The 59,582-nt window shown below is 37.8% G+C and overlaps 2 protein-coding genes, 1 long non-coding RNA gene and 1 other non-coding gene across 4 annotated transcripts; 2 read left to right on the top strand and 2 right to left on the bottom strand.

The window, feature by feature from the left end:
- Positions 1-17,535: 17,535 nt before the first annotated feature.
- LOC139454281 (ribosome quality control complex subunit TCF25-like) lies at positions 17,536-36,990 on the bottom strand. Its single transcript, XM_071235896.1, has 17 exons — positions 36,703-36,990; positions 35,701-35,937; positions 34,485-34,618; positions 33,057-33,122; positions 32,792-32,877; positions 31,493-31,623; positions 30,612-30,711; positions 30,382-30,475; positions 29,294-29,386; positions 28,552-28,657; positions 26,287-26,394; positions 24,946-25,064; positions 22,895-23,053; positions 20,315-20,405; positions 18,887-18,966; positions 18,170-18,245; positions 17,536-17,827 (listed from the first exon to the last, which is right to left on the bottom strand). The coding sequence occupies exons 1-17, from the start codon at positions 36,868-36,870 to the stop codon at positions 17,621-17,623; spliced, it is 2,055 nt and encodes a 684-aa protein (XP_071091997.1). The 5' UTR covers positions 36,871-36,990; the 3' UTR covers positions 17,536-17,620.
- On the top strand, positions 21,523-21,595 carry Trnat-ugu (transfer RNA threonine (anticodon UGU)). Its single transcript has one exon. It is a non-coding gene; the product is annotated as a tRNA-Thr (tRNA).
- An 8,018-nt stretch (positions 36,991-45,008) lies between the features above and the next one.
- On the bottom strand, positions 45,009-47,452 carry LOC139453703 (uncharacterized). The gene is made up of 3 exons (XM_071235178.1): positions 47,177-47,452; positions 45,825-45,944; positions 45,009-45,143 (listed from the first exon to the last, which is right to left on the bottom strand). Exons 1-3 carry the CDS (start codon positions 47,450-47,452, stop codon positions 45,009-45,011), a joined length of 531 nt encoding a protein of 176 aa, XP_071091279.1.
- Positions 47,453-47,728: 276 nt separating this feature from the next.
- LOC139454280 (uncharacterized) lies at positions 47,729-55,781 on the top strand. The gene is made up of 3 exons (XR_011652449.1): positions 47,729-49,529; positions 51,903-52,047; positions 52,962-55,781. It is a non-coding gene; the product is annotated as an uncharacterized lncRNA (long non-coding RNA).
- The last annotated feature ends 3,801 nt before the right edge of the window (positions 55,782-59,582 follow it).

The following is a 59,582-nucleotide window of genomic DNA, read 5'->3' as shown; positions in this document are numbered from 1 at the left end:
TGCGTTGATCCACTTTCTATGGCTAATTATTCTTTTGAGTTCTATTGCAACACCGCTACTTTTTCCATAGTGCATTATGATTCTACGCACACTAACGGTTCTTGAAATAGTAATGTGTGGGCAATAAATGCGTGGTCGCAGATGGAGAAATGATCTTGTGTGTTGATGGAACTGATGGGACACTTGCAGGAAAGATGTAACAGTCTTGCACAATAATCTGTCAGACGACTGCTGGGCTAGCTGTAAAGATACTTCAATGATTAGAAGCACCACCTCGTTTGGCAGATCAGTGAATGCAACCTGCGTATCATATTGTGGCATCTTGTCTTTTCGACATGAGAGGAATACTTCTTCATCGCTGCTGTTGGTACTGTAAAAGCCTTCATTTAGGTCCCCTGCATGTCCAATGGCTCTCGATCCTTACTCGGAGAATGACCTTGTTCTTCATCGCTGCTGTTGGTTCTGTTGAAGCCTTCATTTATGTTCCCTTGCATGTCTAAAAACTCATCATCATCACATTGCGAATGATGCTGTCGAGATAAGTTGTGTTCTTCGTCGCCGCTATTTGCGCTGTCAAAGACTTGTCTTGGCAAGTTTCTGTTTCCTTCCCCGTCTCGTGGCTGATCTTCACTTTGGGTTTCATGTAGTTGTAGAGCAACATAGTGTTCCCCTTCTTCTTCAGCAAAATGGCCAAGACTGATTGTTTGGGTTGCTACACTGTATGTAGGAACGATGTTTACAGTAGCATCACCGCCAAGCGATGAGTGCACGATAATATCAACATTAAACATATCTGAGACTGCTTGCAGTGTTATGTGATCTCCGTAGGTACCTTCCTCTAACATACCGGATATGTATGTATCCCAGTCTTCGCCCACGAAAAGTTCCAAGGGGGATCCATCTGAAGTGTAGGGATGTTCAAGGAGGTAACTGACAACCTGTTCTCGAAGTGTCCTGGGCGATCTGAATATACCAATTTTAGATAAAAGATGGCACAAGGCTGCAAACTGACAGTTACCGTTTCCCGGAGGGTCATACACGATGTCACCTTGTAATGCAAATGGCCTGTCTGTGTCCAATAATGGTATTTGATACTTTGCTCGATGATGTCTGCGCTGTAGTCTCGAGGAAGCCCTCTGTTTTCGTTTTACCTCTTCATCAATTGTGGTACTTGACAACCTATCAACTGAAATCCATTCAGGCGTGTCCTCTTTTCCTGTAATAGGATTTGTGAATGAAATCTTATACATAGACGATTTCAACCTGCGTGCAAGAATCCTTCCTTTTACAACGTACTGTTTTTTAGGGGCGAGTTTTCCCTTCTTGGAACCATATTTGCATAAAACATCATCGCCTACATTGTACACCGAGGGCGGATGCAGTCTTCGTTGTCTTTGTATACTGAGTCTGTCGGTTTTCTTTGTAGCAACTTCAGCCCGATGTCTAGTCCGAGTAACATACTTACTCTGCTTCAACCTGTCCTTTGCGTTAGGCTCATGAATATTTTCAATCATCATATCAGCATTGAAATCATCTGAATCAACGTCTAAAGCCGTGTTAGATTTTCTTCCGAAATACACTTCAAAGGAACTCTGCCATCCTAAACATTCTTTCTTTTCGTTATTCAGTATTGAGGCATATCTTCGCAAATGTGACGCCCAGTTGACGCCCTTGGCGCCCATAGTTACAAAATCATACATTATTTTCTTTTTCAATTGTCTATGGGATCTCTCCACCTTTCCTTGAGATTGAGGGTGGTAAGGTCTACTGCGTATGGGTTTGATTTTTAGGGTTTTACAAAGTTCATTTACATGTCCTTTAAATTCGACACCCTGGTCCATTTGTAACTTGTTAGGTGGTCCATGTTCTTCGTAGATCACCCGCAGAGCACTGGCTACACCTTTGCTTTTCTTTGTTTGCAATGCCACAAGCCATATATATCTACTGAACACATCTACAAGAGACAGGACGAATTTATATGTTTTCCCTTTCCACCGAACAGCACTTTTGCTAAAATCTACGAGGTCAACTTGGTGGTGTGATTGGACACACTTTGCTCTCACTGGTCTGATGATAGCTTTATTTGTAAACTTGGCAGAGTGCGTAGTTCGTTCCGTACTGCGGTCTCTGTAAGCCCTGACAAAGAATCAGCTGCCAAATGCCATAACTTTCTGTAGCCTGCTGATTTCTGGTTGTGAAATACATTTTCGACAAGCTTTGCAACTTCCTTTCGTTTTAAGACTGGTTTTCCTCTAAAGTACAATATGTTGCTTGGCTCGGGTCCTGTAGAGAAGTCGTGTTTTCTTCTCCAGTATCTAACAATGGCATTTCGCTGCACTCTTGTCCTTTCGGCGACCGGTGTTTCAAAATTACCTTGCACGAGTAACACAATAGTATCATATGTTTCTTCATCAAAGCTATGCGTATATTTGCGTTTCGTTTCTGCCGCGTTACAGTTAATCAAAGTCAAACAGCACAGAACTGCTACAACGAGTGCATGCATGGTTGAAAATGTACGTGAACGTCCTTTGAACAAAGCCGGGGTCAGTTGGACATCCTTCGCGCACCAATGAGCAACTTTGGCAACACTGGAAGAAAGTAGCAACTTACTTGTGAATTCAAATGGACGCAAATGTATGTAAAAGTAAAGTCATGTTAAATTAGAAGTAAACGTCGAATATTTAATTTAATGTCTAAATTTTACATAAAAAAGCATCAACTTAACAATTTATTGAAACGGAGAAGACAGCGCGTGATTTAGATATTATGTAGGGAATATAATTTATGGGGGAAATAACATGAAAAAACAGGGTGTAAAAATCATCGTCGATTCTGATTTAAAAAGTAACAAAAATAACTTCACAATCTGCTTATTTAATCGTAAACACAAAAACACTTTAGACAACGATACGAAATCAGTGTTTCAGGGCAATGTGACACACGCGTCTAAAGCTCCCCGCTAGAAGGCGTGGTCTGTGTGTTTGTGGATAAATTAATGCAAAAGAAACTGAATGTGTAGCCACTAAAATGACAGAACCTCTCTATATATTGTAAGATGCGTTGCTTTAAATGCAATGTGTAACCTCAGCAACTTTAAGTACATTAAGGTTTTATGGATGGGGGGATGTTTGCAGATTGTAAATTATTGAAAAGCATTTCGATAGAAAATCGGATATATAAGTTTAAGTACATAAGAATTGAGTAAAACAAGACGCTGTAATTCGGATCAGAACCTTGTAGAATTATATAAAACAAGATGGAAACTATGTACAAGAAGTTACTATACTAATAATAGAAGAGATGTAGGCAATATTGCCGTAATGACGTTTACAGATTCCATCATGTGTTCTCTGCCTGCTGTGATGTCTCGCCTACACTCGCTCACCCCAGACAATCCAGTCAATGCCTACCATTGCATCCTGTATTCAATATTTGCTGTCCACTTCTACTTCTAAGTTAATAACTTTACCTTCTGTAATACAATGCAGTAAATGCTTGTTTTCTATATTGGTTGGTGAAGCAGGTTTGGTGACCAATTATTTGGTGACCAAGCTATTTGCTAACACATTTGTTCCATCGGATGTCTATCAACAACTAGTGCCTCACGCCTTGCCCTCTGCTGGGAGCCTAACGATTAAATCAGGTTATATCTGGTCGGATATATTTCAACTGAATTACTGGATTAATATACTACCAACTTCATTCATCTAATAATTATTACATTGATTTCCTTCTGTAGAGAGGTTGAAAGAGAAACAAGTGTATAAATATACACACAATGAAAATTGCAATTCATCATAGTGAATATATAGTGACTGAAGAACTAAAGTAAAGAATAAGTTAATAAAACAGGGGATCAATAGGCAATAATACACAGACTACTTTTGATTGTATTTCAAGAAAGTGTCAGCCTGACAAGCGTGGAAATATTGCGATAGGACAATTCTAGATAATTTCCGATCAGTAAAGTGGATGGGACAGACATTGATATAAATGAAATTTACATTTATCAACTGAGTAAAGTTCAGTAAGTTACAAACACGAAGACAGTCAGCATTGATCTGATTCTATTCTAAATATTTACTGAGTGTTTTCAGAGTCAGACAAAAGCATATACTTTCCAAAATACAGACGGGCGTCTATGCAGAGTACTGTATATATTTCGTTATACATCGGTTCATTGGCATATTCCAATTGGTCAAAACCCCATTTGTCGTCAGATACCCCAGTTGTTAAACAGTGGAGTAGAAATTGCTTTCAAAACTTTTACTTGCTATGGTAATGGACAAGTTCTAGGAGACTTAATAGACTTTAACGCCGTCATATAACTGAAATATTGTTAAAAGTGGCGTTGGGTCTGTATAGACTGACTGTATAAATAATATCAAAGAAAGACGTTCGTTTGATGAAAATAACTTCTCTACTCCGACACAATAGTGTTATATACTGGTATATTTTTTTCTAATAACTAATCAAACATTTTCAATCATAGCATGTTTGCGGAAAGTTGACTTTGTTCTATCACAGAGAACGAAGGCACAGGTTCACTTTCAACATCACCTCATACACCAACATACATCCAGAACAAGATTTGGTGATTCTAAAAAGTGGCAATATTGACACATACTTTAATCACAAATTAAGTAAATCATCTCATTGTTTTTATAACCTTTGTTATTGAACCTTCATATGAAAATACAAGCCGCGAAAATTGCACGATTTTAATTAATAACAAATACTATAAGAAATCAACATTTAATGTCTTGACCAAATACATCTAGCTAATTGTAATTAGTTAGAAATACTCAGAATTAGGCTACAGAAAAAGATATAAATTAAATAAAACCTGTGTTTCAAGCAAAATAAGCTTTGAACTATACTAAACTAGCGGATGTGTTGTATTAGCTACTTTATTTTTCAGTGACATTATTCCCTCAGATAATATCAGAAGACCAATTGTTATGATGTATGGTTATGTGAAATGATTGCAACGTTCGGTTTCATTAAAACATCAATATGAAAAACAAACGTCACATCATTCATATAGCAAAAGGCTGCCGCTGTGCTTGAGGTTAGAGTGAGTGAGTTGGGTATAACGCCGCTTTCAACATTATTACAGTTATAACACGGCGTTTCAGCTCAATGTGGGAGGAAACATTCGAACCCACAATCATAGGTTTCTGATGTGCCCAAGGGACGCAACTCTGCAAAGCGAATCGCGGCGCCTTGGACGACTGGGCCACCCGTGCCCCCGCTAAAGGTTAGAAAGGATTAAAAGCTGAATATTATCCTGATATCATCAGTGATTTGAAGACTTCTATAGCATCATTAAACACAGATATTAGAAAAGCACTATTTCTATAGCGGAAGGCTGCCGCTTAGTTAAAGGTTAGAAACTATCAATATGATTAAACACTGATATTAGAAAAAGCACTATTTCTATAGCGGAAGGCTGCCGTTTTGCTAAAGGTTAGAAACTATCAATATGATTAAACACTGATATTAGAAAAGCACTATTTCTATAGCGGAAGGCTGCCGCTTTGCTAAAGGTTAGAAATTATCAATATGATTAAACACTGATATTAGAAAAGCACTGTTTCTAGAGCGGAAGGCTGCCGCTTTGCTAAAGGTTAGAAACTTTCAATATGATTAAACACTGATATTAGAAAAGCACTATTTCTATAGCGGAAGGCTGCCGCTTTGCTAAAGGTTAGAAACTATCAATATGATTAAACATTGATATTAGAAAAGCACTATTTCTATAGCGGAAGGCTGCCGCTTTGCTAAAGGTTAGAAACTATCAATATGATTAAACACAGATATTAGAAAAGCACTGTTTCTATAGCGGAAGGCTGCCGCTTTGCTAAAGGTTAGAAACTATCAATATCATTAATCACTGATATTAGAAAAGCACTATTTCTATAGCGGAAGGCTGCCGCTTTGCTAAAGGTTAGAAACTATCAATATCATTAAACATAGATATTAGAAAAGCACTATTTCTATAGCGGAAGGCTGCCGCTTTGCTAAAGGTTAGAAACTATCAATATGATTAAACATTGATATTAGAAAAGCACTATTTCTATAGCGGAAGGCTGCCGCTTTGCTAAAGGTTAGAAACTATCAATATGATTAAACACAGATATTAGAAAAGCACTATTTCTATAGCGGAAGGCTGCGGCTTTGCTAAAGGTTAGAAACTATCAATATCATTAAACACAGATATTAGAAAAAGCACTATTTCTATAGCGGAAGGCTGCCGTTTTGCTAAAGGTTAGAAACTATCAATATCATTAAACACAGATATTAGAAAAGCACTATTTCTATAGCGGAAGGCTGCCGCTTTGCTAAAGGTTAGAAACTATCAATATCATTAAACACTGATATTAGAAAAGCACTATTTCTATAGCGGAAGGCTGCCGCTTTGCTAAAGGTTAGAAACTATCAATATGATTAAACATAGATATTAGAAAAGCACTATTTCTATAGCGGAAGGCTGCCGTTTTGCTAAAGGTTAGAAACTATCAATATCATTAAACACAGATATTAGAAAAGCACTATTTCTATAGCGGAAGGCTGCCACTTTGCTAAAGGTTAGAAACTATCAATATGATTAAACACAGATATTAGAAAAAGCACTATTTCTATAGCAGAAGGCTGCCGCTTTGCTAAAGGTTAGAAACTATCAATATCATTAAACACAGATATTAGAAAAGCACTATTTCTAGAGCGGAAGGCTGCCGCTTTGCTAAAGGTTAGAAAATATCAATATGATTAAACACTGATATTAGAAAAGCACTATTTCTATAGCGGAAGGCTGCCGCTTTGCTAAAGGTTAGAAACTATCAATATGATTAAACATAGATATTAGAAAAGCACTATTTCTATAGCGGAAGGCTGCCGCTTTGCTAAAGGTTAGAAACTATCAATATCATTAAACACAGATATTAGAAAAGCACTATTTCTAGAGCGGAAGGCTGCGGCTTTGCTAAAGGTTAGAAACTATCAATATCATTAAACACAGATATTAGAAAAAGCACTATTTCTATAGCGGAAGGCTGCCGTTTTGCTAAAGGTTAGAAACTATCAATATCATTAAACACAGATATTAGAAAAGCACTATTTCTATAGCGGAAGGCTGCCGCTTTGCTAAAGGTTAGAAACTATCAATATGATTAAACATAGATATTAGAAAAGCACTATTTCTATAGCGGAAGGCTGCCGTTTTGCTAAAGGTTAGAAACTATCAATATCATTAAACACAGATATTAGAAAAGCACTATTTCTATAGCGGAAGGCTGCCACTTTGCTAAAGGTTAGAAACTATCAATATGATTAAACACAGATATTAGAAAAAGCACTATTTCTATAGCAGAAGGCTGCCGCTTTGCTAAAGGTTAGAAACTATCAATATCATTAAACACAGATATTAGAAAAGCACTATTTCTAGAGCGGAAGGCTGCCGCTTTGCTAAAGGTTAGAAAATATCAATATGATTAAACACTGATATTAGAAAAGCACTATTTCTATAGCGGAAGGCTGCCGCTTTGCTAAAGGTTAGAAACTATCAATATGATTAAACATAGATATTAGAAAAGCACTATTTCTATAGCGGAAGGCTGCCGCTTTGCTAAAGGTTAGAAACTATCAATATCATTAAACACAGATATTAGAAAAGCACTATTTCTAGAGCGGAAGGCTGCCGCTTTGCTAAAGGTTAGAAACTATCAATATGATTAAACACTGATATTAGAAAAGCACTATTTCTATAGCGGAAGGCTGCCGCTTTGCTAAAGGTTAGAAACTATCAATATGATTAAACACTGATATTAGAAAAGCACTATTTTTATAGCGGAAGGCTGCCGCTTTGCTAAAGGTTAGAAACTATCAATATCATTAAACATTGATATTAGAAAAGCACTATTTCTATAGCGGAAGGCTGCCGTTTTGCTAAAGGTTAGAAACTATCAATATGATTAAACACTGATATTAGAAAAGCACTGTTTCTAGAGCGGAAGGCTGCCGCTTTGCTAAAGGTTAGAAACTATCAATATGATTAAACACTGATATTAGAAAAGCACTGTTTCTAGAGCGGAAGGCTGCCGCTTTGCTAAAGGTTAGAAACTATCAATATGATTAAACACAGATATTAGAAAAATCACTATTTCTATAGCGGAAGGCTGCCGCTTTGCGAAAGGTTGCAACCTATCAATATCATTAAACATAGATATTAGAAAACTTTTTCTATAGAGGAAGGCTGCCGCGGATATTTGAAAAGCCTTATATTTAGAGCGGAGATCGGCCACTTTGTTATTAAAGGTTTGAAACAGTATCATCAACATTCAAAGTGCCAGATTATAATCAATCTCCATCCATTTTTCCGAAACAGATTTTTATGTGGCTCACAAAAAGATATTATAAAGATTAGAAACTAGCAGTCAGATTCCACATTAATATTAGAAAAGCATTACTATTAACATTAAGAAAGCTATATTTCTCAAGATACCGAATTATTTGTTTTAAAGTACACTGAAAAGCAAAGTTCGTTACATAGCAATATAATATATATTAAAACTCCATTACATATACAGAAAGATGGCCGACTTACTGCGTGGTGTTGTGCGATGAAGAACTGTTCTGCTAATTGGTAATCCTTTTCTGAAAGTTGCTCACACCTTATGAGGAACTGTTCTGCAAACGGGTAATCTCTTACTGAAAATCCTCACATCCGATGAAGAATGATATCACTGGAGATCAAATTTTCGGCTGACTGGTTGCTGGGTTGTATGCTATGGGAATTGTAAAATCTTCGGCTGACACAATAATGGTGTAGCGAAAGGTGCCCCAAAGAGTTTTACATGTTGCTCTATCCAATCAGCAACAGATTTATGGGATATTGTCACTAATCAGTGTCACTGATCATTGTTTATTCAGGGTTGTCCTTCCAAGTGTATTTAGTGAAGTAATTATGCAGGTGGACTGGGCAAAGGTAAAGGAATGAGACGCAAATTTACCCCAAGCGCACGATCGCACCCCGACGGATTCTTTGATTGTAATTACGATCAAAGGATAAATAATTATCCGACACGACAACCGTCAGACGACATGTGTTTCATGATCTGTTTTTTTTGGCACTTTGGTTTATTTCGTCGATCACATGACAACGACCGTAATGATCCCGCTAATATTACGTTGCAAACAACCAAGTTTGATTTCATTCCAGGTGTCATTTTTCTGACTTTAATTGAAAATTACAGACGTTATCTGTTTTGGAAGAATTAATGAGAGGATGATACCGCTAATAATAAGGTTGTATTGTAAATGAATGTAGACTGCCATGTTGTCAGAATGTAAATAGGATTTGTGTTCTTAACAATCACCAGTCCGGGTGTGACCATGTAGATAGGATCTCATTAGGGTTTTTGACTTTGACAATTGCAACGAGCATATTAAAAATCGATGGCAAAGTGATACAAAATGTAACAGTTTATTATTAACCGCATAAAAATCAGATCTTATTTATCGGTAACGCTCATCAAAGATCTAAGGACATCACATTACGGGTGTCGTCAGAAGGTCCTTTCGCCAACTTTGACCGACCAATGAAACCAATAACAAGAAATCGCCATTTCTCACTCGAGTTTTGTTCAAACTGGTGACTTTCATTTCAGACTACGCTTAAAAAATATTTTGACAAAGTTCTCAACATTAAAAACATTAAAACATTATAAACATTCTGGAATGTTTTAATATGTCGTCGAGACTGAGTCTTTCAATAGAAATGATAGAAATTGAAACAAAATCGCTTTTTTTAATTTTCTTAAACATGCTGGAGGTTGGAATTGATCTTGTTAAGTTCCAACAAACACTGGAACTTGAATTCAGTTTGAAATAGGAAGGATTAGGAGATGTTATTACAATTTACCGCACTTGGTATTACAATTTGCCGCAGTTTGTTACAATTTGCCACACCTGTGTTTCAATAGAAATGATAGAAATTGAAACAAAATCGGTTTTTTAAATTTTCTTAAACATGCTGGAGGTTGGAATTGATCATGTTAAGGTCCAACAAACACTGGAACTTGAATTCACTTTGAAATCAGAAGGATTAGGAGATGTTATTACAATTTACCGCACTTGGTATTACAATTTGCCGCAGTTTGTTACAATTTGCCGCACCTGTGTTTCAATAGAAATGATAGAAATTGAAACAAAATCGCTTTTTTTAATTTTCTTAAACATGCTGGAGGTTGGAATTGATCTTGTTAAGTTCCAACAAACACTGGAACTTGAATTCAGTTTGAAATAGGAAGGATTAGGAGATGTTATTACAATTTACCGCACTTGGTATTACAATTTGCCGCAGTTTGTTACAATTTGCCACACCTGTGTTTCAATAGAAATGATAGAAATTGAAACAAAATCGGTTTTTTAAATTTTCTTAAACATGCTGGAGGTTGGAATTGATCATGTTAAGGTCCAACAAACACTGGAACTTGAATTCACTTTGAAATCAGAAGGATTAGGAGATGTTATTACAATTTACCGCACTTGGTATTACAATTTGCCGCAGTTTGTTACAATTTGCCGCACCTGTGTTTCAATAGAAATGATAGAAATTGAAACAAAATCGGATTTTTTTATTTTCTTAAACATGCTGGAGGTTGGAATTGATCTTGTTAAGGTCCAGCAAACACTGGAACTTGAATTCAGTTTGAAATCGGAAGGATTAGGAGATGTTATTACAATTTACCGCACTTGGTATTACAATTTGCCGCAGTTTGTTACAATTTGCCGCACCTGTGTTTCAATAGAAATGATAAAAATTGAAACAAAATCGGATTTTTTTATTTTCTTAAACATGCTGGAGGTTGGAATTGATCATGTGAAGGTCCAACAAACACTGGAACTTGAATTCAGCTTGAAATCAGAAGGATTAGGAGATGTTATTCCAATTTACCGCACTTGGTATTACAATTTGCCGCAGTTTGTTACAATTTGCCGCACCTGTGTTTCAATAGAAATGATAGAAATTGAAACAAAATTGCTTTTTTTTATTTTCTTAAACATGCTGGAGGTTGGAATTGATCTCTGTTAAGGTCCAACAAACACTGGAACTTGAATTCAGTTTGAAATCGGAAGGATTAGGAGATGTTATTACAATTTACCGCACTTGGTATTACAATTTGCCGCAGTTTGTTACAATTTGCCGAACCAGTGTTTCAATAGAAATGATAGAAATTGAACCAAAATCGCTTTTTTGAATTTTCTTAAACATGCTGGAGCTTGGAATTGATCTTGTTAAGGTCCAACAAACACTGGAACTTGAATTCAGTTTGAAATCGGAAGGATTAGGAGATGTTATTACAATTTACCGCACTTGGTATTACAATTTGCCACAGTTTGTTACAATTTGCCGCACCTGTGTTTCAATAGAAATGATAGAAATTGAAACAAAATCGCTTTTTTTATATTTTCTTAAACATGCTGGAGGTTGGAATTGATCATGTTAAGGTCCAACAAACACTGGAACTTGAATTCAGTTTGAAATCGGAAGGATTAGGAGATGTTATTACAATTTACCGCAATGGTTATTACAATTTACCGCAGTTTTATTACAATTTACCGCAGTTTAAGTTATTACAATTTGCCGCAGTTTTTATTACAATTTACCGCAGTATGTATTACAATGTACCGCAGAATTACATTTTACCGCAGTGTTATTACATTTTACCGCAGTTTATTACAATTTACTGCGTTATTACAATTTACGTCGTAACACCGTGCCAATTTACACTTGTCAGAGGGGTACTCAAAGTATGTGATCTAGACTACCAGTTGTCAGACTTTCATTTTTGTGGCAGCCTCGGTGGCTGGGTGGGTTAGATCGCTGACTTTGTGTGCTGGCGATTAGGTGCCTCACTCTGGCAAGTGTGGGTTCGAATCCCGGACGGGACTCAACCCAAAAAAGTACGAGAATCTGTACTTTACTTAGAAAGTGTTATCCCAAATATAACATTTGTTACAGTTAAAAGCACATGACACAACTTTCAAAATGATAATATACTTATAATATAACCACACATATATATTCCGTTCAGGTATTCATATAACCTAAAATCAGTCAATCACATTGGCCACCCGATTCCGTTAGTTGCCTCTTATGACATGCATGGGTTGCTGAAGACCTATTCTAACCTGGATCTTTCATGAGGGATGTTCTCCCCGAGGTCATAAGCAATGATAAACAAATACACATAGATCTAGTAATGAATATTTATTTACAAAATAATCTTACACACTTTAAATATTCATGCTTGCAACCACCCATAAATAATTCGTCTTCATGTATGGCATCTTAATCCAGGAAAACCACTTACATCTATTTGAAACAGATTACATGCACTCAAGCATTTGATGCAGAAAACATTTTACTAAATAAACCATCTTATTCCTTAGTCAATCAAAATTAATTTAATGTTAGTCCATCAGTGTAGAATCCCATGCTTAGATTTTTCAAGAAGACACTTAGAGTTTGTCAACTGTAGAGTGCATTGATTAATCTTCTGAGATTGATTAACTGAAAAAGATCTGACTATATTCCAGATGTATGGCCTGTGAAAGTTACTCTAAAGTGTTAGTTGTAGTATTTAATAGCATTATGAATGATCAAATAGCAAGACTAAATTTGCCTCATTAATAAATCATGATAGAATATTCATGAACATATATCTATGAACAATCTGTGTTCTATTACACCTTGTCAACATTGCTTTCTGAGCTAATCATTTGACAGCAGTAGTGAAATTTGATAATTGTCTCACAGTAGCAGCAGTGAAATTGATAATTATTTTACAGTAGCAATAGTGATAACTGATAGTTTGACAGTAGCAAGTGATAATTGATAATTAGTTCACAGTAGCAAGTGATAATTGATGATTGTTTCACAGTAGCAACAGTGGTAACTGATAATTGTTTTACAGTAGCAAGTGATAATTGATAATTGTTTCACAGTAGCAACAGTGATAACTAAAAATATTTTTACAGTAGCAAGTAATAATTGATCATTGTTTCACAGTAGCAATAGTGATAACTGATAATTGTTTCATTTGAATTAAAGACTCAATCTGGTTTTCCTTTGGCAGCAAAGGAGAAAGTAATTTTGTTTTTAAGTCATATGGTTGTAAATTATATCATGTTGAGCCTCTGACAATCCTCCCACTAGTCATCACTCATTGAGTAAAATGCTTCTTTGATCAGTATTTCAGTAATATCATGGTGCATCAGCTTGATGTGGGTGGGTTGGGGGACGGAAAGACCATAATGATGCAGGATTTTACCACTCTTATGAAACCCACAACCAAGGGTCTTGATAATCATGGTGTAGCTAGGATTCAAACCCATGATCAGTGGATCCTGGCATGCCTAAGGGAGGTAACTCACATTATAAGGCAACCTTGACCCCTTTGCCACCCAAGCCCCTCTTCTAACATTATCAAATACTGACTCTACCCTGACACAAGACAGGAGCTACCTGGGTTTGAAAAGGTCATCAATACCAAAATGTACATAATGTACTGTCAAATTCATTGAGACATGTGCAATACAAAAGTAGCTTGTAAAACAAGCAGCACTTGCAGAGAGCAACTGTGTTGCCTTGTATTCATACTTTTGCATAGTGGATTATCAGACATAGTGCTATCATTGCTTTGTGACAGAGCGACCACAGACAGCTTTAATCAACAATTATATATTATACTCGATAAGCAAAATTATAACACACCTCGACATGCATGCACAAAGATAATAAAATTAACACAAAAAAGGGGCCTTGCGGTGATTATATCATTCAGAAGGCCAGATGTTTCATGAAAAAGTAAAATAAAATACTTTCGGCATGATGTTTGAGATCTAGTTCTGTTGGTAGTTGGAAGTAAAGAGGTCTGGTCTCCCTGGTTCTGGTTCTTAAAATAATATCCTGAATTTGACACCTGAGTTTTTAAATTTCAATATTGTTTCTGGTATTAAAAAAATGCACTTTAGACAGTTTCATTTCAGGCCTTCACTCAATGCTGAATATTGTGATCATGTTGATATTATTTCTATCATCAAACAATTTTTACTGTTAGGGGCTTAGGGCATACTTAAACCCAAGTTAAAATATGCAAGGCCCAACATAATGTGGACTTGATCCACACGTGCTACAACTCAACATTTTGCAATCTACATTTGCTGATATCATTATTTGAAACTGCTAACAGAACATGATTGACAGGTAAATTGCCTATAAATGTTAGTTTCTATGATAATACAGGTGCCAAATCAGCAGTTTTAGTCAAAGGTTGTTATTGTGATTTGAAAACTAGATTGACTAGATCATAACAGTTATTTTTGTCACATTTTGACCATCAAGAGTTGTGGGTATGACTGACTTGTAATGAGACGATGATAAGGGACTTATTGTAGACATTATTGTCTATTGTAGACATTACCCAACCAGTTAATTCTCAGTCAAATACACTGTAAATGTAAGGCTTAAAAAAATGAAAGAAATCGTTCTCAGGCAATGACTTTCAAATGTATACCATAACACACAACATGCGCAGTAAAGCAGTGCACATGTGAAGGGAAGTAATTGCATGCTATATTGGATTGCATTGTTTTTAAGTATTAGGATTTTTATGTTATTTTTTAAATGGAAACAAAAACGAAACATGCAGAAGACCTTATAATGATGTAGGCTGTGCCTGATTTGTTTTAGCCTAAAATTCCTACTATGACAATGTAATATTCAAACTATGCAAACAGTGAAATCTTTATTAGTAATCAATAATACTCAGGTTTACATGCATGGAATTTTTATATGAGAGATCATGTCTTTGAAAAGCGTACAGCTTTCATTGGGATATCCCTTCATTGCAAATACTTGGTGAAAAAGTGCAAGGGAGTCTTGCTTCTTGACTTGCCAAGACAGCTAGTCATAAAATAATGCACACTACCCAACACCAACCTTTAAGTTAGTTAATTAATAAATAATTAATATTTCAGCTAAATACACATAATTATGCATGATTCATGCAATCTTAATGCATTCAATCAGAGTCATGTTTAGCATGGCACATATGCATTCTTTAGATAGCTATCACTTCATGAACAATTTGTTTCTTAAGTTTCTAAATTCAGAACAATAGACTTCTCATTGCCATGTACATCCTGCTCCAGAATATCCAACACTGCATGTAAATATGTCAAGTCAGAGTAACAACAAAACAAATTATGTCAAGCATCCACGGCTATACTGGGATCAAGCATGCTTCAATATGGAAATATGTTGTATGATAGCAGTACAGGGAACAGGACCTGGCACCACACCCTGGACCAGGTTCAGGTCTAAATGATGCTCCGCATGGGGGTCCAGTGTGGGTGTGGCGCCATGCCCATGAGGGGCATATTCAGGGCCTGACCCTGCACCAGGAAGGGTGTGGCGGTGTGGGCCTGATCCCAATACTCCTAACAATCTTAATTGCATTAAATATATATTTTTTAAAGATTTTACACTGAAATGTAACCATTTGAATTTGCCGCGTTACTTTTCAAGTAAACTGACTATTCAAAACATAGTGACAGTGTAATTATGGTTTTGAGTAAATATTAAAAATACATGACTAAATTAAACTACCAGTGTGGGTCGCTAATGTAGCGGCCATTATATATCCAATCCCGTGATGGGATTCGAGCCACGGACCTTCTAATCCGAGGTCGGACGCCTTGTCCACGTGACCAAAGAGGTTAACCCCGTCAGCAAGCTGGCAAGGTAAGGATGTCATGTGTGGGATGTCTCCACGCCCTGCTACATACTCTCCCGTCAACAGAAGGCACGTCCCGGGCCGCATAGTAGGGTACTGAGGCTTATTTTGCTCAAATTTTATATGAACGTGCTCAGCCCCACGTTGGGCGCCAATGTAGCGGCCATAAAATGTCTGAGTCCCGTGATGGGATTCGAACCACGAACCTTCTGATCAGAGGTCGGACGCCTTGTCCACATGACCAAAGAGGTTAACCCCGTCAGCAAGCTGACAAGGTAAGAATGTCATGTGTGGGATGACTCCACGCCCTCCTACACTAACAACAATGTTGATGAGAATTGGTAAATGCAATGCCAGATACTGATTCAACCTAATGGTTTTGCGAACATTATAAACCATGTAACAACACAAAGACTGATTACGTTTCCCGTAACCACATTCCACAAAATGATAATAGCAGTGAATACAATCAGACACAAGGTACATCAGGGTGTTTGGTCCCCACATGTATTGTAGGTGTCTTCAAGATTGTAACATAGTTCAACATATCCATCCATAGCATTCTATTCTCGGGCTCATCATCTCAAGGCATCCCTTCTCTTGAACATAAAATATATTCATAGCACCATCACAAGATCTGATACGTATTCCTCTGCACCTGCTGTTCTGGGTAAAGACCCAATTCATTAATCCCATGTATATCTTTAGATTCCTTGATCAGTTCAATCTAATTAAAATCAGATCTTCATCTTCAAAATAATACCTCTCCAGGCTTGATTTAACTATATAAAACTTGCACCAGTGCAACCTATTATTGAAAAATGCAACCTACATGTCTACATGACATGTTAAAAAAATTCAAATTTGACTTCTGACTAAGCCTTATGTTTCCACACAACGACCTGGTTTTGTCTGGTGCAACTAAGTTTTCATGTCAACATATCTCTGCATGACAAACCCTCTACAGGTCACATCAGGAAAACTTTCTCATCTGCCATTGTGAGCAAAGGCTTCCAAATTCTTGCAATTCTGGCCAGCATATCTGATTTCCGTATATATACAGAATGATCATTTTTGAATGGTTAATAATATATTCCATGCTATACATGTAGTGGATTTCCCTTCTGTTAAGATTGAATTTCTGAATAAAGGCGGTTAAGCCTGAAACCGAGTTGTTCCACAAAGCTGATATATTATCATGATGATTAGCTCAAGAACCTACTTCTTCATTTAGATTTACCGGTCAAAGTCTGCTCTGGATTTCCCTGACATGACCTCCAATAGAGGTGTCCTCTGATCATAATGCAGAGAAGTATTGTACTGGATTAAAAGATCTGATTTTAATGAGATTGTGGCAAGCTCATCTACATACATCCCCCTGATCAACCCATCTCCCTTCCAACAACTCTCTTGGCTTCATTAGCCCTTACGCCTTGCCTTAGATTCCTGTCTCTGCTTCATCAAAATCACAATCCCAGTTCACCCCGTCAGAACTTCTCCCTCACCCCTCTCATTATGACCATTTCCCCTCAGAACTTATCCTGTACTCCTTCATTTTACCATCCACCCCACTCTGGTATCATATTCCCCTCCTATTTATTACCCCCTCAGACCTTATCCCATACCCCGTCATTTTACCCCCCACCCTGGTATCATATTCCCCTCCTATTTATTACCCCCTCAGACCTTATCCCATACCCCCTCATTTAACCACCCACCCCAATTTCCTTCGTTAACCTTCTCAGCCCTTCTCTCCAAACTTCTCATTTTACCACCCATCCAATCCTGGTCTCAAACTCCTTTTCCCCTGTTTCTCCTTAGTCCCACTCCTCCTCGTCCCTCTCCTCCCCATCTTCATCCTGCCTGTTCTCTACTGGCGGCTCCACAGGCTGGATGTTGTTCAACAAGTCTCGCATGGCATCCATCAACACCCCAATGCCTCTTCGCAAATTGTTCCCCTCAGGGTTATCTCCCCCTGCGGCTCCCTCTGGGGCTGCAACTGCTGCTGGTGCTGGATCAGGATCCTGGAACAAAGTGTCTGTGAGTGTGAGCACGATGAGTGTGTAAAATGAGACTTTTGTCCTGTGCTGCTTTGAACAGTATTTCAGTTATAGCACTATTCAGTTGGCAGTATTAAATCATTAAATCAGATCTTAGTTCTTGCTACCGCTAAACAAAGATTTGAGGACATCCCATTGGGGTCACTTTCCTGATCTGGTAAGCAACGCTGTGATTGGTCAGATAATAGGTTGTTCTGACATGACCTTTAATAGGAGTCCTCGCTACCGCTACACAAAGATCTGATTTTAATGAGACTGTCCAAAATAAACATAACTACTTTCTGAAGTAGCAACAAATACACTTACATTAGGGTTGTAGTTGGGCAGCAAGGACCTGAGGAAGAGGGAAAGTGAGCTGCCTCCCTGCTCCCCTCGCCGGCCCCTGAAACAGGTAGGAATACTTCTCTATCACTGGGGTTAATTCTCAGCACTTATACAAATACCAAAATTGTTTCATCAGTTAAATCTAACTTTCCTCAAAGCATGCAAAGGGTGTATAATGCTTTTCATGTTTCTCACCCAAACCTGTCATAATTTTACAACCATGTTGCAATTCTGTTATCAATTCAATGTCTATCTTAAGCCACTATAGAGCTGTAAACAGTGTATGCTCTTGTGGAGAAATGTGGTCCTAATACTGTTAATGTCAAGCTTTAACACATACATACAACATGGGAATGCTTGGTATGACTGCCACAGAGTACGAAAAAGTTGTATACTCTGTAAGTCACCAACTCTTGACAAGTTTAAGAGATGAGTCAAAACAGTTTACAGGTATGCTAAGCCAAAACGGAATTTGTGGTAAATCAGTATCAAATCTTTAAATGCTTAAACTGTTAAAAGCATGTGATGATACTAACATCAAACAACATTGGAAATAAACAGCCCTTGTCCTTAAGTCACTAACTGAAAACACAGCCACATTAGCTCTACCGTACTTTCAGTTCCAACTCTATAGTCTTCTGACTTATATTATATAATAATAATGTGTACCGTAATTGACATGATAAGTTGTTAGCTCACCTGACTGGGCGGTCATAGGTTGCAACAGCATCATGAGGAGGCAGGGGGTCGTAGCTTAGAATTGGAGATGTCGTCAGCTCCTGCAAACATGGAGATAAATCAATTTTTAATACACTTGCAATGAAGTAAACCCCTATGAAAATGAATTGCCAATGTCCCCTACCTGCGCTTTGATATTCAAGGTCGGCCCTACAGAAACAATGACATGACATGGCTATGTAGTTAAGACATTGGAAGACATCAGCTGTTCTCCGACCAGTGGATTTATACGCCTTCCAGGTATCATTCTCAACTCCCTGGGGAGAATACAAACCAAGCTGCCTACGGGCGCTGGAGGATTTTTACATCCGCCCTACACATCAGGTACACATTCCCTGCTGGGACTAAGTCACTTGCCCAGGGTGACACCACACGTTTTGACACTTTGGTTTCGGGTGTATTCGTGTTTCCATCTGGTCATCTACAGTCGGATGAGTGGGTTCTTTTGTGTACACAAGGTGAAAGTACTATACACTAAAGGTAGTGACAACCCCATAAAGACATGTAAGCATACTCCAATGGCTGAATAACAACTGGTTCCTAGAGGAATACGATCTCAGCACCGGGAGCTCCTACCTCCTGTGTCCCTCACCCCAATTGAATGAGGAGAGCCTGTACCCAGCTTCCATAATGAAACAACCTATTAATTGTTTGAGTAGGCACTTTTCTATCAAAAATATAAATTAAGGATGAAATGACCATCAGGGAAATTTACTTTGTTGATGATTATTATAATACTTTTCAGCTTCATATTGTCGTGTCCCTTGGCGTGGCTTACTACTGGTACCTTCAGGCCACACATTTTTATTTTTCGTTTCACTGGCCTCCTGCCCCTATTGAAAAGCAGCCAGGAAAGAAATAAATTAAACATATAAATAATTACTATTATCATTATATCTTCCAAAAGTAATATAGACCCTCAATAAAAAATGTTATATTCATAAATTCCATGTCTACATCACTATAAGTGATTCAAGTTTTAACTCCACAAATTAATGAGTGAGTGAGTGAGTGAGTGAGTGAGTGAGTGAGTGAGTGAGTGAGTGAGTGAGTGAGTGAGTGAGAGAATGAATGGAAGCCTGTAGAGAATCAAGTCCATACCAGACAATCCAGTGATTGATATTTTGAGCAACGATCCACGCCAAATGGGTACAAAGTCATTCAATCACCAAGTCACTAAGCCTGACCATCACATCCATTACGTAGCCTCTTACGACCAGTATGGGTTGCTGGGGACCAGTGCTGACCCACAATCCACTGTGGTCAAACAGAATATGGACAGACCATGTACAAAAAGGTGACAGACAGGCAGTTAGTCAACCATAACACTGAGGTGTGACATGTGTGAGGACACCTGTCTCTGTTTCTCGGTCCACTGAAAGAACTTACTGGTGGTAGTGCAGCTGTGGCATCCTTGATCTCAGACACAATGATGTGACGGAAGATGTTGCGTGGTGTGCCTTGGTACCGGATACTTCGTCTGTTGATCATAATATCCGATATTATCTTTATACAGTGTTTGATACTGACTAAAATTTGCCAGTGGTCCAACGGAACAGCACATGCAAGTATCTACTGGTCCTGTTTCATCTCTACAGACACAATGGTGCTGACCAAAACAGGTTTTCAATCGCAGATACATGTACTTAATCATGTTCATACAAAAACTGAGCGGGCGTAATTGGAATGACAAACGTGTCAAGAAGGTAACCACTGTACCACACAGGGTTGTTTAGCTTGCTGGTTTTGCTTGGATCCAAGAGACAATCTTTCACAGATTTCAAAAGTCAAACAAACTACAGTGAAAAAATAGTCAAAACATGAAAAAAATCCTATTTTTTTCAGAAAATACACATATCAAAATTAAATTTTGCACTGCACCTCTTCTGTTATTATGGAAACTATTCCCTAAATTTGAAAAGAATCCATGTAGTTTTCTAGTTACAGGTTGCACAAATGTTTCAGGAAAAAACCTTTCAATGCAAAATAGCAAAATTTTTCAGAAAACTTAATTTTTGAAAACAAACTTTGCACTGCACCTCTCCTATTGATATAGAAACTGTAACCCCAATTGGAAAAGAATCCATGAAGTAGATTTCAAGTTATCAAGTTATAGGTCGCACAAATGTTGCAGTAAAAGAATTCTAAGTAAAAAAATGAAAAATAGCTGTATTTGTTCAGAAGATCCAAATACTGAATCAAACTTTGCACTGCACCTCTCCAATAGGTATAAAAAGGGTTCCCCAAGTTTGAAAATCTATGCAGTTGTTTTCAAGTTATAGGTTGAACACAAAAATGTCCTTGGAAGGACTGACAGACAGAATTCCTTGTTATAACTATTTATACCCCTGCCCTTTTATAATAATAGCATTCCCACAACACTCCTACCCTCTACAATACACTATAGATTATTTATACACAGATGGTACAACAGTTATTGATACCAGTTCCTGGATCAGTTTGTGTTAGAGTCAGTGTGAACAGCACTGGGACAGGTGTTGCCAGTTTCAATACAGGTATTGTGTTTGTTTACCAGGTCTCCTGACTCTCAGAGAGGCTTGTCATGACTACAGAAACATCTTGACAAACTAATGCAAGCCTCCATAGCTCAGTGGATAGAGCACTGGTCTTGTAAACCAGGGGTCGTGAGTTCGATCCTCACTGGGGGCTGATTTTTTTTTTTAAACATGATATTTTTACAAGTATCTTTGAACAGAATGGTGACTTTTGACATTTAATTTGAACAAAATTACAACTGCAAATATACTTGGCTTTCAAATATATCTAAATACTATAAATTATTTCTAGGAATATATGCATTCTGAATGCATGAATAATATTTTTGAAACAAAACACCAGTTTCTATTATTGTTTGGGTAATTTTAGAAGTGTATTACATTTCAGTCTAATTAAATATAACTATTCATACCTTTCAATTATCATTCTGATTTACTTTTCAGAAATAAATATTTCATCAAAGGCCATTTTCATTGATCACAAGTGAAATGGAAGAACACACATCACACAAGCAGTGGAGTTGTGGTTGCCATGGTTGCTTATATATAGCAATGCCCGTATAATATAACGGGGGGGGGGGGAGGAGGAGGGAGGGAGATAAGGTGCTGCAATTCACTGAGCAGAGTTGCATCCCTTAGGCATATCAGAATCCTATGACTGTGGGTTTGAATCCAAGATTTCACTCTGACTATGATTCTTGGTTTGTCAGCACTGTACCTCTATACTCTTAAGTTTAAGGTAGTAATCCTACTAAGACAAACATCACCTTGGGCCTTCCTACCCCATTATGCCGTGACACATCGTATTCACCGTATTAAGCACCCTGCTCGAGTAAGCCCCCTACTGAGACCAAAAATAAATGTAACAGTTCATATTTTTCTTTTACAGAAACAGAAACATAGACGGAATTTTAGTCTGTCTTACAGTCCCTGAACCATATTATTTCCCCTTCCGCCCACCCTTTTCTGTAATGTAAAAGCCCTAAATGGAGCAAGTCTGGGTTTTCCTCAGGTTCAAATCATTCATCTCACTGGGGCTCCTTTCCAATTTAAATTGAGTTATTTGTCTCTATCAAAATTATATATTTTCAGAGACTAAGTATTAATCTAGAGTTTTAGCTTCATTGACTTTTGAACTGTTTGTCCACTCCCGCTGGTTCTCTGAAACTAAATTTTACTGATTTAAGGAATAAGTGACCCCCAATGTAAATTTTCTAAGCTCCAAGTGACCCCCAATGTCTATTTTCTAAGCTCCAAGAGACCCCCAATGTCAATTTTCAAAGCTCCAAGGTAGCTTAACATAGCGAATACAGGGTATGGTCACTACAGTACTGCTCCAATACTGTTGATCCCAGCTACTCGAATAACAGTGAAGAACAAGCTGCACCCCCCTCATGGTTTATTCTCCCTACTCCCCCTTGCTGCTTACTTCTTACATGAAGCAATGGCTTACTTTTGCCTGGCATCCTCAACAAGTGGGTCCTTCCTGTCCACCCTAGCCAGCACCTCCTTCACGTTCTTCTCCAACCAGGCCATCGCATCAGGCTCCTTCCAGCAGGGAAAGCTGCGCCCAATGTACAGAGCTATCAGTTGCTTCAGCGCCTCTGTCTGACTGTCAAATAGAAGGATAATCATTGTTATGTCTATCTCGGATATATCATCCCCAACGGGAGTCCATACTACAGTGCTTCTTGTACTCGGTGACTCACTGGATCGCGGGGATGTACATGGTTCCCCATCTACACTATTGTTTGGCATCTTAGTAAGTTTGTTCAAGGTTCTTAGAGATATGGAACACTCAACTTCAAGGCCTTTTCAAGGCTTTCAATTGCCATTTTCAAGGCTTGTTTAATTGGGTTATTAGCGTTAGTCTGTCAATGTTGTTTTCAATCCAATATACAATGAATTAGTTGTAAGAGCTAAAAACAACAAGCAGGGGTCCGGAAATGGTCATATGCCCCAGACATGTCCGATTGGGAATCTCAAATGTCCGGTTTAAAATATTGCTTACGGGACATTTAAATTTTTCTGTCCGGACATTTTAAAAAACAAACAACGCTACCTTCAGAGTCCAAATAATTGATGAGCGTTATGGTATCCCTTCAATGACTTCAGGTGAATAAACAGGCATATCAAACTTGGTCAATAAAAGTATCAAATTTGATATAAAACATCACTAGACATGATGATTTTACCATTTAAAATGTAATTCCTGCTCTCCAAGGCATTGTTTTATATGCAGAGATTAAGATTACCGTGCGTATTTTCTCGTAAACTAAGCCGGAAATTGCAATCAGCTGTGCACGACTTTCCTCCCAATCTACTGGTGATTCAGTTAAAACGTACCCAGTGATACCACTTTAAAGAATTTTGATGCAATGGTGGGAAGAAATTGTATCTGAAATTATTACTTTATCAGGAAGAATATATTCCAATATCGTGTTATTTTAGTTGCAGCTTCCACCATATATACTTAAAATTATAAGAACCATAAGCATAGCACTTTGGTACAGATGGTATGCTGGATATATTTTTTGATGTATGGAATGATTTTGACCAGTCACCGTAGGGACTTCTCACGCTACATGCATTTCGATTGCGAAAACGTTATGTAGACATTTAATAGTCAAACTGCCTCAAATATGACTTTTAGCGAGTCATGGTACTGCATCTATGATATGTGTATCCATTCTTTTGCAACTAAAGTTCGTTTCAAGGCGTCAATAGCAGTAATCTGACCGGGGTTGCTGTAAATAACGCTGAGTGGTGAGATCTAGCGATCACTTCGCATACGATTTTGCCGAAATTATTGCAAACATTATTATAATTATTGAATGAAATACTGAATAATATTAATCAAATATATTAAAAACTCTAGTCCAGATAAACAGTGAATTTTTTTTTTTATTACCAGATATTATAATGATAGGATTAAATTGGGCCTTAAATTGCGTTCTTCAGTTCGGATTTGTTGACTTGTTTTTCCGGTGTTACGTGATCGCGGTGATCAGCTGTTAATGTTTTCTGAGACGGGGAGAAAACATTGTGTCATTGGAAAACTTGAGTTTACTAAAAATGTTAGTAAATTTTGGGAGCCATGCTTTACTTCGCTATAACTGAAGCGCTCAATAACGAGGGAACACTGTACGAAACAACTTGTAATGTGTGTGAAAAGTCATTAGAAAATACGCTATTTGAAGGGGGCATGGCCTAAATGCAAATGTCCGATTGGGATATTATTTTTTCTGGACCCCTGATAACAAGTATATTTCATTTTGTTCAAATTCAAGGATTTTCAAGCTATTTTGGAGATTTTCATGAACTTTTCCAAGACTGAATGAACCTTGTAAAACAGTGCCTGCCTCCTAGAGTGCCTGCCTCATACAGTACCTGCCTTGTAGAGTACCTGCCTTGTAGAGCACCTGCCTCATACAGTGCCTGCCTCGTACATTGCCAGCCTCATACAGTACCTGCTTTATACAGTATCTGCCATGAACTACTCACCTGTTCTGTGAAGCGGGTCCAAAGAATGGATGTGAATTGACAGCAGCATCTGGACTGACACTGCACTTGTCCAGCAGCGGCATCAACGTCCCGGGGAACATGATCAGGCTGGACTGGAGCTGCAGACAAGCACACATTTCCATATTTCTAAACATCTTGATAAAAAGTATAAAACCACTCACATAAAACCAGACACATAATATTGTATACACACAAAAAATGGAGGAATGGATGTAAATAATATCCCCTATTGGTCCCACCTAATGCAAAGAGTATTGATGTTAGAAAGATTAACCGCTTAAAATTGAATCACGTATGCAAGATTTATCAGATATTCTTAACGGTCCATATCAAATATTCTTCAATCTATAATAAGCACACAGCACCACATATAATTTGTATTTTATTTCCTGTAGATAGTGGTAATCCTAGGGCCTCAATCATAATACCTGAGACCCCAGCCATTTATTACTGAGAGTCTGAAGGACCAGCAAATACTAGTATAAAGACCAATGTAAATCACTGTATAATGGTATACAATTTGATCAAATCAACATGGATACCCAACTCAGTATACTGACTCATTAAGATGTTTAGTTGGTTGGTTGATTTGTTGTTTAATGCCGCACTCAGCAATATTCCAGCTATATGACGGCGGTCTGTAAATAATTGAAATATCCAGTGATTGATATCATGAGCATCATCCGCGCAATGGGGATCGATGACATGCATCAACCAAGTCAGTGAGTCTGACCCCCCAAATCCAGAGATTCAGCGTGTTTGGTGCATGGTGTTTGTGTACATGATCCAATATGCAAAAAAATCGGTAAGTTAGAGGTACGATTTCTGAGCAGGGATTTTGCTCAGAATCGAAAAATCACGACATTTTGAACTTTTGAAACCGCTTACTCTTAAAGTACAGCTTTGATTTTTGTTCATTTATGAAGCTCTAGAAGCTCTCAGGGGTCAAGCTGATGAAAACGGTCAGCCATCAAATTACTCTCCATAACCAATGTAGAGCTTCACCTGATTTGTGGCTTGTGCACTGTACGTAGACAGGACCACCTGCTACCACATCCAACCACATTCATGCCTTGGATCTGGGGCGGTCGGGTAGCCTAGTGGTTAAAGCGTTCGCTCGTCAAGCCGAAGACCCGGGTTCGATTCCCAACATGGGTATACAATGTGTGAAGCTCATTTCTGGTGTCCCCCGCCGTGATATTGCTGGAATATTGCTAGAAGCGGCGTAAAACCATACTCACTCACTCACTCATGCCTTGGATGTCTAATACTCATGTAAATGCTGTGTAGATTATTCCTATCCCACTGTACATCACTCACCAGACTATCTGCAGCATCAGTACTTTCTTGGTTCTGATTGGCCAGATGGAACATTGCCAGTGGAACAGAGAATGCAAAGTTGGGCAACTGTGTGAGGTTCCGGTGTGCCTGTAAATCACACATTCCACAATAATGCCATGGCACTGTAGCTCACCTGGGTAGCTTGAAATGTCAACAAAGACATCCATGAACAAAAGTTGCAGTCAGCACTGATATTCAAATACCCTCTGCATATACTAAGAACAAGAAACTGATGGTAAATGCCATAGATACCCCATATATCATCAAAAGAAGAAACCAGTAAAAAAAGAAATCAAGGTCAAACATTAACAAGAGGATGTAACCAGTATGTGAGATGTGTCCCCCATTACCGTATTCGACATAATAAGCGCCCCGCTCTAATAAGCGCCCACGGCGATATTTGCTAATATATTGGCTAGTGAACAATCCCAATTATTACCCCTCTCGATTGATCAATGTGCACAAGACTCATTTATTCGTGTATAATATACACTACTGTTATATGCACCCTTAATTTTTGGCAATTAAATTCTGGAAAATATATCTGTCGTGTATAATACCCACTGACTTTTCTTAAGTATAATTTCAGGATAAACCACAAAGTTTACAATCTTTCAACTCTGTTTTTTCTCTCACCAAAATTATATTCTAATAAGAGCCCCCTATTTCTAATTTTGGGAGCCCCCTGGGTGCTTATTAATATTACGTCAAATTGTCTTGTCATCCAAAACTATCCACTATGCACAAATACGGGTCCTCTTTTATCCAGAAATTGAGTAATCAAACTCTCAATCCTTTTTGGAAAGACTGTTTGGAGGGTTTTTATGAACTCTCTAATAAGGCTACAATTGATACTTCTGATGCACTGGTAAGCAAACCTCTATTTTATAATCCAGATATCAAGATTGACAAACAAACTATTTTTTTTAAACAGTGGGTTGACGCAAGAGTGTATAGAATTTGCGATTTATTAGATATAAATAGTTGTTTTTTGTCATACAATGACTTTTGTAGGAAACATGAGTTCACATTGCCAATCATGCAGTTCAATAGTATAGTTTCTGCAGTTTCAAACTATATTAAGAAGGCAAACATAAAAATGGAGAACACCATTAGACCTTTAGATTACAGTTTATTATTGACTAAGCTTTTCTCATTAAAGAAAGTTTCCAAACATGCCTACTATACACTTTTGGGACCTTTGGTTAGACAGAAACCAGAAGCCAGACAGAAATGGGAATTTATTTTTGGTGAATTAAACTGGAAATCCATTTTTATAAAACCTTTCAAAATAACCAAAGATACAAAGCTTCGGTGGTTTCAGTTCAGGATAATTCATAGGATACTTACAACCAACTCATTTCTATTTTATATCAAGAATGTGGACAGTGATCGATGTACTTTTTGCAGTGTTGACAGAGAGACGATCGTCCATCTCTTGTGGGAGTGTGATATTGTACAGAATTTTTGGAAACAGTTTATGAGCTGGATAAATGACAAATGTGGACACATTCATAATCTAAATCTTTCAGCAGAATTTATTATTTTTGGCTTTAAAAAAAATCTTATTACTGATAAAGTGTTTGATTTTATCATACTGTTCACAAAATACTTTATCTACAGATGTAGAGTTCAAAATATACTACTGAATATACAGTTTTTAAAGAGTGAACTCAAATTTCGCTATAAAATAGAGAAAAGATGTTTTTTGTCCACAAACAGAGGTTTGGATTTAACAAAGACTGGATGATGTACCATAACCTTTTTGAATTTTAGGATATGTATGTGTGTATGTATGTATGTGTCCCTGTGTGAAAGCTTGTAATATCAATCATCACATTACAAATGATGTGCAAACAGTTAATGTATTAAAATACATTATATCGTGTACAATGTATTCTGAACCCTGAATAAATAAAAAAACAAACCAAAAAAAACAATTATGTCAAACACCAGAGATGGGGGGGGGGTGGGCACTCGTAATCGTGTCTACAAGTGTTATTTACTAAAATAATAAATCAAAATTAAGTACAGTTATTGATAGTTATAACAGTTATCAAATTACATTAAAGGACATTTTAAAAAAAAAAAAATTAAACGGTCAACTTCTTTAGAAAACTGTGTGAAATTAGAGCAAAATCAACTGTTAAAAATTGAAAAGATGAAACCTATTCAGAAAACAATCCTGTGTGTTTCCGGCCTCCTTAAACATGTTATATCATAGGATGTCCTGCCTGATCTCACCTCCCATTCGTGGTACATCCTGATGAGGAAGCTGAACTGTTCAGCTCGTAGTGCATAGAAGTCAATCATCAGCAGCACACACATGGGGTCACCATCGGGGTCCAAGCTGGAATATCATGTGTAACATCTTTCAATCAACAGTGAAAGAAAAAAATCTTAATTCAAAAACACATATTAGTTTTACTTCAAGGTAAATTTGTTTGGTTGTTTAATGCTGCTCTCAGCCATTTTCCAGCTACATAAGAGCGGCTTGTAAATTATGGAGTCTAGACAAGACAAAATAGCTTATGACATTAAGCTTCATATCATGAGCAAACAATCCACACTGTCGGGTATGTTGACAATCAACAATGTCACACAGCCTGACCATCCAATTCCTTGTATGACAAGCATGGGTTGTTTAGGACCAATTCTAACCCAGAATCCCCACGGGAGCAAGGTACATAATGCAAATACATATCACATCCTATATCATATGAGGGGCAATGTATACAACTTTACAGAAATCTTTTAAGTTTAATTGATAAATGTCCTACCTACAAAACAGCCTAAATATTTACAACAAAAAATCATTGTGTTGCATCTGTATAACACAAAGCATTTGATGTTCAACTAAGTGCAAAAAAGCATAAGCTTTCAGTATTTTGTGTGTGCAATATACATCATGGTTGAAAATTCTGGCGCTTCAATGGTGCCTGTTCATATCTGACTAGAACCCTTTCTGACTCAGAGCAACACCTACCTGAGTAGAAGTTTACAGAACTCCAGAGCAGTTCTGTAGCATCCCCTCTGTCCAACTGACGACAGATGTCGGAATAGGCACAGGTACATTGCCCTGTAGACATACAAACATATACACATCACATAGCTTGTTCAGTAGACTGGCAAACATCATACAGCTCATTCAGTAGATATACAAACATCCTATAGCTTTTTCAGTAGACTGACAAACATCCTATAGTTTGTTTAGTAGACATACAAACATCATATAGCTTGTTCAATAGACATACAAACATCATGCAGTTCGTTCAATAGATAATCAAACACCCTATAGCTTTTTCAGTAGACAATCAAACATCTTCTAGCTTGTTTAATAGATATACAAACATCATATAGATCGTTCAATAGACAATCAAACACCCTATAGCTTGGTCAGTAGACATACAAACATGTTATAGCTTGTTCAGTAGACATACAAACATCACATACCTTGTTTAGTAGACATACAAACATCACATACCTTGTTCAGTAGACATACAAATATCACATACCTTGTTCAGTAGACATACAAACATCACATACCTTGTTCAGTAGACATACAAACATCACATACCTTGTTCAGTTGACATACAAACATCACATACCTTGTTCAGTAGACATACAAATATCACATACCTTGTTCAGTTGACATACAAATATCACATACCTTGTTCAGTAGACATACAAACATCATATACCTTGTTCAGTAGACATACAAACATCACATACCTTGTTCAGTAGACATACAAACATCACATACCTTGTTCAGTAGACATACAAATATCACATTACTTGTTCAGTAGACATACAAACATCACACACCTTGTTCAGTCGACATACAAACATCACATACCTTGTTCAGTAGACATACAAACATCACATCACAGATTGTTCAGTATATATGTTCACACATATGGTTCAGTTGACATACATCACACAGATCACTTCGTAGACATACAAACACCATATACAGTCGTTTAGGATGGTCACTACGTACATACAAATGTTTGAAAGCAAATTCTGGCTTTACAAAGACATTCTAATTGTCAGTCTTATTACTATTTGCGGTACCTGTTCTCCTGTCTCCTGTAGTCAAGCCTGCAGGTGCCTGTTGTCATACTGAAGGACGGATGGAATGTGTGTTCAAATGCATAGAGGGTTCTCTCTGTAATGAACAGTAAAATAGTGTCAAAAGAATGCACATCATTACAGACCACTGTGATATACTTGAAACTGAAATATTGCTGACGATGTAAAACAAACAACAAGCCTACATTACTTAATAACTTGAATTATCTTACCAACAAGTTCAGCGGCCATCTGCATATCTTCACTCATCTTAAAGACATCACTTAGCTGAATGAGTCCATTGATGTGATAGGGGTGCATCTGCAGCAAATTCTGTACAAACAAAAAACATCCAACTCACATTCACTTTCTCAATGAGCAGTGATTATACTGGGACAACTACTGAGCGACTAACATAATGTACTGTAACATATTTGAAGCAAATACTTGGATTGTCCACTTTAGAAATGAAGCCTGAGTGACACCTTGACACCCTTTTATAAAGAAAATAAGTCAATCTGACCGGCCCGATATATTCAGATCATTGAAATTCTTAAACATGGACCCCCTAGGAAAATCATCTAACTGGCCTGGATTCCTGTCAAAAGAACAATGACATATACAAAAATCTATTTGGGAGAGTGGCAGATTGAAAGTTACTATCAAAACGAAATGCAATTCATGAAGGTTCTTCCAGAAGCCATGACAGTAACTGTGATCATCATATGAAGGGACCACAATATAACCTAAGCCCTGTTTCACAAACCGATCTTAGTGCTACGATGATCAACTTAGTTTTTTCCTCCAAATGATGAAGGGTTGAATAGGGTACCAGTAGCACAAAAACTCAGCCATTCAGACAATCATGATACAGTCAAAGTCTCATTCCGGCTCATTATTACCAGGAAGGTGCGGGTACCAGACTAACAAAGACCTACACTGTTCAAAATTAAGGGAGTCCTGTGTTCTTGAAGCTTCTCCTTTCGTTCTTGAATCTTATAACTTCTAACATTAGGGTAATGACAAGGACCCCTTGACTTTCATGCCTAGTTTTGTACACTGTCAATTGACCACCTCCATTCTCCCCCCACCCCCATGATGCCTGCTGACTTACAGCAATGTTCTGTGGGTTGAGAGATTCCACTGCTTCCAAGAACTTGAACTCTGTCTGCTGGTACTGATGATTATGTTCAAATGTAAACATCTGACAGTTTGGACGATTGTCTAGAAGTGACATTGACAAACCTGAAAACAGACAATAATATCATTATGTCATTGAATGGGTGTTTTCATGTTGGGCTTGTTATAGGTCGAAACATATTATATTGGCCCAACACACCAATTTTATGGCATATGAATTAATTGACAACCTAAACTACATGTTTCCAAATAGTTCAGTAAATAATGTCACAGTCTATCACCTTGTTATGACTGCATTGTGAGGAATGCAATCACGCTCAAATCCTGTAGTGGCCCTTTGGTGCTTCTATATGAAGCGGGCGGATTTGAGCGTATCATATGGCAGCGTTAAAAATGTGCACTAGTCCTGCAGTCGTTGCCAAACTGCCCAATAGTTAAGGTATCCTAAGGACTGGTAGAAATTTGCCCTTTTTAGGCGTTTTGCTATATGTTAACATATTTAGCATAATAAGGGCTAAAACTGTTAGATTCTACCGCTGTATGGTAATACACAGACATTTTATCACCCACCAGTAACTGGAGCAATCCAAGACAGTTTGCCCTAGTATACCATCATAGATCTTCTTATGTGGGACCGTATGCCCATGTCTTTACCCAATCTCATAAAAAATCAGATCTTTCATGTCGATACGACACCTCATCACATGCAAAGATCTGACAATTCCTCAAGGTTGCATGAAGTGAACTTTCTAATCAGCCAATCAGCATTTAGGCTTCTAAATTCCAGATACCAGTGAGCATAGAGACCTGCATAAAAGTCTGCTTTCTGATCTCAAATACAAAGTTAAATGGCCAGTTCCTAATTTAAATAATAAAGGCCACATTATCATATTGTTGTGGATATCAAGACACACTGAGTGTCATGAAATCTACATAAAAAAGAGAGTACAATAGAAGAAATATTGGTCTTTTGTGTTGGTTTTCCTTTGTTAAAATAGAAATCCCTAAAATATGTTTTGCTCTAGTAAGGTCAACTTACGATAAACAATATGTTAAGACAAACACCTACTTAAAACGATGTACTTCAAGCTAATAGAACCTAGCAGGTTTGGCAAAGAGTTAGTAACACATTATTGTTTTAACTGGATAACAAATGATCAAGTTCAAAACTGATAGGAATGCATTTTTCACAAACTAATCCATCTTCAAAGCCCAAGGGTACCGCTGTAAGTTGTTACTGTGAAGGATTACTTCATTATCCAGTCATATTTACCAGTTCTTCCAATTGCTGGCCAGTTGTCCCGGGGCTGAACAAGCTTCGTTCCTCGATGGAAAGTTCTATGTCTTCCTCTGTGCCGACTTAAAATTGAGACACAAAAATAATATAAATATCATTTAAATCTCCTGTGTTGACAAGCATCTATGTACATTTTGAGAAAATTGAGGTTATTAGTTTGCAAATGAAATGAAAACTATTCTGTTTGAGGTGAGGGTTTTTCTCATGGTATATGAACACCAGATAAAACTACTTGACTCACTTAGTTTCTTGTTGGACTACCCGGGAACCAAATATCCTCCTCATTTCATTGTCAGGATTTAGATTCCTATTGACAAAAGAAAAAAGCACAATCAATGATAATTATATTCAGTCAATGAGGTTATATCACATCATTTTTTTATATGTGTATATGTAGTGAGTGAGCGAGTGAGTTGTGTTAAATGCTGCTTTTAACAGTATTCCAGTTCTATCACAGCGTGTCAGCTTAATGTGGGAGGAAAGCTCACTTCGGTGAAACACACAAGCACAGATATGGTGCTAACAAACCTAGAAACATAATCGGGGCCAACTAGGATTCGAAACCACAATCATAGGTTTCTGGTGTGCCCAAGGTACGCAACTCTGCACAGTGAATGCGGCGCCTTAGACATATAGAAGTATAGTTCCCAGGGAGTTGAGAATGATAACTTGAATGCATACGGATCTACTGGACAGGGAACAAACTATATATTTATCATCGAAAACTCTAGGAGATATCTCTGTAACAAGTCCCATGAAAATTCGGATTAGCATGTCATCATATTCCAATTGCGTAGATCGATGCTGATGATGCCAATCACTGGATTGCTAGTACAAATTTCATGAGTTACAGACCACCGTTATCATGAGCATCAATCTACATAATTGGGATACAATGACATGCGATCAGTCAAGTCACTGAGCCTTACCACTCGATCCATTTAGTCGTCTCTTACAACAAGCATAGGTTGCTGGGGATGTATAAGCTTACCCAGAATCCCCACAGGTAACCATGTAAATTAGTGCACATGCTTTATCTGACAACTGAAATACTTTGTGCATTGGGTTAGTGATATTCAAACTTGGCCAGCAGTTTCTTTGTGTACAAGACATATTGGCTAGTATCTTATTTCTAGAAATGCCAAACATACTTTTCTTCTTAATTAAAACTGAAAAGTTTGTTGTTAAACGCCGCACTCAGCAATATTCCAGCGTTATGATGGCGGACAATCCAATGATTGATGTCATGAGCAACGAATCACACCATTGGGACACAATGACAGGCATCAACCAAGTCAGCGATCTTGACACCCGGTTCCCATAAGTTGCCTCTTTCGACAAGCATGGGTTGCTGAGGACCTATTCTAACCCAAATCTTCACAGGGCATTTTCTTTTCTAGAATGTGAAGCCCTGAGTGAGTGAATGTTGTTTGATATCTCAGTACCGGCATTCAACAGCCTGAACACAATCAAGTCTGGGCCTGGCAAACCAGTGACTGATAGCATCAGCAACAATCCATCTGTCTGAAAATGATTTCATCAGCCAGATTACACATTGGCACCACCCTGTCATTGCTCTGATCGGCCATCTTGACAAACATGGGATGCGATGGGCCTATTCCGCCTTGGAATCCACACGTTGTCCAACATGTCCTAAATGTCTCTTTACCTGTGTTCCACATTCAGCAGTGCCCGCATGTCGCTGGTTATTGTGTCTACCACCATGCCACCCCCTGCTGTCTGGTCCGTTATACCCAGGATACGATTCACCTCTCGTATACCTGCATCAATCTCATCTTCACCCTGCAGTCAAACGGTGAAACATCAGAGAAAAAAAACAACACCTAACCACTCTGAGACTTTCGCCACTAGCCCAAAGCCCAAGTCTAGTAAAAATCTGTTTCGTCAAACTTGCTGAGCTAATAATAGTCGATACAATAACAGAAAATTTGACCTCATTTGATGCTAAGAATCTTGTTATTTTGGACAAGTACCGTAGTTTATGTAACATAACTAGATTTGGGGAGAAGACAACTAGTCCCTCTGAACCATCACTAGTCTCAGACTTACGACTAGTGGTCATGTCTATCTCCGTTTGTGTATTAGCAAATACACCTCAAAATGTACTGTGATACTCTTTCCAATACACTAAACAGTCTCTGCTGATCATTCAACAAAGAAATCAGGTGATATTTTTATTTGAAATTAAACATGAAAGTCAAGGGCCCTTGTCAAACCCCTATGTTAAATGTTAAAGATTCAGGGGGTCCCTGGATTCAAATAGTGCAGGAGATAAACTCAGTTCTGAAAGATAAGTCAGACACTTTCTTTGGTTAATTTCCATCATCCTAGCTGTCAAAATGTATCAATCACATCAGTTGAAAAAAACATTGGGTCAAAACTTTACCCGAGTTGTGTATAGTTGTGATAAATTTTGGCGATCTCCCCCTCCTTTGCTGTGTCATTTTGTCATGATTGGATGGTTAGTTGGTTGTTTAACGCTGCACTCAGCAATATTCCAGCTATATGATGGCGGTCTGTAAATAATCGAGACTGGACCAGGTAATCCAGTGATTGATATCATGAGCACCGATCCATGCAACTGGGATCGATGACATGCATCAACCAAGTCAGTGAGCCTGACCACCCGATCCCGTTAGTCGCCTCTTACGACAAGCATAGTTACCTTTTATGGCAAGCATGGGTTGCTGATGACCTATTCTACCCCGGATCTTCACCGGTAATTTTTTCATGACGCCTTTTTCATAATGCCCCCTTAATCTCAACACCCCGCTTTCATAAATGACCTTAATGGCATGCTGCAGCAAACTCTAATGGGGGGGGGGGGGGGGGGCACTTCCAACTAATAATTGAAAGAACCTTACATCTCCAGTCTGTACAGCTGTGTTGTTATCATTTTCTTTTCCTTTTTTCTTTTTTTTCTTTTTCTTCTTTTTTGTGACAGCTTTTGGGGAATTTTCCTCGCCCTCTTCCACAGGATTTCCAGTTTTCTCTTTATCCTCATTCTCTTTATCTTGTTTCACATCGACTTCGTCATTTACCTCTGCTGGTTTAACAGGTGCAACTATGATCGGCTCAGACTCCTCTACATCCTCATTTAGCTGAAATTGAAAGTCAAAAATAGTCATTTTTGACATGGAGATAGATTCTCACAAACTGTGCTACTTGTATTTCAATTTCCAACTACATATATTCACACATTATCAATTTTGGGTCTGTTTTATTTTCATTTAGGACAATGGCAGGGTTAGAAATTGGCACTAGTCCTATAGTCCTTGCCAAATTGCCCAATAGTAAAGGTATCTAGTAGATCTAGTAGAAATGTGGCATTTTTAAAGATTTTGCTATATGTTATTATAAGGACTAGTGGACTAAAACTGTTAGTTTCTACCGCTGAATGGTGTTATTTTTGTTGCTGTCTTGTTTAATGCCTCAAAAAGACAATCCAGTGAATGATACTTTGAGCAACAATCCATGACATCGCGGTACAATGACATCAGCATACATTGGGATATGCAATCAACAATGTTACCAAGCCTGCCCCTCCAATCAATTTGGTTGCCTCTTACAGATCAGCATAGTATGTTGGGGACCTTTCCTAACCTTGAATCCCCATGGCATTTATGACAATCTGAAATTGCAAGGTATGTAAAAATATACAACAACGGGTATATTTTTACCGCCATATTACTGTGAGCTGCGTGTGTTTTGATGATACAGTTTTATAGCAGTTATAGTTTGTCCTTTACAGATCGGAAATACTAAATACTTTCCTTGTAGAATATTGGGAAACGAACATGGATATCATCAACGATGTATATGATGTGAGTTGTTTAGGCACGTTCAACATATGAACAAAGACATACCAGTTCAAAGGGGTTAAAAGCAGGTTTCCTTCGTTTATGTTTCTTTTTGCTTTTCACTTCTTGAAATTCAGCTTCATCGGCGGAATCAGAGTCGACTATGAGCTCGACTGGGACGGCACTGAGTATGTCTCCGTCGCCCTGAAGTCTCCTTAAAGCTCTGCTTGACATGATACAACGAAACAATTAACTTTTAACCACAGGTTTTCGAAAGCATAAGTTTCCACGACGAAAGCTGTCTGCTTTCACAACCGGAAGTGAAGATACATTAACTCCGGTACTAGAGTCTATATTGCGAGAAACAAATTCTCCGCTGTAAAACTAATTCAGGATAGTGCCCAACTAGAATCTAGTTTTTAAATATTTTATGTACGTTTTGACATACGTGGAACAGATCTATCGAGTTTATCGGGCAAGAGGTTTGTTGAAATTCTGTGCAGAATTACAATATGGCTGCCTCCACGGTCGTCGCTATTTTACATACTTTTCGAGACCGTGTGTATGCGTTAGTTTTATCGACTATCGCACTTTTCAAGGGAGACAACTCATCGCAACTGTCCAATTCGCGTCTAATGTTACAAACCAATTAAAGTCAGCAAGTTCGCGTGTTTTACGACTGCTAATGACATTTGGATACAAGGACATGTCATCAGTTTTCCGATATTAATCAGCGCATATATCGTCAGTTGAGTGATCATGTCGTTTATATGTTTATGTTAGGCGTGGCGGGCGTCATATATTGTATTCAGACGGTAGTCATGCGATAAATTTGTCTGACATTTGTAGACAGAACCCAGCTACCCTAATGTTATCGATATTACCGCCCATGTTGTTTGAACACTTGTATTCCCATATCTGCATATTTTGTTTTCCCAAATTTTGTTTCATTAAAATAGGCTTCATTTTTTTTTTAGAAATCAAATGGTTGCTCGTACAGCAAAGAATGGTTGATTTTACCTTGATATGCTTCACAGTTCTGATTTTTTCCCCCTTTACGTCAAGTTTACAAAGTTGTGATTGAGAAAGTTTTAATCAGATACCACATAGATCTAGCATCTTGTACTGACAGTTAATATAATATGAGCAATTATAATGTATCTTCATACACAGTAAACATCGCCATGGCCTAATGTAATGTTAAAACCCCATAATGTTAGACAATAAGTAGGTTTATAAGTACAAAATATTTAGATCTAGCTTCTATTTGATTGTAACAAATGTTATATTTGGGATAACACTTTCTTAGTAAAGTACAGATTCTTGTACTTTTGGGGGTTGAGTTCTTGATTGATATTTTGAATATTACTTCAGATTTATATCATAATGTTCCACATAAAAATTATATGGAGACTTTTATCCTAGGTTAGGTATTATTAAACAGTAGTTATAGGCCTATCTATTTTGTTTCAATTTGAAAGTTTCTTCAAGTTACTTATTATCATGATTATGGGACACTTCAAAGAAAGACTGCATTAAGACATCAAATGTGTGTAAACAGAAAATAGGTTACTAGTTTACAATATCCAGCTTAGGCAAACTCACTATATACTGAGTTGAGCTTATAACTCAGACAACATCAACTTTGCTTTATTTCTTTACATATAGTATCAAGCACCACCTTTGCAGGCCTTGGATGTCTTGTGTATAGTATAGTACTGCCATGACGTTTGTTTCTGGAATATATCAACTTTGCTTTATTTCTTTATATATAGTATCAAGCACCACCTTTGCAGGCCTTGGGTGTCTTGTGTATAGTATAGTACTGCCATGACGTTTGTTTCTGGAATATAAATGGTACAATACATACAGACTTAGCTTTAACTTATTTAATCTAATTACCAATTGTGTGTTTTATAAATGGATTACAGCAGCACAGTGAAGCTTTGTTATTGGGTGTACCATTCCCATGGAAACTATCCAGGTGGCCAGTTATTGTAATTATGGTCTTTTCTATGTGTGTAGGTTGGTAGTGCGATGGGTGGTTGGCATTTGGCATAAGGGGAGTAAAACGGGCACTTGTAGTCTTGGAGTCCATATGATGTGTCTGAATGGGGTATCCATCATGTTACACTGCAGCATGGTAACTCGGTGGGCACGCACTCTACTCTTTACACTATGTAATGTCTGAACTGGTACAAGCAGCCACATACATGTTACTATATAAGTACAATAATCTTGAATCCGACCTTTAACCCTGTTTCACCTCACCTCCGCTGCCTCAGGTCACAAATATTATATGTCTTTATCTGTTGTAAATGAGGCAGGCTCTGTCGTTGGTCAAATTGGATGGGAATTGAAAGATTTGTAATATCTTTCAGAGAAGTACTTCCTGTAAATTCACCAACTACAAGACTGCCACCTGACTCATAATTGTTAAATAACAGTTTTTCAAACTTCTTTGAAATTGAAGTACTGCCAAAAGTGGCAGTTAATCCATAATAAAACAACAGGCTTATATATGACAGTTAAAAATTTACAGTCAAATAGGACCAATTCTATTTATATTTCTGAGCAGATCTTATTGCATTCTTCATTCTTCACAGAGTATATGACACTTTAGATGTACATAACATTTGTATGGCAGCATATTATGTTTTCAATGTAATTTCATATTTACATAAATTGAACATTGTCATTCTGTTAACTGTTTGAATGCCTATCAAATGTGCCCCCAAAGGCAATGAATACGACCATTGCATAACTCTGCTGTTATACTTAAACTCCTTTCAATATTTTATTGAGGTCTCATCATTGTTATAATAAAGTCTATGCACTACCACGCTTTGTGAACATCTACCATCTGTTTCACTTTGTGCCTCATCATGAAATAGGGTAATGCTCATGTTATAACCTTAAGTTGCTGTTCACATCTTTATTAATCTCAGCTATGGCAAAAAAGGTCTTTATGTCAATCACTGTCAAATAGTCAATAGAAGGGAAAGTGATAGACTGCCACACAGAATTTTATAATATGGCAAAAGAAGAAAAAAAGAAGAATATCATTCACACTGTCATTAATATAAGCAAGCAGCTGGATAACCATGACTTGATATTTATGCCAGGCTCAACTCAGTATGTGGCGTCTCTTATAAATGAAAAACTCAAGACAGTAGATGGATATACATGTACTTGGTTTGAACAACTCTGGAATGATACATCAAATCCTCAGCATGGAAATATGCTACTCAGCTACCATATGTTTAAAAAAAAGATCTTGTCCCTGAACTTAACTTGCAAACTTTTATGTCCATGAATCTCAGAAAATATCTCCCCAGACTATGTTTGGAAGTCTCACCCTACACGTTGAGATAGGTCGGCACAATGCACCCCCATCCCTTAGAGCTCAGAACTTGTTATTTGTGTAAGAAACAGGAAAATGAAGTTCATTTCCTTAATTGACCCATGAAGATGTAGAACAGGTCTTCAGCAACCCATGCTTGCCGTAAAGGCGACTATGCTTGTCATAACAGGCGACTAAAGGTATCGGGTTGTCAGGCTAGCTGACTTGGTTAATGCATGTCCTCGATCCCAATTGCATGGATCGATGTTCATGATGTCAATCACTGGATTGTCTGGTCCAGACATGATTATTTACAGACTGCCGTCATATAGCTGGAATATTGCTGAGTGCAGTGTTGAACAACCAACCAACAAACAAACAAAACAGAGGGTAATTTTTATAACGACCTAAGATACAGCATTAATTTATCTTGTTACTGTTCTAAAGTGCGTAACCCACATTTATTTTTTTTACTGTTTTCTGAAAATAATCCTAAGTGCATGAAATTATTTCAAATGCATTGCTTCTATAATAACAAACATGTTTTTAAGACGACAATTATTGATACTTGCATTGTTTATTGTCCTACATCAATTTATGACGATTATATCATTGTAAATAGTATTTTACCCTGCAAAATGTCATCAATATGTAGTGTCTCATCAGCCAAAATATGGTTCGATGTTTAACATGTTTAACTATATCTGTATGTCTGTCTGCCTGTCCTATTGTTTGGCCATATGAATCATAGGATTTTAAAATAAACTGCTTGGGGTTATGGAAAGATAATATTTCCATTTTCTTCTTTCTTCTTTGTAATGTCTATATTCTAAATATCATGAATATACATTACGTAAACTCACAGATACAGTTCCACAATTTAAAAGAGCAAATGTCCTCACAAACTTACTTCATTTTCAACAGTTGTCTTTTAGCATACTGTAAATATTGAAATTAATGCATCTCCAAATCCCCCCCCCCCATCCCCAGTGAAATGAAACATATCCTTACCTTATTCCAACCAGTCAAACAGCGAATATACTAGTAACTGCTTATTGGCACTGAGGAGAGCACTTCCATAAAAACAACAGTGTTTTCCTAAAAACAACACACAGTTTTTATGTATATTCCTGTTGACTGGCATTAAGGAAGTTCAAAGGCAATAATATAATTGAACCAACAACTGTTCACTGATTGGACTGCAGAGAAGGTGTCAACAAACTTGAGGCATGTGACAAAGGCTGAGGAGTGAGGTGGAGCCTATCGGTGCGCGTTAGGTCGTGCAGTCCCTAGACGGAGTGTCTGTCTGGGTGGCGTCCGTCTTTGACTGCTGGAGTGGTCAGTGATGCCTAGTTGGACACAAGTGGGTAAAACTCTTGACCCAAGCAATGATAACTCAACGGATGCCTATTGTGTAATTCCTGTTTCTTTTAATAACAATTTTATGTATTTGAAAATTCTGCTCAAAAACTTGTGTTTGTGTTTATATTCAAGTTGGTATTTCACCTATCATCATATTTTCAAGTTTCATCAATGCAAACAAATTCACGTTAATTTTAACATTTACAGTATATAACTTTATCATTGAATCTGTACTCTAAGTCTATTTTGAGCTTAACTTTCTTTACCATTTTTCACAATACACTGGCTTTTTTGCTGTTTTGCTGTGGTAATAAGTTTATCATAAATATGCCATACACTTGTGTTGACACTTTGGTTATTAATATTCAATGTTTCTCTCTTATTATTATTTTCGATGATTCAGGAATATTTTGCATAATTTGATTATATTCTAATATTATTCAATTATATACAAATGTTGTTAGTGCTAAACAGACTAACTGCTTATTCTATTATTGTTCAAGTTTATACTCTTCATTATTAAGCTTTATTCCATTAATTCGATCATTAATTCGAGAACATGCTACCAAGAAGAAGAGATAAGGTGACACTGGATCACCTACACAACCTCTATTATTTGGCAAAAGAAACATATATTTGAGTATATTAGCCCTTAGGTCGTATTTTTCCAAAAAAACTATAGTGAATGGTTTGGAGACAGTATGAAAAGTCTTTTCAAAATCAGTGAAAAATAATAAGCCTGGCCTGTCTAATTGATTTCATATATATATAATATAACACATTAGTCTCTCATGTTCACTTATACAGGAATGCATGCAGTTTGATTGGAATGAATTGTTATGCCAAATGTTGTTTTTTCAATTGTGTTGATTTCATATGTCCTAAGCATTTATTTAAAGTTAGGTATTGAAATTGGCAGTCAAAATTTATACCCATATACCCACATCTGTTTATAAATATTTAAAGAAATCAACAGAAAATGGGTATTTAGGAAAGTTCATGCATTTCAATGGTTATTTTTCAAACTGTCAGCAATTGAATTACTCAGTCTTGTTGTCAGGTGGTGGGGTTGCTTGAAAACTTGGGTTTGATTCCTCACATGGGTACCATGTGTGAATCTCATTTAGTGTGTCCCCTGCTGTTATATTGCTAGAATATTGCTAAAAGTGGAGTAAAACTCACTCACTTACCCAGTATTGGTGTCTTGACTTTGGCTTATATTTTGCTAGTTTCACCGTGAGGTTCATCATTGGATGAGTATAGTTGCTCATTAATTCCCATGTTTCCCCATCAGTGTTTCCCCATCAGTGTTTCTCCATCAGTGTTTCCCCATCAGTGTTTCCCCATCAGTGTTTCTCCATCAGTGTTTCTCCATCAGTGTTTCCCCATCAGTGTTTCCCCATCAGTGTTTCCCCATCAGTGTTTCTCCATCAGTGTTTCCCATCAGTGTTTCTCCATCAGTGTTTCCCCATCAGTGTTTCCCCATCAGTGTTTCTCCATCAGTGTTTCCCGATCAGTGTTTCCCGATCAGTGTTTCTCCATCAGTGTTTACCCATCAGTGTTTACCCATCAGTGTTTACCCATCAGTGTTTCTCATCACCAAAAGTGTGCCAAAAAACCTATGATTGTTGGGTTGGGATCCTGGTGTTCTCTCTGATTATGTTCCTTAGTTTGTCAGCACTTTTGTGTTCATGGGTTTCATGCCGTGATATAACTGGAATACTGTTCAAAGTGGCATTAAACCCAACTCATTCCACTTTATCTCGCTCATTTGGTACTTGGTGATAATGTGGCTGTTAAATGTGTTTTGTAATATAGTGAAACATTGCTCTCAGTCACTCAGTCACTCTTATTAAAATGAACTGTTGCATGAAGCAATAGAATTAAAATTTACTTTCAATGTTATAAGTAATAACTATACTGATAGAAAGATGCAAGGGAATTCCTGATATATGAAATATAGTATGGTTATGCTTTAACTGTTTTGGAAATGTTGCATATGCATATTTACATTTCTTTTTCTTAAACACAGAAGTAAACATTTCTCTGAATATTGTTATGAATTCCCTTTACAATTTTTCTGTTAGTATATTATTGTAAGGGAACTGAATCACCCTGTGTTAGCCTATCCCATTCACCTGTAATGGTGTCAGCATTTCACAGATGAATGGGATAGTTTCCAGGCCAGGCCGCGTGGAGGCCCAGGGTATCTGGCCCCAAAAAACAGTTTAAAAAAAACAATACCTTAGTAAAGTCTTACTGTTTCTTCTATAGATCATTAATGTGCCATATTGATTACAACAGCAACATATACCCCAAAAGTATTAGTGTGAAATTTTCTTCACTGTCATGTTATCCTGACTTTCTGGCATCTGTTGTGGGTAGAGGGCTTCTGTGAGGGTATTGGTTGTCATGTTATCCTGACTTAGTTGAGGGCTGCTGCGAGGGTCATGGTTGTCATGTCATCCTGACTTTGTGGCATCTGTTCTGGGTTTAGGGCTGCTGTGAGGGTCTTGGATGTCATGTTATCCTGACTTAGTTGAGGGCTGCTGTGAGGGTCTTGGTTGTCATGTTATCCTGACTGGGTTGAGGGCTGCTGTGAGGGTCTTGGTTGTCATGTTATCCTGACTTTCTGGCATCTGTTCTAGGTTTAGGGCTGCTGTGAGGGTCTTGGATGTCATGTTATCCTGACTTAGTTGAGGGCTGCTGTGAGGGTCTTGGTTGTCATGTTATCCTGACTTTCTGGCATCTGTTGTGGGTAGAGGGCTTCTGTGAGGGTATTGGTTGTCATGTTATCCTGACTTAGTTGAGGGCTGCTGCGAGGGTCATGGTTGTCATGTCATCCTGACTTTGTGGCATCTGTTCTGGGTTTAGGGCTGCTGTGAGGGTCTTGGATGTCATGTTATCCTGACTTAGTTGAGGGCTGCTGTGAGGGTCTTGGTTGTCATGTTATCCTGACTTTCTGGCATCTGTTGTGGGTAGAGGGCTTCTGTGAGGGTATTGGTTGTCATGTTATCCTGACTTAGTTGAGGGCTGCTGCGAGGGTCATGGTTGTCATGTCATCCTGACTTTGTGGCATCTGTTCTGGGTTTAGGGCTGCTGTGAGGGTCTTGGATGTCATGTTATCCTGACTTAGTTGAGGGCTGCTGTGAGGGTCTTGGTTGTCATGTTATCCTGACTGGGTTGAGGGCTGCTGTGAGGGTCTTGGTTGTCATGTTATCCTGACTTTCTGGCATCTGTTCTAGGTTTAGGGCTGCTGTGAGGGTCTTGGATGTCATGTTATCCTGACTTAGTTGAGGGCTGCTGTGAGGGTCTTGGTTGTCATGTTATCCTGACTTTCTGGCATCTGTTCTAGGTTTAGGGCTGCTGTGAGGGTCTTGGTTGTCATGTTATCCTGACTGGGTTGAGGGCTGCTGTGAGGGTCTTGATTGTCATGTTATCCTGACTTTCTGGCATCTGTTGTGGGTAGAGGGCTTCTGTGATGGTCTTGGTTGTCATGTTATCCTGACTTTCTGGCACCTGTTGTGGGTAGAGGGCTTCTGTGAGGGTCTTGATTGTCATGTTATCCTGACTTAGTTGAGGGCTTCTGTAAGGGTCTTGATTGTCATGTTATCCTGACTTTCTGGCATCTGTTCTGGGCTGAGGGCTGCTGTGAGGGTGTTGGTTGTCATGTTATCCTGACTGGGTTGAGGGCTGCTGTGAGGGTCTTGATTGTCATGTTATCCTGACTTTCTTGCATCTGTTGTGGGTAGAGGGCTTCTGTGATGGTCTTGGTTGTCATGTTATCCTGACTTTCTGGCATCTGTTGTGGGTAGAGGGCTTCTGTGAGGGTCTTGATTGTCATGTTATCCTGACTGGGTTGAGGGCTTCTGTGAGGGTTTTGATTGTCATGTTATCCTGACTGGGTTGAGGGCTGCTGTGAGGGTCTTGGTTGTCATGTTATCCTGACTGGGTTGAGGGCTGCTGTGAGGGTCTTGGTTGTCATGTTATCCTGACTTTCTGGCATCTGTTCTGGGTAGAGGGCTGCTGTGAGGGTCTTGATTGTCATGTTATCCTGACTGAGTTGAGGGCTTCTGTGAGGGTCTTGATTGTCATGTTATCCTGACTGGGTTGAGGGCTTCTGTAAGGGTCTTGATTGTCATGTTATCCTGACTGGGTTGAGGGCTTCTGTAAGGGTCTTGATTGAAATGTTATCCTGACTTTCTGGCATCTGTTCTGGGTAGAGGGCTGCTGTGAGGGTCTTGATTGTCATGTTATCCTGACTGAGTTGAGGGCTTCTGTGAGGGTCTTGATTGTCATGTTATCCTGACTTTCTGGCATCTGTTCTAGGTTTAGGGCTGCTGTGAGGGTCTTGGTTGTCATGTTATCCTGACTGGGTTGAGGGCTGATGTGAGGGTCTTGATTGTCATGTTATCCTGACTTTCTGGCATCTGTTGTGGGTAGAGGGCTTCTGTGAGGGTCTTGATTGTCATGTTATCCTGACTGGGTTGAGGGCTGCTGTGAGGGTCTTGATTGTCATGTTATCCTGACTTTCTGGCATCTGTTCTGGGCTGAGGGCTGTTGTGAGGGTCTTGGTTGTCATATTATCCTGACTTTCTGGCATCTGTTCAGGGTTGAGGGCTGCTGTGAGGGTCTTGGTTGTCATGTTATCCTGACTTTCTGGCATCTGTTCTAGGTTTAGGGCTTCTGTGAGGGTTTTGATTGTCATGTTATCCTGACTTTGTGGCATCTGTTCTAGGTTTAGGGCTGCTGTGAGGGTCTTGGTTGTCATGTTATCCTGACTGGGTTGAGGGCTGCTGTGAGGGTCTTGGTTGTCATGTTATCCTGACTGGGTTGAGGGCTGCTGTGAGGGTCTTGGTTGTCATGTTATCCTGACTTTCTGGCATCTGTTCTGGGTAGAGGGCTGCTGTGAGGGTCTTGATTGTCATGTTATCCTGACTGAGTTGAGGGCTTCTGTGAGGGTTTTGATTGTCATGTTATCCTGACTGGGTTGAGGGCTGCTGTGAGGGTCTTGGTTGTCATGTTATCCTGACTGGGTTGAGGGCTGCTGTGAGGGTCTTGGTTGTCATGTTATCCTGACTTTCTGGCATCTGTTCTGGGTAGAGGGCTGCTGTGAGGGTCTTGATTGTCATGTTATCCTGACTGGGTTGAGGGCTTCTGTAAGGGTCTTGATTGTCATGTTATCCTGACTGGGTTGAGGGCTTCTGTAAGGGTCTTGATTGTCATGTTATCCTGACTTTCTGGCATCTGTTCTGGGCTGAGGGCTGCTGTGAGGGTCTTGGTTGTCGTATTATCCTGACTTTCTGGCATCTGTTCTAGGTTTAGGGCTTCTGTGAGGGTCTTGGTTGTCATGTTATCCTGACTTTCTGGCATCTGTTCTAGGTTTAGGGCTGCTGTGAGGGTCTTGGTTGTCATGTTATCCTGACTGGGTTGAGGGCTGATGTGAGGGTCTTGATTGTCATGTTATCCTGACTTTCTGGCATCTGTTGTGGGCAGAGGGCTTCTGTGAGGGTCTTGATTGTCATGTTATCCTGACTGGGTTGAGGGCTGCTGTGAGGGTCTTGGTTGTCATGTTATCCTGACTTTCTGGCATCTGTTCTGGGCTGAGGGCTGCTGTGAGGGTCTTGGTTGTCATATTATCCTGACTTTCTGGCATCTGTTCAGGGTTGAGGGCTGCTGTGAGGGTCTTGGTTGTCATGTTATCCTGACTTTCTGGCATCTGTTCTAGGTTTAGGGCTTCTGTGAGGGTTTTGATTGTCATGTTATCCTGACTTTGTGGCATCTGTTCTAGGTTTAGGGCTGCTGTGAGGGTCTTGGTTGTCATGTTATCCTGACTGGGTTAAGGGCTGCTGTGATGGTCTTGGTTGTCATGTTATCCTGACTTTCTGGCATCTGTTCTGGGTTGAGGGCTTCTGTGAGGGTCTTGGTTGTCATGTTATCCTGACTTTCTGGCAGAAGGCCTTCTGTGAGGGTCTTGATTGTCATGTTATCCTGACTTTCTGGCATCTGTTGTGGGTAGAGGGCTTCTGTGAGGGTCTTGATTGTCATGTAATCCTGATTTTCTGGCATCTGTTCTGGGTTGAAGGCTTCTGTGAGGGTCTTGGTTGTCATGTTATCCTGACTGGGTTGAGGGCTTCTGTGAGGGTCTTGGTTGTCATGTTATCCTGACTTTCTGGCATTTGTTCTAGGTTTAGGGCTTCTCTGAGGGTCTTGGTTGTCATGTTATCCTGACTTAGTTGAGGGCTGCTGTGAGGGTCTTGATTGTCATGTTATCCTGACTGGGTTGAGGGCTGCTGTGAGGGTCTTGATTGTCATGTAATCCTAACTGGTTTGAGGGCTGCTGTGAAGGTCTTGGTTGTCATGTTATCCTGACATTCTGGCATCTGTTCTAGGTCGAGTGTTGTGGAGAGTTACGGTTCATTTCAGCTTCTTTTCTTGACTTTGTTAAATATGTTTGTTTAGAAATATGGTACTTTTGAATTTATAACTTGCATAATGTCTATGCCATTTTGTTCCAAATGTTGTATATGGTCATCTGTTAATATTAGGGTTGGATCAATTACTAGCCTACTAAGTGTGAAATTTTGTTTTAGTTTTGCATCCTTGGCATTTCTTTATGCGACCATTTAAAGCGATCAACTGGAAGTTGTTCTCTGTGTGCCCACCAAACCTAGTTTGATATCTGTGAGGATTATTCATTGATGATTTGTTTGGTTGTGTGCCTTTTCTCAGAACTACACTTGAAGTTGGTGATCTATTGCCCACATAGTCTTCATCTACCTGGCACACTTTGCACACAAAGGTTTCCTTTTGCAGTGTTCTAAATGATGCATTGCTGCCAGAGCATTCAAAGTGATACCAATACCTGCAGCTCTCACACTGCACCTGCAACATGTGCAATACAAAATTGTTATTTCTATTGTTTGTTATTTCATTTCAGTTGGTTTTTTTCCTCACAGTCAAACATATCATTATTCATGCTTATATTTTTCGTTGTGCTACTTTATAAGCTTGCTAAAACATGTTCACTTATGTGATTCATTTAATCATTATTTCCTGTAGGGCTGGGACGAGTCCAAATTTACTACCCGGGTACCCACCCCCCTATTATCCGACCCTACCCGGCTGCCCGCTGTAGGCCTCAAGAGATTGGCACAAAATGTCCGATTGGGAAACGTTTGACCATACACATGTCACCATGCATTTAGATACACGTATAAACTGATCTGGTCATGCATACACTGAAGTTGACTGAAGTTTTATCTTTATGCAAACATATAGAGCCAGAAGGTATGTTTACATATATAGTCAGAAAGAAATGTGACTATTTGTCACTTATAGTGTAACCATAGAGTTCTAGATAAGTTTTGCCATTAAACGATATATATATATAATTATGTGACTAAACTCGGGTCCGGGTAGTCCCGTGGGTACCCGGGTCCTACTCAGTACCCAGCCGACCTGAGTACCCGAGTTACCCGTCCCAGCCCTAATTTCCTGAGTACTTTGTGTTGTAACTGGTCAAGAATTCTTACCCAATCTTGTTCCCTCTGTTTGGTTCCTTGTGTTGTCTTGACACATTTGCCAGTGGTATCCACTTGTGTATGCATTGAGCAGCCTCTACAGATGTCAGCCATTGCTGGTAAATCTGAAACAGTACATTCTCATGTTCCAATTTCTTTAGAAATATTCATTGCATTTAATTACTTTTCTTAATTTTTTCAATGGTGTACCTCCATGTCAGTGGTGTCATTACCTCACTCTATATTCTTAAGTGATAATGCCTATCAACCAGTTAACATTTATAGAGAGTATTATATGATATTTAATGTGTATTCCATCATTTCCGTCAGTTCTAGTGTAATGTCATTCTAACCTTATTTCGTAAGGAAGTAAACAAGGAAGTAAACAATGATGTCTGAATGATGTAAACCATATTCTGGTGTATGGGAAGTAATATTTGCCCTTGTGCACATGCAAATTTTATGAATTCTGTTATTTCTAACCCTTTGGGTTATAAAGAGTGGTATGTTTCTGTTTGCTCATGATTAGTTTCAGGAATCTGTACCTACCAGAGTTTTGCAGCAAATATGATGCTATGTGTGTCCTGAATTCATCTGTGTCAAATTGGGTGGACATGTTCTTCCCATCAAGAAGGAAGTCAACAAACTGAAATTTCAAGTTATCAGTAAGGGTAAACTAGCGTTTATCAGTTTGAATATTACTAACAAAAATTATGCATTGCCATTTCTCTATATTGAACAGCTTAAAAAAGGTTAATATCTGTTACTAAGGTCATTTAGCAGTAATTAGCTGTCAAGTATGTGTCCTACCTTCATCACAAATATTCCACAGCTTGTGGAATCTTGTTGCAATTGGTGATTTGCTGTTATTAGCCTCCATCGTTTCTTTAATATTTCCTTGTCGAGGAGGCCCTTTTCACTTCTCACTTGGAGTATTCTCCTCCAAGCTGACAAAATTGCTTCTTTACTTTTATAAGACGTATCTTCACCCAAAGGATTTAAGTATAAAATCTCATTTCTTTGTGGGAACACCACAAACATGTGCCAGTGCTTTCCTGTGACATATGGAGCAAGGATCATTTCTTTCAGAAGCAGATCCACCTGTTCAAGAAATAAATTCAGTCTTTTAAACATTATTCTTTGCTATGACCATCTTTTTTACTTATATATATATTCAATGTATTGATGAATGAGCAGGAAGATGTGTTCTTTCTGAAGTCAGTTTTGCTAAGTCAGTTATACACTCTTTAAATAGCAAGTCAACTGTAATCCCCCGCAGGTGTAGATAATGTTAGATGTACAGATATAACAGGCGTATATGTCACATGTACATAAGTCTTCTACATTAAATCTTGCTTCACATGTCCCTTGGAGGGAGTAGAATGTTTCACTGTTGTTAGAGGAAAGGATTTGTCATGAATTGTAATGCTCATATTTGCTCTGATTTTAGAACCATTACAAACTTTTGACAATCATTGTATTCCTTACATTCCTGAATAATGGTGGTTGTCCATGATTAAGAATAACATGTGTGGCAACAAGGCAATCCATCAGGTATACATCATCTCGATCTCGACATTTAGCCCCGCAGTATGCATTGAGTACCTGTAAAATTAGAAAGCAATGCATTCAAACTATAATACATGTGTTGCATTCACATAATTTATTACTGGATTGTCTGTTCCAGATGTGATTATTGATGGACAACTGTTATAAACAGAGTGCAGCATTGAAACAAGAAACAACCATTTTTGCTTTCATGCTTTCTGATATTTTGATGTAATTGAATGGTTAATGTTGCATTGAACACTGGTTCACCTATGTTATCATGGCAATGGTGTAATTGCTTTTCCTGTCAGTAAAGCCCAAACTAATATTCTTCCAAGAAAGCCATGTCTTAAGGGTCATGACAGACTAAGCATAATAATTTCGGGGAAGCTGCAACTTGGTATCAGTGACATGAACATCAGAATTACCAAAACAAAAAAGATATCAATAGATGTATCATATGCCAAATAATTAGTCCCTCATCAGATTTGAAAATAATTGGTTATTATGAACGTACCTCATCTGTAACTTCATGCCCTGGTTTCAGTGCTCCAAAGCTTCTTCCCGTCAGTTTATGTCCATCTACTACAGCCATCACAGCATTAGTGTTTGAGTGAAACCTCCATACAGACCCATAATCCAAAGGTATCGGCAGCTGAAACGCAAGTGAACGATAGCTGTCAGTTCTGTAATGTTAAAACTTCAAACTCGTTGGTGGAAGAGTAGACTTGGTTTTGGGGACAGGCTTGCTGAGGACTAGGGGGTTATTTCCCACCTACTCAATGTTGCCCACATTCATATGTGGTCGTCCATGGCAACGTAATGAATTTGGTGGTCACGTTCAGTTACTGTGTGTCATCGCGCCGCGATTGCATTTTTCTCAAATCAATCACTGGGTTGTGAGGTCAACATTAAGTTGTGTACAGGACACCATGATATAGCTAGCTGGATTCAAAGTGTGTATTCAAAACATCAAAAGTCAGTCCAACATTTGATTACATCTACCGGTACATATTCTGTTGTATTCGTAGCTCATTGACTTACAGGTTCACTCTGTCTCCTGTTGATCTGAAGTGTCCCCTCCCCTTGATTCTGTAATACAGGAATAGTATGTTTACAATAAGTTAATATTGAAACTTAATGAGAGCAACTGTACAAACAAGCAGGGTATTATGGTACAGATACGGCACATACGTTTTTGGTTGTGTGGTCATCTGTTGTTTGCTTTACAACTGTTTCTTTCCTCTTTCTCCCCACAAATTTTAACTCTGGCAAGTCATCGGAAACATCATCCTGCTCCTGCAATTGGTAACATAACAGGAATTTTCAGTATGCTACTTTTCCTCACAAAGTCCCAAACAAAACTCTTCATTTGGTTCCAATTAATACATTTTCAGTGACAGAATTTCTTCTATAAAGAATTTTATAGACATTCCAAATATGTGCACATGACATACCTCTGTGGATGTGTTCTGCTCTGATTCTGTCAGCAGGTCTATTACAGCCAGTTTCTTCCCTTCCTCAAATGTTGCTGTTGAAGTTGCCTAGGATCAGAGAATGAAGGTTTCATCTTTACTTTCATGGTATTACAGAGATTTATGACTTGATAGATACTTGTCAGTATTAAAAAGAGATGTAAGTAAATGTTTCGATAATATGTACCTAAAATGTACACAGTGCATGGATTCTACTAATAATACAAGACTGTTTGAAGAAACTTTTAGTATATTTTGTCTTCTCTCTTTATACTCACCATAAAACTTGCCATATCAGGTAGGTCATCTTCTGACTCTCCATGCTCCTGGAAGTGGTCAATTTTATTTAAGTATTCACACCTGTTTGATTGTCATTATTCATTGCAAACTTTAATTTATAATGCCACAGAATGTAGTCCAGCATGTGTATAAAAAGAAGATATCAGTTCTTGCGCCTAAGTTCAAGATGTGTGAACGTTTTTTCTCAAATCACATGCACGTGCACACACACACACGTCATATTTATAGTATTATTTGAAAGTACATGTAATGTTAAAACATCCATTCAGTATGAAACATGCATTGCTTAAACAGATGATTGCACATATGACTAAATGTATGTTTCTCTTTTTTTTAGTTCTGCTTTTCCTTTTCAATAGTTACCTTATTTTCTGTTTTTCTGGTAATATTTGAAAGCGATTTTGCCCTCTCTGCAAGTGAAATTGTGATCAATTACACATGGTTATTTGTTCACTTTATTTCTTCTTTAAAAAATCAATCATTTGTGTTGCAAAATGTATATCCTCCTTATAATCCTGAATGCACATTTAGAAATTTCACTTGTTCATGCACCTGATGAAAGTTTTTTTTGTGTTAATTTATTGATATTGTATTAATCATTGAGTCAATAGATTTAATACAAAACTTACGCATCATGTGTTTCTTCTTGTTGAGCAAATACTTTTTCTGTACTTTTGACTTAAGGAAATTTTTAGCTGCTGTTGGCATCTGCCTGTGTTTCCTCCTTTTCCTAAAACAGTTTCTATTTTGAACAGTTAGCTTTATCTTTTCTAGGGACTGGTTGGCCTCTGTTACTGTTTCCTGGCTGCTGCACCTCATCAGTAGATCCCTCAACTCCAACAACAACCTCACACTCGTTTGTTTCCTTTGGGCATTGCCAGTGTCATTTGCAGGCGCCTTCAATGTTGTGTCACTTTGCTCTGCACCAGTCATGTCAACAGCTGATGGAGAATCTTCTGAAGAGACTTTTGGAAATTTGACATTTATACCTGTTGGCAGTGATTTCCTACAGTCTTTGCTGACATGGAACATTTGGATGTCTCTGTATTGCTTGGGAAGGGCATCCCAAGGTAGTGTATTGTGATATAATGTTGCCAGAATATGCTTACATGGAAAGAAATATCTTCTAAAGTCTTGGCAAGAACAAAGATCTTTGTTTTCCCTATTTAAAACAACATTGTAATTGTTCACTTGGTAAGCAGATTCGCCTTTATGTATAGACTGAATCTGTGTCACCTCATTTAATCGCTTTCTGCAGTGGTCAAAGCATGTCAACTCTCTCCCATTCAAGAACCCTGGTACAGAACTCTTCAATGTCATCTTCATTCTGTCATTCTTTTCATAGTAACTGAAATGAAATTGTTTATTTGTAGAATATTTCTCAAGACTGTGTATGTGATAATTATCAGTTAACCTGTTTTTAGATTTAACTTAATTGTGTCATTTGTGCATGCAGTAATTTTGTTTTTGTATTTATTAATAATTTAAGTTTAAGTGCATGTAGCCCATGCTTATGTTTTGTTGAATATATTTAGTTTATACACATCCATCCACACTGCCTTACCTCAGGTAACAATATATGGGTTGTTCTTTGTTGTTGTCATTTTGCCTATATCCCAATATGCTTGCACTCTTATCAAAACAAATTTGCACTTCTATGAGGATGTAATATGCATCGATGAGTGTGAAATACCTTACTTAAAATGGACTATCCCATGGTTAGACATTGATAAAAAACAAATATTAATATAGTGTGACTCATAAAAAATATGTTGATTCATCCATTACAGTTTTTACAATATTTTGCTGTTTTTTAATGTAAAATTAGATCCATCAACAATATCCTGGCTAATACAAGAAGTGCATTTCCGGTCAACTAAAGGTGTATTACTCCACCTCCCACAATCGATTTGTAAATAAAGACAAGATGTTCTAAACAATAGCAATTATATGCATATCATGTACACGTTTTGTTTAAGTATGTAAATATGTTTCCAGTGTAGTGTTATCATCTATGACTTTATGAAATCTTGCCTTACCAGAAATTGCCCTATCAGAATTCCTTTTTTGAATAACATGATCTTCAAGGTGTGGTCTGGTAACCAATTTAATCCAATCAACTGATGTAGATAACATCCAAATTTTGAGGTTACTAGCTATACTGTATCAACATTAGCCACTTCTAATGTATATTGGTAAAGTAAAGTTATTCTACAAAGACTTCTGTTATAAACAAAATGTGACAATTTTCTTGTGATACCCAGACGTTTTCCTCCTATTTACTGTAAACTCCATATCTTATATACATTGGAGTGAATGGTTTAATGATAAATAAATGATAAATTCAGATTTTCCACTATAATAGGCTATTCGTAACCCCATAACTCTCATCTGTATGGGAATATTTTTGTATTAATTATGATACCGAGATCCTTGTATGCATTTACATTTTCTAAACATTCATAATATTTCTTTTTGCCTCAAAAAATAAGTATTAACACTTAACCACAATTATCTTCAGTTTCTAAACGTTACAGCGAATCCAGCAAGTAATTTCTGTAGGTCTTTCTTGTAGATTGTTAGTAATATGCTTACATCAGCATATATCAATCCACAACAAAACAAATAGTGTTGGCATACTGGGATGTAGGCATACTGGGAACAAACCTGATATCTAAAACCTACTGTTATCTGTTATCAAATTAACTTAAGTAGTAGATCTAGATTACCTCTGTTGTCTGCTCTTGTGGTGTTTCATTAAAAGTTGAATCAGCCCTGTTATGCTCATGTCTGCAGTATGTTTCTGCTCACTCTTCAACAGAGAATGGAGCCTCTCCACTCCATTAGTAGTTGTCAGTCCCACATGCTGGTTGAAAGGTCTGAAGGCCATAGCCCATGGCTGGAATTGTAATATTAGCGTTAAATATCACACACATTCACAGTTTATATTTATTTTATCTATTTGTGTACAAAAGAATTCAACTTTTATTGTACAAGATGTTAATAAAACAAATAATAACATTGCAGCCTTTCTGTTGACTGTAACATTTGATTATCAGAACAAAATTAAGAATCCTGGCACAGTCTCTCAGATGTTTTCTAGGAACTGATTTAAATATGATGCATCAAATATGCATCATGAAAATAAAGACCAGGAGTATTCTGGATTAAAATTGGATCATATATGCATTTCACTTCATGGAAATTCAGTGGCCAACAAGGTGTGGGACTTTCTTCACATAACAAATTGCATACACTTTGTATCATTTTACCCACATTTCTTATAGTGCATTCACCTTACATATATACCTTAGGTGAGCACAGCCAGAAGTGGTCCATATAGTTGATGAAATTCATGTAGTGCCCCCACTGAGTTCTCAGTTCCTGTACTTTAGTCCCATAGTCTGACTGATCCAGGCAGGACATAATGTCGGACAAACTGAATAACAGGCATGAAAACATACTGAAATTCTCAATTGAATATTCATATAAGTAAATTTGCAAACATTTTAGAAAGTAAGTAATTTCAATATGTTTGAAAGGAAACAGGAAGTTGTACCTAAAGACAAATAATATATACTGTTTAAGAAGTTCGAAATATCATAATATAATGTAATTTATAACTTTAAAGAACTTGCAACTTGCAGATAATGGGATACACTGTGATTTAAATTATGGACATTTTGTGAAATTATTTATAGTCGCCTCAGTCTTGGCTGCTGGGATCTTAACATATAAAAGTATAATAGACATATTTTGGATACTGAAATTAATTTCTGTTGATATCATACCGAAGATTCTTTACGTTTCCGTTTCATGTTTACAAATGACTTTAATCTTCCAAATGAAATGTATTTTCCCAAACAGTGCTATATAATAATTTGAATTTGAGTAAAGAATATTAAACCCAAATATTATATTCTATTTAAAACATCATATTAAAAACTGACAGATTTTCAATGAAGTACTAGTAAATGAATCAACTGTACATATATTTATCATATGTACACGTCTAGCTTGGCAGGTATAATTAATTTATTACATTGAACCTTATGTGATATCATAATTGCTTCTTGTATTATGCGTCATGGAGCAGTATTAACAAAAGCAATTCGCTTTTTACCATTATTTTTTCATATGTTTGTTAAAATAAAAACATTTAAATAAAAAAATATGCTTGTTTTTTCTGTTTGTAACATAAATTCATCTCAGTAGTAATGAAACATTCAGGGTTTATGTTGTATTGTTATGATAGTGTGTTTTCAAACTATTGTTAATACTTAATAAAGTTCTGTTGACTCATTACACAGAAAGTAGCACAGGAACATACTCTGACAATATTGCTTCCCGATCTGTCCTTGATGGTATCCTTTGCAGCCATCTTTTCCAGGCTTGCTTTACATGGAAATGGCAGATGTAAAAACTGCTTTCTGCAAACAGAAATCTTCATCGTGTGTACTTTCTAAAGTTATTTCTCTATCATGAAATTTGATCCTCTTTTTTTTGAAGGACATATCTGAGAAGTTGACAGATGACAAATTAGACCAAATTTTATGAATAACAACTTTTTTATTGTAAAGCTATTAAAGCATAACTAAGAAGTGCTTATCTATAAATTTTGTCTACTTTGTCATCTTTGTTCCATTTGTAAATGCTGCAACAACAACATGTACTTTATCACAATAACTTACATAAGTGAATACATTCTTTAACAATAAGCATTTGCTAGTATTTCATAAGTGGTTGAAATCTGGTATAAGAAATAGTGTCAGTGCTACCAGTAAAAGCCATGATTAAAGAAATGTAAAAGCTGCAAAATTTCAAATAGGTAGTGTGTGCGTGTGCATGCATGAGTGATGATGTAGGTGGACAATTTGACACAATAACTACCTGGAAAAATCTTTTGGATGACATTTTTTTCCCTCTGGTCGTCATCAATTATAAATATTTCTGGCTTCCACTCCTTGTGTAAGGAAGCAAACTTCTCCATGCCCTCCTGTAGACTATCAGTGGTCTGGTCTTCTGTTATGATGAAACCTACTGGAACATACTGTCGTACTGCCAGTTGATACAGAGGTAGGTTGTACTTGTTAGTGTTGTATGTCGCATCCAGTAAAACAGCACTGCCAAACTTTTCAAGCATAGTCCTTTGCCAGTGTGTTGACATGACAAGTAAGAAGGTGTCACCTGAGGTGTCGCTGAAATGGCAAGATATCTTTATACACAAATATCTTTACAAATATCAATTTAACAAAGGCTGCATGGTATTGGTTTTATTAAGGCACATTGGAACATTGATGCATGTCATTGTATCCCAATTGAGTGAATCAATGCTCATGATGTCAGTCACTTGATTGTCTGGTCTAGATTTTTACAGGTTGAAACAACAAATTTTTAGATATACAAACAAACTTCACTGTACCCAACACAGTTAAGAAAGATATATGCTTGCAGCACTATAATAGTTCTAAAAATGTACTAAAATTCTTCATTTGTGTAGAAGTACTCCTTGCATTGTAGCGGGAGGTGAATCAGGTCGTTTTTCATTGCAAGTCAGTCAGTATATGAAATAATTGGTCCGGGTTATAGTAACAGGAAGATGATATTATTCTCAATAGCTCATTATCAAAATGATTTTGCTGAAAGTGAATCTAGATGCTTGGCATTACAAGTAAAAACGAATGTATGAATCAAAATGTGTACTGTTAAATCTTTTTAAATATATTCAAGTGAAAGGTGCATCTATCCACGTTAGCATATATGGGTCACATGTAACATCACTTAAAATGTTTTGAATGTCTTCAGTTTTAACATAACGATTATTGGGGGGTGCGAATGGCCCAGTCGCTAAGGCGCGGTTCGCTGTGCAGAGTTACATCCCTTGGACACGCCAGAAACCTATGATTGTGGGTTCGAATCCCGGTTGTCCGATTATGTTTCTAGGTTCGTCAGCACTATACCCGTGCTTAAGGGTTTCACCGAAGTGGTAAACGTCTGAGACCTGCATCACTTCGCGATTTCCTCCCACATTAAGCTGACAAGCCTCGTTATAACTGGAATACTGTTAAAAGAGGCGTTAAACCAAACTCACTCACTCACTCACTCATAACGCTTATTCCATTCATGGAGAATAATTCTTAAAAAGAACACGTTGTCCCAATAAAAGATCGGTGTACTGTTAGCTTGTCTGCATTGTTATAAAGATAAAATGACTACACATCCACGGATGTATCATTCAGTACAGACGTGGAGCAGGGCTAATCAGCACCTTGCGGCTGTTTGTTTATAGTAAGAGACTTGTACCATGGGGAGTGGACATCGGCATGTCTGATGACCATGAGCTCGTGACTGCTGATAAGATGCTGACAGTTTTATCACTAAACACAATTCTTTTGCTCAAAATTCCTTGTGAGCTAGCACTATAAATCAGCATCAGTCCAGACGAGTACAAGCTGCCACACACACGTGCATGCACGTCGCTATATAAGTGCAATAATCACCTCGCCTCACCACAATTGCACCATATGAATGAATACACGAGTGAGTGGTGAATATTGTTTATCGTTGACATCACAAGTTCTATGTAATATACACAGTTTTAATTCTTATTTGTTTAAAATGCAGAACAGCACACTCATTTGTATGTATACAAACGGGTTCAGCGCAAACTTGTCACATCCAAAGGCGTTTTTGCAGCACCAATTTTATAGATTATTATGGAGTAGAAGCGAATAGACACAATAGCTTCACAATTATGTTTTCTGGGCTTAGGGGTATATATTAACTGCTTATGAATTAAGTTTTTTTACCTTACATTGTATTCATTATTTTCAAACGAATACTAGTATTTCCTTACTTTCTTGGTCGAAACCAGCAGCTGTCTAAACGTGAGTCTGTCTCATCTCTTTTCAGTTTTTCCAGTAAGTCTGAGATGACTCCTTGTTCCTCTTCGGAATTTCTGAAATTCAGTATGATTTTAAATAGAAACATTTGTTGAGCGAATTTGAAATAAAAACGTGCATGTTTGTTGAATCGTCATCCATTTAGTAGAGTAGAGTTTATGCGATCATTTATATCGTAGAATTGGAAAAATTGGGTTTAATTATAAAACACTACAGTGAAATGAACAAATGGTACTCCTGTTGGTCATTTTCTACAACTGTCTCAAATGTACTGTTAAAATCAAATATTTGAAAACAATTTCTCTTTGAATTGAAAACACATTGGGTAAATCGTCAGTCAACTTATCATATACCAGTCTAGAAACCTGTGCAGTGTTATTTACTTATATGTATACGCAGCAGTTAACGACATCACCTGTTGTTTCGTACAGCTGTGTGAATGTGGTTGTATAAATCCTTCTTGGTTGGACTGAACTGCCGATTCGTTGAATTT

This window comes from Haliotis cracherodii, unplaced genomic scaffold (genome assembly GCF_022045235.1).
Source record: "Haliotis cracherodii isolate W230 unplaced genomic scaffold, xgHalCrac1.p SCAF_10, whole genome shotgun sequence".
Taxonomy (NCBI): domain Eukaryota; kingdom Metazoa; phylum Mollusca; class Gastropoda; order Lepetellida; family Haliotidae; genus Haliotis; species Haliotis cracherodii.
Note: the sequence above shows the minus strand (reverse complement) of the source record. Positions and strands in the feature narration are given on the sequence as shown.

Bases quoted from the DNA above. Each gene is read 5' to 3' on its own strand.
- LOC139454281 (XM_071235896.1), bottom strand. From the start codon at position 36,870: ATGTCAAGCAGAGCTTTAAGGAGACTTCAGGGCGACGGAGACATACTC. The intron at 34,619-35,700 runs GTAAGGTTCTTT...GTTTGACTGCAG, and splicing joins CAGCTGTACAGACTGGAGAT to GGTGAAGATGAGATTGATGC. The intron at 18,246-18,886 runs GTGAGCTAACAA...TACCTGTTTCAG, and splicing joins ACCTATGACCGCCCAGTCAG to GGGCCGGCGAGGGGAGCAGG.
- LOC139453703 (XM_071235178.1), bottom strand. From the start codon at position 47,452: ATGACAACCAAGACCCTCACAGAAGCCTTCAACCCAGAACAGATGCCA. The intron at 45,945-47,176 runs GTCAGGATAACA...AACCCTGAACAG, and splicing joins TCACAGCAGCCCTTAACCCA to ATGCCAGAAAGTCAGGATAA. The intron at 45,144-45,824 runs GTCAGGATAACA...TACCCACAACAG, and splicing joins TCACAGCAGCCCTCAACCCA to ATGCCAGAAAGTCAGGATAA.